The 60,948-nt window shown below is 35.0% G+C and overlaps 4 protein-coding genes, 3 long non-coding RNA genes and 1 pseudogene across 7 annotated transcripts; all 8 read right to left on the minus strand.

Annotated features, from left to right (window-relative positions):
* Positions 1-3,167: 3,167 nt before the first annotated feature.
* On the minus strand, positions 3,168-4,384 carry LOC129899303 (glycine-rich cell wall structural protein 1.8-like). The gene has a single exon (XM_055974217.1). The coding sequence runs from the start codon at positions 4,371-4,373 to the stop codon at positions 3,435-3,437; it is 939 nt and encodes a 312-aa protein (XP_055830192.1). The 5' UTR covers positions 4,374-4,384; the 3' UTR covers positions 3,168-3,434.
* An 8,352-nt stretch (positions 4,385-12,736) lies between these two features.
* On the minus strand, positions 12,737-14,267 carry LOC129900073 (galactoside 2-alpha-L-fucosyltransferase-like; annotated as a pseudogene).
* Positions 14,268-15,179: 912 nt separating this feature from the next.
* LOC129900612 (proteinase inhibitor PSI-1.2-like) lies at positions 15,180-16,022 on the minus strand. Its single transcript, XM_055975626.1, has 2 exons — positions 15,964-16,022; positions 15,180-15,508 (listed from the first exon to the last, which is right to left on the minus strand). The coding sequence occupies exons 1-2, from the start codon at positions 16,004-16,006 to the stop codon at positions 15,300-15,302; spliced, it is 252 nt and encodes an 83-aa protein (XP_055831601.1). The 5' UTR covers positions 16,007-16,022; the 3' UTR covers positions 15,180-15,299.
* Positions 16,023-28,396: 12,374 nt separating this feature from the next.
* Positions 28,397-29,350, minus strand: LOC129900613 (proteinase inhibitor PSI-1.2-like). The gene is made up of 2 exons (XM_055975627.1): positions 29,128-29,350; positions 28,397-28,787 (listed from the first exon to the last, which is right to left on the minus strand). Exons 1-2 carry the CDS (start codon positions 29,171-29,173, stop codon positions 28,579-28,581), a joined length of 255 nt encoding a protein of 84 aa, XP_055831602.1. The 5' UTR covers positions 29,174-29,350; the 3' UTR covers positions 28,397-28,578.
* Positions 29,351-33,237: 3,887 nt separating this feature from the next.
* Positions 33,238-35,334, minus strand: LOC129900531 (uncharacterized). Its single transcript, XR_008769641.1, has 3 exons — positions 35,078-35,334; positions 34,216-34,339; positions 33,238-33,506 (listed from the first exon to the last, which is right to left on the minus strand). It is a non-coding gene; the product is annotated as an uncharacterized LOC129900531 (long non-coding RNA).
* Positions 35,335-40,653: 5,319 nt separating this feature from the next.
* LOC129900528 (uncharacterized) lies at positions 40,654-42,750 on the minus strand. Its single transcript, XR_008769639.1, has 3 exons — positions 42,494-42,750; positions 41,632-41,755; positions 40,654-40,922 (listed from the first exon to the last, which is right to left on the minus strand). It is a non-coding gene; the product is annotated as an uncharacterized LOC129900528 (long non-coding RNA).
* Positions 42,751-48,069: 5,319 nt separating this feature from the next.
* LOC129900583 (uncharacterized) lies at positions 48,070-50,097 on the minus strand. Its single transcript, XR_008769648.1, has 3 exons — positions 49,910-50,097; positions 49,048-49,171; positions 48,070-48,338 (listed from the first exon to the last, which is right to left on the minus strand). It is a non-coding gene; the product is annotated as an uncharacterized LOC129900583 (long non-coding RNA).
* A 9,391-nt stretch (positions 50,098-59,488) lies between these two features.
* LOC129901128 (proteinase inhibitor PSI-1.2-like) lies at positions 59,489-60,305 on the minus strand. The gene is made up of 2 exons (XM_055976246.1): positions 60,220-60,305; positions 59,489-59,879 (listed from the first exon to the last, which is right to left on the minus strand). The coding sequence occupies exons 1-2, from the start codon at positions 60,263-60,265 to the stop codon at positions 59,671-59,673; spliced, it is 255 nt and encodes an 84-aa protein (XP_055832221.1). The 5' UTR covers positions 60,266-60,305; the 3' UTR covers positions 59,489-59,670.
* Positions 60,306-60,948: the final 643 nt, after the last annotated feature.

Here is a 60,948-nt window from a genome sequence, read left to right on the forward strand (position 1 = left end):
TCCGCTTGTCTCATAAAACAAAGAAAGATTTTCAATGTAAAAGTGGCCTGAACGTCTCATGAACCAAATCATTAATGTAGAGAGCTATATATATGGAGAAAGTTACGCTTAATGACAATGAAAATGAGTGGTCTTGAACTTTTGACCTCCGCTTGTTTTATAGACAAACTTTCAAGTTCAAAAGTCAGAGTTCGTTAAACTTGAAGTTTTGTTCATGACTCAAGTGAGATTAAAAGTTCAAGACCACCCATTTCCAAGACTATTATATTCTTATAAATCATCATCATATATGTGGGAGCCTTAAATTTTACCAATTTTAGAGGAAAATCACGTGAAACGCTAAAATAAGGTGAAACGGTCAATTTTGAAATCACTTACGAATATTTACTACTATTTGGAATATATAAGTATCTAACTAAGAAATAGCAAATTTTGAAAATGGACATAAAATTTAAACAAAAATATCCTAGCTAAAACACACACACAAAAAAAAACTCCAGCATGCAGTGTTGTATCTTAATCTTATATTAGAAAAACTTGTCTTTCATCCAAATAATAGTCATATAGCTCCTCTTGGCACCTGATTTAGGTTGTGATCAGCAGAGGGTTAAAATAATTGGCCCTTCTATCAACCATTGTTATAGTATTCCTGAAGAAAAAACTATTGACCATGTTTTCATAAATGAGTCATGTAGTTTAAACTTTTGTATATAATTCAAGTGTGAAGTTGTACGTTTTTCCGGAGTTTCAAAATTCCATAAATGATTCATAAAGTTCATATTTTTAATCAATTTAAATTCCAGAAATAATTCATGGAGACTATTCAATTTATGTTTTTAATTACTTGATAACTCAAGTGAAAAATTATTTTGGCAATGATAAAACTGATATTGGGGAAAATCAAATAGTACATATTATGAATATCTTATCAGTTTGAATGATTAATCAATGATGTTATATTTATGTCACTCCGTATTCAATATGCCTAAACTCGTGACTCATAAGGATAGCTCAATTGTCTGTTATTAGTAAGGTCCAACCTAAATTGAAAAAATCTTGGCAAACTATCGCCTCAAATACTTCTCTTCCTCACACTTCTTTTTAAGCCCATTCTTTGATGAAATTGAGAATTAAGCAGAGTTAAGTTGATAATCATTTTAAAATAGGCAATGCTGAATAATCTCAAATTTATCCGGTATTAAATTATTTTGAATTCAACCCATAAAAAAATTGTCCATTCTCTTCAAAGTAGACCGGTTAGTGTGCTTGTGCTGTACCCCATTTTTGTTATGTATATACAACAAATCTGTCCTATACCCAACTATTCTCTTAGAAAGATGATGAAGTAGACTAAGAGATTTTAAATCGCTCACTAATCATATGGTGGACAATATATAATATAAAGTGTTTATTTGCTGTCATCAACCACTTGTTAATGAAAAGCCAAATGCATCCATATATCTGTGTATTAACCTTTTATGATGAACTCTTCCATTCTAACCATTTTCACACCTATGGCTAGTGTAGATGATTTGATCCTTAACCTAAGTTCTAGTACATTTTTTATTTGTGTAGAGACTATATTCCTGGGGAAGAAATGTAGATTTTTTAAGGCCTAGCTAGTTGGAAGAAGAAGTAATAATTTATTCAGTTTAAGTGATATATATATATATATATATATATATATATATATATATATATATATATATATATATATATATAGTTAATTAGTGCAAGTATTTTTTATATTATCAGGTCAATCTTACATATTGTAGCAAATATTCTATTTTGTTTTCAAAATTACAAAATCTCACATTTTAAGAAGGCTTATCTATAGACATATAAAATGTGTAACTTATTAAACTCTTGTTTGATTCTGTTATAAAATTGTACCTTTGGTTTATGTTTAGAAAGGAACTTCGACCATGGAATTACCACAAGTTGCTTTGCAAATTTTTAAAGCCATTTTTTTGGGGATAAAATATGGAGTTTGGTAAGGATTGAACTCTTCCCACATACTAGACCAATCCAGAGACTTCAGTGTATAAGCACTATCATTTAATCTTTAATTAAGGTACTTAACATTGGATCCAAAGCACTATCATTTAATCTTTAATTAAGGTACTTAACATTGAATCCAATATATAGTTATTGAAGTTTAAATCTATTATTTATGGTAATCATACTGAATATTTGCTCGTGTTACACCATATGGTCAACAAGATTACACTCGATCAGTTATTAATTATTATACTAGATAACCTTATAGTTACAACATTTCTCTTTATAGGATATATGGTTTGTTATTTGTATTTTATACATGTGAATTGTGTTACATCTTGTAATTCGTCTCATCTAGCTATTTATCAACTGAAACATAAACATATATAGTTCATTTGTCCTACAAATACAGTAATTTTGATACAAGCTAAGAATTTTTATTTTTAACTTCCACTGGGGCATTGCTTATTCGTTTCTCTTACTACATTATTGTCCGTCTCATCTCCAAGTGCGACCAACCATAAATGGGAGTTTTCTTTCCCTCTTTTTTTTTTTTTTAGTACTCCCTCTATCTCAATTTATATGATACTTGTTATTTTTCAAGAGTCAAACAATTTAAATTTGACCGGCAATTTGTACATGGAATCTTCAATTTTTTTGAAATGAGTTCTGTATATTTGTAAGCTATGTAAAAAGTAACAATAACTGACAATTCAAAATGTTTAATTGTGATAAAAGATAGATTTGTTTGAATCTCAAAATCAAAAAAGTGTCACATAAATTGAGACGGAGGGAGTATATCATTTCTGCTGACCATTGTCTGGGTACAAGGAAATTCCACTGTTTCCGTAATCAACATTAGTAGTTACTACTAAACAATAAGGGCGGACCTAGCTGAGAAGTTATCGACTCATGTGAATTCAATAATTATACATTGTCAAGACCATATATATGTATACAAAATTCACTAAATACCAGTAAAAATTTGATTGAAAACCCATTTATTGTTGTAGGCAAAGTTATATCTTCTTCTATTAAATATTTTTTCTCGTGGATCTAGTTCTTTTCTTTCATTGTAAAAGTATGTTTTATGATCAATAGTTCCCTTGTGCTTGCACAGGTTACTTTGCGCAAGATATTATTGCTAGTTAATTATTCAATAACTGTTATTGCATGCATGCAACTTATATATATAGATTGAAAATATTTGTCAACCATTTCAATACGTAAAATGCAAGCAACCATATCTTAATGTTGCTTTTAGAGGAAACGATATTACACTTGAGAGAGTGCATGTCTTTACTGCAATTCTTTTGTCTTCGAATATATATATATACCATCTTCCTACAACAATTTCATTACCTTATTTTTTAATAGTGTAGGTAAGAAGATGGAAAGTTTAGATTGCAAATGGTGATTATTAGAATGATCACTCAAGGGGCGTAGCCACCGCCTTCACCACCTCCTGCACCTCCTCCATATCCACCAGCATGCTCACCTCCACCGGCATAGGCGCCGCCACCACCTGCTCCACTACCACCGCCGCCACCATATGCTCCTCCATGTGCACCTCCTGCACCGCCACCAGCTCCTCCTCCGCTACCATATCCACCACCTGAGGCTCCTCCTCCTCCTCCGGCATAGGCACTGCCACCACCTCCTCCATGCCCTCCTCCACCACCATATCCACCCCCTGGTGCCCCACCAGAACCATATCCACCGCCAGTACCTCCTCCTGAACCTCCAGCATATGCACCACCATGTGCTCCACCTCCTGCAACTCCACCGCCGCCACCACTGCCTCCACCACCTCCGGAACCATATCCACCATCTGATGCCCCTCCAGCACCATATCCGCTACCACCACCTTCACCACTTCCAGCAGCATATCCAGCATCGTGTCCTCCGCCAGCATGGCCACCTCCACCTCCACTTCCACCACCACCTCCTCCAGCATATCCACCATCATGTCCTCCACCAGCATGGCCACCTCCAGCTCCACTTCCACTACCACCACCTCCAGCATATCCAGCATCGTGTCCTCCACCAGCATAGCCACCTCCAGCTCCACTTCCACCTCCACCTCCTCCAGCATATCCGCCACCATGCTCTCCTCCAGCTGCATATCCACCACCAGCTCCGCTTCCACTACCACCTCCACCGGCATAACCATGGTCACCTGCAGCTGCATATCCACTACCTCCGCCGGAACCTCCTCCACCACCACCAGCAATGCCATGGCCTGCACCATAAGCACCTACCTCACCGCCAACACCTACATGATCGTAAGTGAGGAGGGTTCTAGCAGCTGAACATATTCCTATACCCAATAACACAAAGAAAACAATGTTAACAATTTTAAGCTTCGCCATGGGAATTTGTAGTTGAATCACGATTTGAAAATGCATGAAATTGGAGGCTATTTATAGATGTAGAAACGCGTCTATGTGCACAAAGCACATGCAAAAGAACAAAAGGAGGCTCCTTTTGTCCCTACAAAGTGGTCCATTTTCACAGTATTCACATCATTTCAATCTCTACTCCAAGTAGAAAAGTTAGTGTGTTTGTGCTGTCTGCCATTTTCTTTATGTATATACAACAAATATTTTGTATACCACTACAATAAAATAAATATTTTTTAGTTTTCTTTTAACGGCAATATTTATTGCTACAAAAACATTTAACTGCAATTAAGTTAATGTCATTGTATCCACGATTGCTAAAGCCTTTTACTAACATTATGTAAAGTGCTAGTTATAAATACTCATATTTATTATTACCGTTAAATATAATATAACGACAATTATATTATTCCGGCTAGATTTTTTTTTGTGTGCCCTTACTATTTTCTTAGTAATTCTTTTTTATTTTATATACATCTTGTTGGATGTCCGACTCACTTTCATGACATTCTCCATAATTCTGATTATTTATATAGTTCTAGCTCCACTTATATATGGAGTAACTAATTTTTGTGTCACGTTTTCTAATTTGTAATTGGATAATATTGGTGATTGGTGATGCATCGATAAATTGAGCTGACTATGAGTATAGATCTTAATTCGACCTGGCCTTGCTAATTGTTGAGCTTTTATATGGATTTAAAGAAATTTTATAGCATGACTATAATGTGTTTTTAACATAATGTACAGGTTAATTAGATTCATTGCTTTTCAAGTTACTTGTCTCACTTTGGTATGAATAAATCAGTTATGCATAAATTATCTTTAGGTGACTTGATCATAACTTAGATTATTTTTTAAAATTGTCAGCGTGTAAAAATTTAACTTCTATATCTAGTCATGTACTTTGAAAGAAATTACTTATAAAACAGGGGAAACTTATTAAATTCTTTAACCCCTCCCCTTATGTTTGGCGAGATGTTTCAGGTGTATTGATAACTTGTAGTTACACTACAATAAAAGAATTATTTAAGGAAAATACATTTTTCTTTTAGGAACAATATTTATTGTTATAATAATACTTAGCGAAAATTGGGTCAATGTCATAGTATCCAAAGTCACTAAAGCCTTTAATGACATTTTATAAAGAGTGTTGGTTATAAATATATTCATATTTATTATTCTCGCTAAATATAATATAAATCAGAGAAATTATATTATTACTGTTAAATCGAAATAAAATCTATGTATATGTAATGACCTGACCGTCGTTAATCATGATCAAAAAGAAATTAGCAAGAATTTGGCTTGATTGGTTCCCACCACCCCGTCAAAGCGGGAATAAGGCCGCCAGAGCGGGAAGTCATGGGACAGAACTTAAGTCGCAAATTTTCTTATTTTCCCCACTTCTCCCAAGTGGAGGTTAGAGGCGAGGGTTTCTACAAAACCCTCCAAAAAGGCTGCTCCCAACTTGGGGAGAAGAGGGAAGGGAATTTCCGCAATCGGAAGACTTCAATCGGTGGAATTCAATTCGGTCTTACCGTAAGACGTTAAGGATCAATGGTTTCAACAAAACTATCTCTCCACGGTTGCTTGACGCCCAAGTAGGTTAGACTTCTCTTTTCTGAGTTGTAAATCTATACCTATTATGTAGTAAAGGAAACTTAATGAGAAATCGTATAATTAAACTGTGGTTATGGGTCACGGGCAGAGATTCGATTGTGTTAGGGTCTAATTTAAATGTTACATGGTAAAATGAGCTGTAATAATTTGGGAAGTGTTTTGGGTGTGATATTGTTGCATAGAGATGGCTATTTTATAATGGGCATAATATTGTGTACAGAGATTAAAAAAAACTAAGTAAGGATTGATGATACACCCTAAGGGTTTGGTAGTGTGGGTGTTGGTTTGGTTTCCGGAGTTGTCTTAATGTGTGTAATTGTGTTACTTATGACATGCCTAAATGTGTACCGATAGGGAAAACAAGTTAGTTCTTATATAAATAATTATTTGCTGGCTTGTTTGTGATGAACTTGTTCTGTTGATATAATGTGATCTATTGTTGATATTTTACGATTGATTTATATAACTGGATTGGGTGTCATGTTTCGACACGATTCTTGGATCAGATGTTACGTTCCGACACAAATATGAATGGATTGGGTCTCTTGAGAAGGCCAAGTATGTGTATGTATGAATGGTCCGATGAGAGGACCTGATGATATCTGTAATTCCATTTAATATAAGGTTAGTGGCAAGTGCGCTATGAATTAAGGACCTATAAACGAACTCTTGAGTTAAGGTATTGGTTATAAAGAAGTGTGAGCTTGAACAACTTATTGGTGGGTAAGAGCATGGGTTGTACTGGGTCTTGAAGTGACATATATGTTATAAATGCATTCTATACTTATAGGCTTAGAGGTTGAGGTTCTTGTTGACCGGGAGTCTTATCATTAAGACTTCAACAAGTAGCTGAGGTAGTAGTAGTCGTTACCTAAAATCAGGTTGAGTAGGAAGTGTGGGTGTGGGAGGGCTAGGCCCTGTGTCTTAAGACAGTTGGTCTAAGACCAGTGATGGTTGAGTGGAACCATTGAGTGGCTATGGTTGCTAGGTGAAGACTGTTAGTTGATTGAGTAATTGTAAGATAGAGATCATAACCCACAGTTCTTCAATTGTAACTAGGGTGGTAGTGGATCTCTGAAGCTTGGAGTGGTGAACACCTTAGGTGGGAGTAAGGAGTGTACTTATTTGGTATGGGTGGATAAAGTGATAAAATTAATTATTATGATATCTCTTATTTTCTGTTTATATATTATGGGGTGGGTAGCAGATTGAACAATGATGCCTATCAGTACGTGTTGTTTGTACTGATACTACTCTTGTTATGCACTTGGCATAGTTTGATTGTAGGGTCAGTTATGTCTCTTAGGTGAAGACGGAGGCGATCCTCCAGGAGCTTCTATTTTTTCCCTTCTCTTGGTGGAAGTTGGGTCATTGGTCTTTATTTTATTTCTACTCTTAGCAGCTCTTGTATCTGTTTTGACCCGCATCCTTAGGATTTTTTGTATAATCTTGTATAAGTCAAATTAAATATAGTTTTCCTTAGAAATTTTGATTAAATTGTTCAAGTCTTTGATTTTAACATCCGCAATATTTTTCTAGAATGGTTAAGAGTTCTTCCACTTAAAGTTTATAGTGAATGCCCGCACGACTCGATGGATTGGATCGTGACAGTATACTTTTTTTTTTCATATCTCACTTATGAAATTTTATAGGATGTGTTGTTATTGTTGTTGAATGACCTATTAAGAAGAGTGTATATTAGCAAGCCGTGATCCAATTATGACTGACAATGTGGGAAGGCAATTATTAGATTAACTAGCTTAATCTTATTGTTTTAAACACTGATATATATGACTGAAATTCCATATGAGAATATAAATAAATAAAATAGTAGTACTGGAATGATAACTATGATATATATGACTGAAATTCCATATGAGAATATAAATAAATAAAATAGTAGTACTGGAATGATAACTATTACTCCACCAATAGAAGTTGAGCATTTTGAATATCATTGGATTTGGATGATTACCCACTATTTCCCGTCTTATGATCTGCAGCTACATAGCATAATATTTTAGTAATATGTATGTTAGGTCCAGCTTAATTAATGAACAAATTGTTTTTTTGTTGCCCCTTGTTTTGTTATCAGCTAGAAGATAATTAGAAGAGGAGAAAAGTAAAGGAAGCCATAGATCCTGCTAATTAAATTAGGGATAATGCATAAGTAATTCTTGAATTATGATCGAAATTTCACTAATACATTTTAATTTAATTAGGATGCTATTTTTCCCTGTACTATTTTAAAATAGAATAAATACACATTAAAAACTGACATGACATAGAGAGTGTGCACACTCTCTTGAAGACAAGTGATGAGTGAAAAAATTGGACACATGTCCCTTTTTAATTGGTAATACTATAATTAGTTAGTACACATAATCATTTTTTTCTTTCATTAATTTCTTATTTTTTCACTTTTAATTATTTTAAAAAAATTGTGTATTTTTTAAAAAATAATTAAAAAGTATCATTTAATTTTAATGTTTTAATTTTTTAAATGTTTTATTTGATTTTCTTCACTTATTTTAATATCCATTCGAAATTAACTTATTTTAAGTAGAAGATATTTGAAATTAAATTTGAAATCAAATCAAAAGGAAAGACAAAGAAAATAAAAAGAATAAATAAAATCAATAGAAAAATGAAAGACAAAAGAAAGGTAAAAGAGAAGAAGTTTAATTACAAGGATTTTTTAAAAGGGTGTATTAACTTAATTTAGACACACAAGATAAAGAAAATGAGAAGATTTAAAAAGAATTAAAAAAATTAAAAAATTAATTAAACAATTTAAAAAGATATTTACTGACGTGGAATACACGTTTGTACAAATACAACCAACTTACATGGTTGAATGTGGCACATCAACACAAAAGATGCACGGAAATGTGAAAAAATTGAGTTGAGGTTGGAGGGAGGGGGTAGGGGGGGGGTGAATAAGACCCTAATTAAATTAAAATGTGTCGCTAAAATTTTTGATCATAGTTCAAGAGTACTTATGCATTATCCCAATTAAATTATGAAGAGGAGGATCCAAGAAGCCACCACCAAATAATTAATTAAGTTAGCATACAATAACAAATAATTATTCGCACTAAGGGTGTGAACCTAGCAGCCTAGTACTATTATATTGGTGTGTTTGGTTTTTAATCTTCTTATGTTCATGTTCAGTTCATCAAAAATTTGAAAGTATTTTTTTAGAAAAATAATTTTTTTTAAAAATGATTTTTCTATTGAAAGCAGAGAAAACAAATTCTATAAATAACATTTTATATTGTGTCATTCGCACTCTTCAACACACTTTATATTCATCCCGCACACGCTATAGCCCCTAATTCCACCACCCACATCCCTAACACCCCACCCACCACCTTCCATAATATTTATTTAAATTAGTATATAAACATTTTTAGGATAATATTTCTTGCTTATACACCACCCTATGTTTGGAACTAGAATTTTTTTTCCGATATTCATATATTGGTACTATTATAGTGTTCCAAACTAAATTATATCAAGTGAAATATACAAGTAATAGTATTTGGAATCTAATTTTGATCAGGCTAATATCGATTTCTCATATATATGTCCGCCGGTGAATTTAGGATATGAATACTGTGAATTTGAGTTTAATATATATCAAGTGAAATATACTAGTAATAGAATTTGGATTCTAATTTTGATCAGGCTAATATCGATTTCTCATATATAAGTCCGCTGGCGAATTTAGGATATGAATACTCTGAATTTGAGTTTAATATATATATATATATATATATATATATATATAACCCATTTAATTTACTGGGATCAAAATATATTATTAACGCACATTTAATATTTTTTTTGTAACACATATATAAAATCTGAAAAAATGGAATTTTTACATGTTATAATTAATATATATAATATTGTATTTACTATTTATAGCTGTACTTTTAAAATATTATAATTCATAACTATACTTTATTTTCTCTCGCCTCTTTCACTTGCCTCTCTCTTTCTCTCTTGCTTGCCTCTCTACCCCTCTCTCTCCTCTCGCCTCTCTCGCTTGTCTCTTCCTCTCTTGCCTCTCTATGAATTATTTTGTTTTCAATTGTATTTCTGTATTTTTTGAAGGTGGAATTTTCTAGTCAATCTCTATATTCCTGTATTTTTGCCTTGATTTTGTATCTCAAAACTTTTTTTTTTCAAATCTTTGTTGTATATTCTATGTTTCTATATTATGAATGAGGAATTTTCCGACAATCAATGTATTTTGGTACTTTCGTCTAGATTGCATAATGTATTTTTGTTGTATGTATAATTGTATTTATGTATTTCGCCTTTAGTGTACTAGGAGAAATTAAGTGAACACATACAACCTATCATGACTGCATCCATCAAGATTGTATGCATTGATACAACCATTAAAGCGAATCAATACATGTGATACAAACTGGTAACGATTAATACAGTAAAGCAAATGAAACAAGTGAATTTAGAGCGATTGAATACAGTTCCATACAATATCCTATATTTTTTTTTATATATATACTTATATACAACAGGATTGTATTTGTTAATATAATCCAAATGCGCGTACTAGTACTTTCGCTTGTCATCTCACAAACACTTGCTACAAATAATAACTACCTAAATTATAACTATCGATTATTAACCAAGCCCAAATTATAGTCATTTATGAAAATTTCTTAAAAAGAAAATTTACTTCGTTCTGATGAACCCATAAGTTTGTTCACTAAATCCCGCTCCTAATATATAGTCTAGGAGGAATAGTATCAGTGAGAATCTTACTGTCCCCCCTTTTCTCCCTCTTTCCTTCGCAATGTAATATATTTTTACATTAAAAAAGAGAACTTTGGTTCAAACTTTTATAACGTGAGAAGTAAGCATAATGATATATGAATATGTGCTGTATATAACCATATAAGGCCCATAATAGTGATGGGATACTTTCTCCATTCACCTCTTCTAATAATTCCCCTCTCCAATCCTTATGTGGTGGAGCTAATTAATACTCTCTCCGTCTCCGTGTTTCTTTCTTACATGTCTTTTAAGAAAATATTAATTAGATTTTGATTTATTTTTTTTATTTATGTCTTAAGATATAATCTCTCTTCATTTAATATTTATTTTATTTATGTGTCATTTTTCTATAATTGACGTGTTTGCAATCTTCAAGAACATTAACTACTAAGAATAAAATAGGAAAACAATAATGAATTTTTTGAATATTTTTAAATGACAAATAAATTGAGATAACTGTTTTTAAAAAAGCGCAATCGATAATTTGAGACGTAGAGAGTACTATATCTCGGGCGTATATAATTACTTAATAGGTTAATGATAAGCTTACTTATAACTTTAAAAGAAAATAATTTGAAGGCATAAAAAAGGTCCTTCTAGAGCTTCACATGCTAGGATTACCTAAGTAGGACCCCTCCATCTTGGTTTGCTTGATTTTAGTGGATCCTTTTTTTTTCTTCCCAATCGCACGTCTTAATAGGTAATACGAGTTGAAACTGTAGGGGGCATTCTTCCTTTTTGAATTACATCATTTCTTACATCATGCTCAATTTAATTTCTTAAAGTCAAATATCTCATGCTTTTCAGAGCGCAATTCAGGATTTAAGGATCGCGATCCGCGAGTACACAGTGATATTGTATATTTGTTTTTGAAAAGAATTGCAACCTATTAACTAATATAATGATTTTTTTATTCATTAGGTTTTCCTCTCCACCCAGTTCGATTGATTGAATAAAATTGGAAGAAAATTTGAAAAAAGAAATATTAAAACTATTTAAAAGTGTGCTTATCAATCAATGTATGTCAATCTCACATTTTTTTTATGCTGAAATATTGTTACATGATATTTTAGTTGATTCTTAATATTGTATATTTTTGTGTATTTGAATATTGATTATAGAATTAACATAAAATTGGCAAATAGGAACACATAAAGGGGGAGAGTCACAGTCTCCCTTATTTTTTTCCAGCTCTTCTGACTATGTTTTCCGTGGTAGCTAGGTAAAGTCCAGGTTATATTAGTCTAAAAGATATAGACCATCAATCAGTTGATTCGTTCTAATTCATTGAATTATACGTCCGGAATCATTAGATAGGAATCCAAAGATGAAGAGAGAAACAAAAAATATCACTATTCCTCTTTGATAACTTTGAAAAATCAGGAGGTAAAGTTAGAGATATAACACAAAATTTCAATCTCTACACTTACAAAGATGAGAAAGTATATTGAAAACAAAACCAAACCTTTATGGCTTCTTTGGGAATAAGAACACTTCTTTTATCCAACTAAATTTATCAACTCTTCTTCTAAACTAAGGTTACTGAAGAGATATTTGACTATTTTTTGATTAATTAGAAGAGATATTTGACTATTTTTTTTTTATCCTTATATATTTTAAGATATAACTATTTTTAAAAATATCGATAAATAATTTGAGATGGAGGGAGTATATGATTAGGAAATAATTGATGTTATTACTAATTGGTTTTAGGGAAATATCAATTAGTAATAACATCAATCTTTCGTTTGACATGTTATTGTGTTTTAAGAATTGATCCCACTTATCAAGCGATTGGCATTTTTTGCACTATATTTCAGTAAGAATAATTTGCATAAAATTACTCCACTCCCTCTTTGGATCAGCTAAAAGGTTTCGTTTTCTCAATGCACAATGAAAAAAAAAAGAACGCATACTAAACCTGAAACCAAAATGTTTTATCATTCACCATTTTGGTTAAATAGGTTTAAGCCCCAGCTCACATCCTCACAGTGCCTCACATGAGGAACGATTTTGCTTGTGTCTGTTGCCATTTTCTTTTTGCAATCATAGTTAGGCGGGGAATGGAAACATGGCTCGAATGATGCAGCTCGAACACAAGGCGGATTATGAGCTGTCCTGTTCTGATCAGGCTTGTATAGTATCCAGGGCTTCAGTCACCCTGAGCCACATATCCGAAAGTTGACCATCCACTTGTAACCAATTTGTCACTTAAACTCAGTAGATAAATTTCTGTCAACGCCTTTCTTTCGTGCCATAGATTCTCATTGTGCTGGTATTCCTCCTGACTTGGCTGATAAACACTAACTATCTCTCCTGTCGCGGTGGGATTCTCCCAGTACATTTTCCGGAACTCTTCTGAGTATCCAGGGCTTAGAGAAGTTATCAGGACGGCTATGGTCTTCCTCTGCTTCGCGGACTGGTTGAGGACTATAGTCTCACTAGAACGGTTAATTTGTGGCAGTGGATTTTCCTTCATTTTACAAGTGATGATTTGATACAGTACATTCTTCAAAGGACCGGCACCTGTCTCCAAGACTCTAATTTGAATGCCTAATTTCTGGTCTGCTCGAGCTAAATAAGCTTGATAGTACCTCTTTACAAGCCCCCCTACAGAATTTGTGGGATGGAACAGATATCTACTGAGAAAATAGAAGATGGTTACTTTTTCCCGAAAAAGATTTCTCAATTCTTGCTCAAATGTTGGGATCAAGAATAGAAAAGGCACAAAATAGTTATCGGTCTTCATGAATAGCCAGGGGATTTTCTGGAGAAAACTTTGGTCCTGGTCACAGAAAAATAACTTGTCTTGATCATCATAGTCATGAGCTAAATGGAGGTCGATGAAGGGAGGTAGTATCGATGAATTGCCTATTTTATCGTTTTTCACCATATAACCGTAGGAATGAGGAGATTTCTGATCAAAGTTACCAAACTGATTGAATAGAGGGAAATCTGGAGGAATCAGAGCCCTCTGGAAAAGGTTCACAGAATAGACAAGGCATGTTAACTCCAGGATGAACAGAGTAGTGCTCGATTCGTAAGAAGAGCATATAGGAAAAGCAGAATCTTAAGTTAGCATATTATTTCCTAAGCCACTATAGGAAATCCAAACCAAGTAATTACAATCTGCTGAACCATTGTATTGGCCTGACTTGATATGCTCGACGCTCCTGTTGTATAATTCTGTATGAGGACCACATTGCTTTGAAGTGCCTCGTAGTCTCGTAATCTTGAGATGAGGTAAGAAGATCGCTTGTGACATAGTTCTTTATGATATAAGACAGATTCGTGTCTACTCAGACAAGATGTTTCATCAATTCCAGAAGGAAGAAGGCCACCAAGCAGTTTCTCTTTCTGCACTAGGACTGACTGATGACTACTATATTCTTTGGCTGAAATACCAAAACAGAAATTAAACAAAAGTGATTACATATTTTAAGGATGCCAAGCACTCTAAACAGCACAAACCATCTATTGTCCTATCTATAAAACGAACAATCACAAGCATTTATCTAATTGTTAGATCCACCATCAAACTAGGAGAACAAGCTTGTAAGCAAAACACACACACACACAAAGAACAAATAGTCTACTCCATTTTCACCCGCTAACACAACAATGAAGGGAAAAGCAGAGGATGTACTTCCACTTTTTCTTGCTATTGATGTGGAATCTGCTTCTTTGCAACTGTGACAAGTACTTAGGAAATAAAAACCAAAAGGCACATAAATAGGACACATATATACATGTACACTGACATTCAGGTCACCTACTCGGATTAGCAATCTGGAAAATATTTTCTTTTAAAAAAAGTGTGCTATGTATACATAAAGCTCAAGAACTTGGACATGAATGTGAATCGAGTAGAATCAACTATAAGATCAACAAAAAAAAGCTAAAGAAAGGGAAATGAAGTACCATTTGGAGGTTTAACATCAAAGATTTGGAACATTTTCTTAGAGTGATTGCATTATGTTGAAATAAAAAAAATTGTTTCATTAATCAAGATCCATAATCTATGATAGTTTAGCAATTAATTCTACTAACATTTAATGCTCATGTCTCCTTGAGTAATTAATGCAGATATGTTAGGATGTTAAAGAAGTCTTTAACAAATTGTTATTTACATTTTTGTAAATTTTCTCAAATGAATAATATAATCCTCTATATGTTGATACTTTATAGTACCCATTATTACTAATTCAATACTCGTCGTAATTCTCTATACGTTGGTTTCTAAATTCAATTTGTTCAGAAGATCATTCTGATGCCAATCAGGATACCACTTAAACTAATTGTGATTTCATTGAAGACAATTGAATTTGTGATTTCATTCTTATATGCATCAGTTATTAGAAACCACCAGAGTAAAATAACTCGGGCCTTATTAATACACACAAGTATATAGTAACCAATAATACATATTTTAATGGTTACATTTTGAGGAGGATGAATATATTATTCAGGGGTTCCGGTACAAATTAACGATCCATCGGCGCGGAACAATTTACAGCCTTCATCTGCTGTGCAACAGTTGACGCATACTTCACTAATTTTCTCATCTCCTGAAGAGGGGCAAGTCATGTAAGCAACTTCATTGTCACAAACCTGGAGACACATCTTTTGTGCATTTCCATATTCCACGTCAATTCCCAACAGAAATATGCCTATAATAAAACACCCAATTGATCAACACAATAAGCAAGGTATCATATTACATTTTTTTGGCTTTAAAGTCATGTGCAACAAAATACAGTCAAATCTTTTTATAACAGTCATCCACTAGAATGACCAAGTTTTCTTTAGTACACATGAAGATCATTGATTGAGGAAGATTTTTTTTTTCCATGTTGGATAGCCTTTTTATCAGCTATATTGTATTAAAATATGTGGCAGCTTGTGTGAAGGGTTGTTACTCGTAAGGGTAGATGTGGTCCCAAAATTAGATGGCACTGGTATAATTATTGCCACAATTTAACTGAGGGTAAAAGTGACCTATTTTGCTCTTTACCTATATTATAGGTTTTTTATAACAATATTTTGCTATTACAGTTAATAAATGTTCAGATTAACAACGTCATTAATTACGAAGAGATTTTAGTGTATATCTAAGAAGCCTTACCTGACAATAGGAGAGAAAGGATATAAACTTTGCAAAAGGCCATTGTATGTTTCTTTGAATTTGCTGCTTTATTAATTTGAGGATGTTATAATCTCTTAAGATATTTATAGAGCAAATAAAAGATATTAAAATACAACTAGGAATAACTTTTCTCATATATATCATAAATAATGGACCAAATTGTGTTTTGTCAAAGTTATCTCGAATGCAGCCTTCACATTGGATTGCATGACCTAGCCAGCTGTTTGAACATTTGGTATACCTTTGAAAAAAAAATCTTATGTTTATCCCAAAGATTAATCCTATTCCCATCTTCATCGATGAGCTTCAGATCCAAATTAATAGTATTATTCTAAGTAGACACTTGAGACAAATACGTAGTATACAAAACACGTGTTTTTCTATGGAGTAATTGGTATAAAAAATAATTTTACAATTTTACTAATACAAATATAAAGTTCATGAATTAATGATTGATTACTGTCAATTATCTTTCACTTTGGGTTTCTTCTTTCACCATTTCAGTCTCGTTATGGAAAAAATAGAATACTATTCAATCTGTAAAAGGACGTACTCAAAGACATTACTTAATTTGTCTTCAAACAAGTATAGTACATTTTCATTAGCTAACGCAACAATGAAAGAAAGGCATATTGCAAATTGTGAACTATCAATAAATATCCTCTCTAGAAAATATTCTCCCAATAAGCGTGAAGTATGATATGGTAGATACCGAATTATAATATCAAATCGAAAATTTTGATTTCATGGTTTCAGTGTAATGGATTTGATATGGTATATGACATACATTTTAAATTATTTTGGTATTTAGTATGGTATGTATTCGATATTTATACATAAATATTGAAATATCGAATACCGTATCAATATATAGTTACATAAATAAGATCATATATATTACATTATAATACTAACAAATATACAACCTAGCTAATATTAGTACAAAACAAAATGTTTAGACATTGAACCAATGACTAGTACTTTATCTTGATAAAATGTCTTTTTTTTTGTAATTGATTAACAAAAGAAGTTGCTTGTACTTTTTTTGAATATATATTTCTACATGTGTAAGGTGTTAATATGATATAATTGAGTTTTTTTTTGGTTTGAGAAATCGAAATCATAATTCTATATTATGAATATATATAAATCGAAGTTGAACAAACTATGATTACCAACTTATCATACCATATAATACCAAAATCGACCTTAAAATCAAACCATACCGAATCAATAATTTGGTATGATAATGATATAGTAATATCTTTAAAAATAAGAAATCAAAATTATCGAATCAAAATTTCAAACCATGGGACCTGATCGGGGGACCTAGTCGACCTGGTCTAACTGTAAAAGATGTCACCACCTGCTGTGTTTGGTGGGCAACAGCTGAAGGACAGAGACGTCCAGCCAATTAGAAGGTATTAGGTTATTTCGTCCATATGCTAAATACTATCTTTAGGGCATGAAACAAGTTAGTTCCATACATCACATTTACAAGGCAAAAAGAAAAAAAGTGTGTGTGCTCAAAAGAAAGAACACTTCCTCAAGGCAGTAAGGGACCTGATCGAGCTACTATTGAAAAATAGTTTTTTAGGTTGTTGTTTTGTTGTAATGTTGTGTCTTATGTGCTAAATATTGTAAGATCAGTTCCTACACTATAAAGGAACATTGATCAGTTTGTTTTTATAAGTGTGTTGGGTTCTAGGTTAAGTTTTGACCTTGAATCAGTGAGTCGAAGTCTACATTAACCTAGGTGTGGTTGTGTAGTGAGGAATAGTCTTATTGCTTAGATTTCGAGTCATTGCTAAAGTTAGCCTTGATCGGAGTGTTCAAAGCCTACGTCAACTAGAGTTAGTTGAGGTAGTGGGCAATAGTTATATTGCTTAGGCTCAAAGTCTTGTAATAGAGGTATTGCAAGCCGAGAAGTGGAGAGGGTTAGTGTCTAGTTACAATAGGTTGTAATATACTACTTTGCTCTTGCATCTTTAGTGAAGTTGGTTGCTAAATCCTGTGGGACAGGTCGTGGTTTTTCTCCCTTGAGCAAGAAGGTTTTCACGTAAAAATCTTGTGTGCCCTTTACGTGCATTAACTGTCTGTACATTGTTATTCTGTTCAAGAACCTGGTCCCTGAGTGATAGTGGACGCATCCATTCCAATAATTGATATCAGAGCTAGTATTCTCTATACGGTTAACAGTGAGAGAATATCCTGCAAGTTGAAGGATGGCTTCTCCACCAAATATTAAAGAAGGAAAATCTGCTTTCCTGACCAAAAAAATTCACAAAATCATAAGAAAACATGGCGGATTCATGAAGAAAGACAACACTAGCAGATTAGCAAATGGCACAGACTTGTGCCGCAAGTGTAGAAAACTTGGGTATTTCATCAGAGATTGCCCCATGCACAAGTCTAAGCATAAAGAATATACCAAATTTAGAGGATACAAAGACAAGCGAAGGGATGAGGTCCCTAAAAGTTAAGAAGAAGAGCAGTAGCTGATTATGTAGTGAAAAAGGCTCTCACTGTCTTGGAAAACTCCTCAAGTGATTCTGAAGAATCTGAATATTCGGAGGGTGCATCCATGCTGGCTTTCAAGGATGATGAAGATGTGTTTGATGACATGTTTGCCTTGGTGGCAAAATTTAAAAACGAAGCTGATGAAGAGGTAACTCTGCTTGACCTCAAAGAAAATTTTGACTTTTACTCTATCAAGAAACTTAAAAAATTGGCTAGTGTCCTGATTGACTCACTCCATGAGTTAACTATCGAAAAAGATTTTCTGAATAACACTATTTACATATTTGAATATGAAAAAACTACATTGGCTATTCAGATGACAAATCTGGAAGAATTGTTTTTTTGTTAGATGCTAAAAATAATGATCTCAATGAAATATTGAAGAAAAACCCTGTAACTGATATCAAGTTAAAGTGTAAGACTAACAAAGTTGAGTTGGAACTTAAAGAATGTTTGAAAAATTCTGAATTGAAGCTAGCCTTGTCACTGAAGAGAAACCTTCAGTTGGAAAGGGACCTGGTTCAAATCAAGCAAGAGGTCTCTAAAATGGGCTAACTATTCCAAAATGTTGGCAAACCTGACTAATCAAGGACAAAATGATGAAAAAGATCTTAGGTGTTTAAAATTGGAACCCCATTTTAATTCTCATAACAAGTACGTGTCTGTGCCTAATAACTTATTGTGCACTCAATGTGGTAGAATGGACATCTCGATAGAGATTGTGCGGCCTTAAAAAGAGTTGAAGAAAGTTGTGTAAAGTATTCTCAATAGAAGAAGCAGTTGAAAGTTGGACCTGATCCTAGGTCAAAATCAAAGAAAAATTCTAATCTGAAGAAAATGGCTCTACCCTACTGGACAAGAAACGCACTTGCTACTCCTTTATCTGCTTATTGAGAACTCATACTCAAATGGGTTCCTAAGCTTAGTAAGTGATCTATGTGTTTGTGAGTGAAGGAAGCAGCCCCCAGTGCTGGTTATGGATAGTAGTTGCTCAAAGCATATGACTAGAAATGTTGAAAGCTTCCTTTTCACTCAAGGTACTTCAAAGTGGAGGTGTCTCATTTTAAAAAAAGCTAAAAAAATATGTATGTGGCTGATTTAAGTACTGTCAAAGGAGATGACCTTACTTGTCAAAATGCTCAAAGTGAAAATGCAGAGCTATGGCACAAGATACTGGGTCATGTCAGTACTTCTTTGCTCAACAAACTTATAGTAGGGACCTAATCCATGGTATGCCTAAAATGAAATTTGTAGACAACAAAAGTTGTGAAGCTTGTGTAAAAGGGAAACAAATCAGATCCTCTTTCAAGAAAAAAAAAGCAAGTTAGCACAACAAGACTTCTGGAATTGATTCATATGGATCTGTGTGGACTAGTTAAGATCCAAAGCAGAGGTGGAAAAAAGAAATATATTTTGATGATCGTAAATTCACTTAGACCATGTTCCTAAGGTCTAAAAATGAAACTTTTTAAGCCATGGTGACATTTGCCAAGCACATTCAGGTGAAGTTGAATAGTAAAATTGTAAGGACCAAGTCCAACCATGAAAAAGAATTCAAAAGATGCAAAGGTAGAGATTTTGTGCAAATCATGGGATAAGTCATAATTTTTCAGCTCCTAAAACTCCTCAATGAAACAGCGTGGTTGAAAGAGAGAATTTTGGTTTTGACATTGCTAGAACCATGTTAATTTATGCTGATCTTACAAAGAATTTCTGGGCTAAAACTGTCAACACTGCATGTTATATCATCAACAGAGGCTTAATCAGGGCCTACAACAAGAGATCACTATATTTTGAAGAAAGTGGTCATGTCATCTTCATTGAGTCGAGAGATATGAAGAAGTAAAGGTACCCCATCCTCAGCAAGATCCCACTGGAATAATTGACTTCTAATTTCCTGAGTCATATATTTAGGGGATGGAGGGACCTTGTACCTGTCAACCACAGTCGTTCACAAGAAGATCAAACCAGAAGCATAAGTCATCTCATTCACTTAGCAATCTCACTTCTTTCTTGGACTTGAAAATGCAAATTAGGTTAGTGTAGAGAAACAAACTTGATGAGCATGGTGTAATCACAAAGAACAAATCCAAGATAGTGATCCAAGGGTATAATCATAAAGAAGGCATTGACTATGATGAATGTGAAAAGTTTCTTTAAGAGGAATCGTATGTCAATTAGCCCTCGGGTTTTGAAGATATTGATCAAGTGTATGTCAAACAGTTCCCGAATTTTAAAGATATTGATCAACAAAATTAATTGCCAAAATAGGACACCGAGGGATCTGGTCCATATTTGACTGATACTATGCATAAATGAATCAATGGATCTCTTTTATACTTGTCATCTAGAAGACCTGATGTTATTCACGGTGTTGGGATGTGTGCAAGAATTCAATACCTGTTCTAAAGAGTCTCACTTGAAAGGTGCTACAAAGATTCTGAGATACTTGCAGGGGACCTGGTCGTCTCACTTGAAAGGTACTAGAAGGAATCTGAAATCCTTACAAGGGACTTGATCCTATTCTATCAATCTGGTGATTTGTTTTCTATGCTGATGCAGATTATGTAGGGGACTTGGTAGATACAAAGCACCTCCTCATTTTTTTGATTTCCTCCATGATGTTCCGAGGCACAAAGAAGAAAAATTCAGTAGCTCATTGCACAGTTGAGGCAAAACATGTAGCAGCCGCATAATGTTGTGTTTAGCTCATATGGATCAAGACACAACTTGAAAATTTTGGGATAGTCATCAACATTGTCCCACTCGTATGTGAAAACACTAGTACATTGAGCATGACCAAGAATTTAATGCATCATAAGAGAACCAATCATATTGATGTGAGGCATCACTTTTGAGAGACAATGTAGAAAAAAAATATTTGGATGAAACTTTGCAAATCTGAAGATCAAGTAGTAGACCTCTTCACAAAGGCTCTAAAATAGGGATCAATTCGAGGAAAATGGGCTGAAGTTGAGGTTGATCAAATTGAATTGACTCACCCAGGTTGATGCTGTCAACCCTCTCATTGGTTATGATTAGGGAACATGTATCCTTGTTAGTGATGCATATTTTTTGGTCTAAATTCAGTCTTATACCTTTTGTAGGTATACACACATGGTGGACTAGCGTATCGACCTAGTCCAGATGTAAAAGCCGCCACCACCTGCTATGGTTGGTGGGCAGCAGCTGAAGAACAGAGACATCCAGCCAATCAGAAGGTACTAGGTTGTTTCATCCATATGCTAAATACTATCTTTAGGACATGAAACAAGTTAGTTCCACACATCACATTTACAAGGCAAAAAGGAAAAAGGTGTGTGTGCAAAAAGAACACTTCCTCAAGGCAGCAAGGGACCTGATTAAGCTACTATTGAAAAATAGTTTTTTAGGTTGTTGTTTTGTTGTAATGTTGTGTCTTATGTGCTAAATATTGTAAGATCGGTTCCTACACTATAAATGAACATTGATCAGTTTGTTTTTATAAGTGTGTTGGGTTCTAGGTTAAGTGTTGACCTTGAATCAGTGAGTCGAAGTCTACATTAACCTAGGTGTGGTTGTGTAGTGAGGAATAGTCTTATTGCTTAGATTTCGAGTCATTGCTAAAGTTAGCCTTGATCGGAGTGTTCAAAGCCTACGTCAACAAGAGTTAGTTGAGGTAGTGGGCAATAGTTATATTGCTTAGGCTCAAAGTCTTGTAATAGAGGTATTTCAAGACGAGAGGTGGAGAGGGTTAGTGTCTAGTTACAATAGGTTGTAATAGACTACTTTGTTCTTGCATCTTTAGTGAAGTTGGTTGCTAAACCCTGTGGGACAGGTCATAGTTTTTCTCCCTTGAGCAAGGAGGTTTCCACGTAAAAATCTTGTGTGCCCTTTAAGTGCATTAGCTGTCTTTACATTGTTATTCTGTTCAAGAACCTGGTCCTTGAGTGACAGTGGACGCATCCATTCCAACAATAATATCTTTAAAAATAAATAATCAAATTTGTCGAATCAAAATTTCAAATATCCTACCGTACGGCCATATCATGTCTCATCCTTTACATATTCACAAGTTTTCCATAATGAATTTACGTGTTTAATGAAGAAACTTCGGCTATAGAGACACATTTTTCTAAGTTATTTTGATGTTTTCATCAATCTTTCATTTAACAAAGAGAGAAACGTGTAAAAATAGCTATTGTATCCCATTTTCATCTGCTTCTGTTACCATGCAAGGAATTTAAATTTTAAACATGACTCCACTAATATAATAGTAGTTACCATTTGTTATTGAAATCTTCAAAACCTCATACAAATTATAAGCAAGGATGAACATATATATTACATTAGAAACTGCCAGAGTAATAACTCAGGCCTTATTACACACATGAATACAAAAAATAAACATTTGATCGTTACATTTTGACAAGCAAAGGATGAATATATTATTCAGGGGTTCCAGTACAAATTAACGATCCATCAGCGCGGAATAATTTGCAGCCTTCACCTGCTGTGCAACAGTTGACACAAACAGGACTAATTTGCTCGTCTCCTGAAGAGGGGCAAGTCATGTAAGCAACAGTTTTTATACTTGATCATATATATCCATTTGCAGCCTATAGGCACTTTACCCTTTGGAAGAGTGACCACCTCCCATATCTGATTAGTTTGTAGTGCATCAAAGCATATGACTAGAAATGTTGAAAGCTTCCTTTTCACTCAAGGTACTTCAAAGTGGAGGTGTCTTATTTTTAAAAAGGGTCAAAAATATGTAAGTGACTGATTTAAGTACTGTCAAATGAGATGACCTTACTTGTCAAAATACTCAAAGTAAAAATGCAGAGCTATGGCACAATATGCTGGATCATGTCACTACTTCTTTGCTCAACAAGCTTATACCAGGGACTTGATCCATGGTGTGCTTAAAATGAAGTTTGCAGACAACAAGAGTTGTGAAGCTTATGTAAAAGGGAAACAAATTAGATCCTCTTTCAAAAAAATAAAGCAAGTCAGCACAACCAGACTTTTGGAATTGATTCATATGGATCTGTGTGGATCAGTTAAGATCCAAAGCAGAGGTGGAAAAAAAATACATTTTGGTGATCGTAGATGATCATTCAAGATTTATTTAGACCATGTTCCTAAGGTCTAAAGATGAAACCTTTGAAGCCATGGTGACATTTTCCAAGCACATTCAAGTGAAGCTGAACAATAAAATTTTAAGGACCAGGTACGACTATGGAAAAGAATTCAAAAGATGCAAAGGTAGAGATTTTGTGCAGATCATGGGATAAGTCACAATTTTTCAGCTCCTAAAACTCCTCAATGAAATGGCGTGGTTGAAAGAGAGAACCTAGGTTTTGACATTACTAGAACCATGTTAATTTATGCTGATCTTTCAAAGAATTTCTGGGCTAAAGATATCAACATTGCATGCTATATCATCAACATAGGCTTAATCAGGGCCTATAATAAGAGATCACTATATTTTGAAGAAAGTGGTCATGTCATCTTCAATGAGTCAAGAGATATGAAGAAGTAGAGGTACCTGGTCCTCAACAAGATCCCACTGGAATAATTGACTTCTAATTCTCCGAGTCATTTATATAGGGGATGGAGGGACCTGGTACCACTCAACCACAGTCATTCACAAGAAGATCAAATCAGAAGCATAAATCATCTCATTCACTTGATAATCTCACTTCTTCCTTGGACTTGAAAATGCAAATCAGGGTAGTGTAAAGAAACAAACTTGATGATCATGGTGTAATCACAAAGAACAAATCCAAGATAGTGGTCCAAGGGTATAATCATAAAGAAGGCATTGACTATGATGAATGCGAAATTTTTTTTTCTCAATGGGTACTTGAAAGAGGAATCGTATGTCAATCAGCCCTGAAGTTTTGAAGATATTGATCAAGTGTATGTCAAGCATCTCTCGAGTATTGAAGATATTGATCAACTAAATCAATTGCCAAAATAGGACACCGAGGGACCTGATCCACATTTGACTAATACTATGCATAGAGAAATCAATGGATCTCTTTTATACTTGTCATCTAGAAGACCTAATGTTATTCACAATGTCGGGATGTGTGCAAGAATTCACGACCTATTCTAAGGAGTCTCACTTGAAAGGTGCTACAACGATTTTGAGATACTTGTAGGGGACCTAGTCGTCTCACTTGAAAGTTTCTAGAAGGATTCTGAGATGCTTACAGGGACCTGGTCCTATTCTATCAATTTGGTAATTTTTTTCTATGCTAATGCAGATTATGTAGGGGACTTGGTCGATACAAAGCACTTCTTCATTTTTTTGATTTCCTCCATGATGTTTCGGGGCACAAAGAAGTAAAATTCAGCAGCTCATTGCACAGTTGAGGCAAAATATGTAGCAGTTGCATAATATTGTTTTTAGCTCATATGGATCAAGCAACAACTTGAAAATTTTGGAATAGTCACCAACATTGTCCCACTCTTATGTGACAACACTAGTACATTGAGCATGACCAGGAATCTAGTGCATCATAAGAGAACCAAGCATATTGATGTGAGGCATCACTTTTGAGGGACAATGTAGAAAAGGAAAATATCTGGATGAAACTTTGCAAATCTGAAGATCAAGTAGTAGACCTCTTCACAAAAGGCTCTAAAATAGGGACCAATTCAAGGAAAATGGGCTGAAGTTGAGGTTGATCAAATTGAATTGACTCACCCAGGTTGATGCTGTCAACCCTCTCATTGGTTATGATTAGGGAACATGTATCCTTGTTAGTGATGCGTATCTTTTGGTCTAAATTCAGTCTTATACCTTTTGTTAGTATGCACGCATGGTGGACTAGCTAAGGAAGAAAAGTTGATGGGATAGACTCAAGGCAAATATCCTTAAAAAAAGTTCAAGAGAGGGACAAGGTCATTCCTCAAAGGTTAGTATCAAACTTATTGCTCTTTAAAATGCTTTTGAGAACTGTTTAAAAAATTGCCATGTGTTTTCTCATACCTTTCTAAAGTGTTGTCACATTCTTGCCACCCATTGATTTCTATTGTGTAAAATTCTCAAAATTTCTACAATGTCTAAACCATCCTCTCCTTCAAAGTCATTCTTTGGCAACAAGTCCCTATCTCTCCCTTACCTGAAATGTCCTTCACTCATTTTCTTTTTTCTCCCAAGACGACCTTCATTCCTTTCTAGGTTTCGTCAATTCCAGATTCGGCTGTCTCAAAACCTCTCTCAGAAACAACTCTCTAGTTCAACCTGGTCCCATCCCCAAAGGTGTAACTGAACGTATGTTTGAGGGTGACCTATCAGAAGAAAAGAGAGATAGATCAGACTCCCTGAAAAAATAGCATCTCATAAGTTTTCGGAAGAAAGACGCAAAAATAATTATCCAAGCAACTGAAAAAGAGTGGGTAGTTCAGAGTTTGACACAAATGATCAAGATTTCTAAAGAAAATCTCAATGAGTAAGAATATTTATATTCCTATGCACAAGGTTATGACTTTGAGGGATGGAAAATATAAATTTTCCTACAGTTAATTCCTGAACAAGGTGTTTTTCCAGTACAAGATGAATCTTGCAAAAGGTATGTAGGGACAGTGAAACAATCCTTTTTATTAACCACTCTTATTAAATGTGAGTGTGTTGAGGGAAAAATGGGCAACAAAACAAAGTTCCAAGTGTCAAGACATTTTGGGACAATAAAAGAAATAAAAAGCTGAATCTGGAGGAGATGATTGTTATAGTGGCAAGGCGTGAGGCTGAAATTGCTAATTTGAAAGTCACCTGGCAGCAAGGCTTAACTCAGGGACCAAGTTATTATGAGACTTTTCAGAAATAAAATGCTTATTTGAAGGCAAAAGTTCATGTCTTAATTGTTGAAAGAAAGAGTCTCATTGTAAAGTGGGGGATGTAACCAAACAATTGTTATATGCTTATGCTGCTAAAAATGAGCGTATGATGATGGTTCTTCATTCTCTTTATCCTCGTCCTCCATCTTCCTAGTCATACTTTCTTTACTTTCTATCCTAAGTGCATTTCTTTGCTATCTCCATGGCTATAACTGACCAGTTCCTTTATGCTTTTTTGTTACTGCAACATTTTTGATGCTATTCTAATGAACTATGAATGAAAACTTGCTTCCTTGTCTACTATTTTTTTTGCTCTTGACTAGTTCATTAATGTTAGTGTTGCCCAATGGCCATGAATTTACTGAGAGTGCGTATTATTTTACTTGGTTTATTGTTCTAACTTTTTTATGATGTCAAAAGGGGGAAGAAGTATTAATGACAGGTAGCCAGTTCGGATCAAGGGATCTGGTTCATATGAAAGGGGGAAGATAGTGTCGGTAGGGGGAATAGTTTATTATCATCAAAAAAGGGAAAAATGTTGTATCTTGGGTTTTGATGATTTAACAAACTATCGTACAACAAAATGATGTAAAGAGGGACATGAGAGACAAGAAATGCATACTGATAGGGGGAAGTTATGCATTCATGTTAATTACGAAGCTATGTGACAAAGAGAAACTGCCCGACAGGGGGAAAGTATAGGGACTTGGTTAGCAGAAACATGAACACATGTCTGCATGGTTTGTCATCATCAAAAAGGGTAAAATGTTATAATTCAAGTTTTGATGCATTAACAACCCATGGAACCTGATTGGCGGACCTGGTCCCATGATCGGTGTATGTCATATACCAAATGGGAGCCAGCTGTAAAAGCTGCCACTACCTGCTCTGGTTGGTGGAAAAATCAAAAGAGACTACAAACCATGGGACCTAATCGGGGGACCTGGTCGACTTGGTCCAACTGTAAAAGCTGACACCACCTGTTGTGGTTGGTGGGCGATACATAAAGGACAGAGACGTCCAACCAATCAAAAGATTCTAGGTTATTTCATCCATATGCTAAATACTATCTTTAGGACATGAAACAAGTAATTAGTTCCACACATCACATTTACAAGGCAAAAAAGAAAAAGGTGTGTGAGCTCAAAAGAAAGAACACTTTCTCAAGGCAGCACCTAATCGAGCTACTATTGAAGAATAGTTTTTTAGGTTGTTGTTTTGTTTTAATGTTGAGTCTTATGTTCTAAATATTGTAAGATCAGTTCCTACACTATAAAGGAACATTGATCAGTTTGTTTTTATAAGTGTGTTGGGTTCTAGGTTAAGTGTTGACCTTGAATCAGTGAGTCGAAGTCTACATTAACCTAGGTGTGGTTGTGTAGTGAGGAATAGTCTTATTGCTTAGATTTCGAGTCATTGCTAAAGTTAGCCTTGATCGGAGTGTTCAAAGCCTACGTCAACAAGAGTTAGTTGAGGTAGTGGGCAATAGTTATATTGCTTAGGCTCAAAGTCTTGTAATAGAGGTATTTCAAGACGAGAGGTGGAGAGGGTTAGTGTCTAGTTACAATAGGTTGTAATAGACTACTTTGTTCTTGCATCTTTAGTGAAGTTGGTTGCTAAACCCTGTGGGACAGGTCGTAGTTTTTCTCCCTTGAGCAAGGAGGTTTCCACGTAAAAATCTTGTGTGCCCTTTAAGTGCATTAGCTGTCTTTACATTGTTATTCTGTTCAAGAACCTGGTCCTTGAGTGACAGTGGACGCATCCATTCCAACAATAATATCTTTAAAAATAAATAATCAAATTTGTCGAATCAAAATTTCAAATATCCTACCGTACGGCCATATCATGTCTCATCCTTTACATATTCACAAGTTTTCCATAATGAATTTACGTGTTTAATGAAGAAACTTCGGCTATAGAGACACATTTTTCTAAGTTATTTTGATGTTTTCATCAATCTTTCATTTAACAAAGAGAGAAACGTGTAAAAATAGCTATTGTATCCCATTTTCATCTGCTTCTGTTACCATGCAAGGAATTTAAATTTTAAACATGACTCCAGTAATATAATAGTAGTTACCATTTGTTATTGAAATCTTCAAAACCTCATACAAATTATAAGCAAGGATGAACATATATATTACATTAGAAACTGCCAGAGTAATAACTCAGGCCTTATTACACACATGAATACAAAAAATAAACATTTGATCGTTACATTTTGACAAGCAAAGGATGAATATATTATTCAGGGGTTCCAGTACAAATTAACGATCCATCAGCGCGGAATAATTTGCAGCCTTCACCTGCTGTGCAACAGTTGACACAAACAGGACTAATTTGCTCGTCTCCTGAAGAGGGGCAAGTCATGTAAGCAACTTCATCGTCACAAACCTGGAGACACATTTTTTGTGCATTTCCATATTCCACCTCAATTCCCAGAAGAATTATACCTAATGAAACAACCCAAATCAAATACAAAATTAGCAAGCATGTAAGTGGACATTTTTTTCTTGAAAACTTTATGTGCAGCATAATCACTATTAATTAAAAAATGCCCAACCCCCCCTTTTTTTAAATTTCTATAAAGTCAAATATTTCTATAAAGTCATTTTCTATATATAATAACATTTCACTATAACAATTTTTTTTTAAAAAAAATCAATTTTTAATAGTACATTATTATTATATATTTTATAAAATAATATTCTTTTATGACAGTAAAGAAATATTCAGATAAAAACGTCGTCGATCATTATAAAGAGGCTTTACTATGCAGCGAAGAAGCCTTACCAGACAGTAGGAGAAGGGAAAGGATACCAACTTTGCAAAAGGCCATTATATTGTATGTTTCTTTGAATTTGCTTCTCTAATTTGAGAATGTTATAATCTCTTAAGCTATTTATAGAGCAAATAAAAGATAACTAAAATACAACTAGGAATGACTTTTCTCATATCAGCAATTCAGAATGGACGACATTATGTTTTGTCAAAGTTAACTAAATGCAGCCTTCACATTGGATTGTATGACCTAGACGATTTAAATATTTGGTATACGTACCTTTCACAAAATAAAAAAATTAAAAAAAATCTCCTCTTTGAATATTTTGGTATACCTTACAAAAAAATAATAAAAATCTCCTCTTTGAATATTTGGTAATACCTTTCAAAACAATATCTTATGTTTATCCCAAAAATTAAACCCATTCCCATCTTCATCGATGTGCTTCAGAGCCCAAATATTTGAGTAGAGACTTGAGCCAACTGCTTACTCAAATTTAAATATCCACAAAGTTATTAAAAATAATTTAACAAAATAAATATTTAATTAATAAATTTTGAAGAAAAATACAATTAAAATACATACTGGACAAATAAAAAAGAAACATAGTGAGTAAAGATTCGTTTGGTTGTTGGTTATGGGTGATTTATTCATGTAGTAAACCATTATAACTTGAACTATATTTGGTAGCATTTTAGCTTCTATATATAAAATTTAGCACATCAAATACGTGTTTGGTTACTAGCTTATATACGGTCCTACATAATTAATGTATGTACAAGTTATGACATAATCTATGTATATGTTATGAATTAATTTATGTATTATTTTATACATGATAGAAAATGAAATAATATAATAAATAAATAACTAAATCCAATATAACTAAACATATATATATATATATATATATATATATATATATACACTATAATACCCACAAAATTAATATCTTTAGTAGTAATACCCGCATAACTCTAACTAGCAATAAAATATTGGTTGACAAATGCACGTGATAATAAACTACTTCCTTCGTTTTAATTTTTTTCTGGTTTTGACTTAATACGGAGTTTAACAAAGTAAGGAAGATTTTTGAATCTTCTTATGTACGTAGAATGTATTAAAATATCTTTTAATTTTTTATAGTCTCAAAAATGTGTAGATTTCTGAGGATCAGAAGAAGATGAAGCAAGAAATCATAGAAGAGAAGAAGAGAAGAGTTTAGAGAAGTAGTAGTTGATTCTTGTTATTCACTTCATATCTTATTTACAATGTGTGGGTCCTATATACATAGTTGAGATAACTAACATACAGAACTTACTATTAGTTCTGACTACTAACTTAAAACTGGAAAGGCAATTACATAACTATTGCATAACTATAACTGTCATTAGGAACACATAGTTAAACCTATTTCATGACTCTAACTCTGTATTGCTCTTATCATTCTCAACACTTTCCCTCAAGCTCTCAACACCCCCCCTCAAACTAGGAAGTGAAAAGATATTGAGAACTCCTAGCTTGGAACTGAGATGCTGAAGTTGTATTTTTGTGAGTCCTTTAGTGAGTAGATCTGCAGGCTGATCTTGTGTAGGAAGGTACTTTGTAGTCACTAGGCTTTGTGTGATCTTTTATCTTATAAAATGGCAATCAATCTCACTATGCTTGGTTCTCTCATGATAAATTGGATTGGTTGCAAGCTGTATTGTAACTTTGCTGTCAGTATGTATGTTGATAGGTAGTGAAATTTCAACGCTAAGCTCCTTCATCAGACCTCGTAGCCATATAATTTATGTTAAAATGGTTGCAAAACTTCTGTACTTAGCTTCAGCTAAGCTTCTAGAAACAGTTGTCTGTTTCTGTGATTTCCATAAAACCAATGACCCTCCATATTGCACAAAGTAGCCACTTACTGATCTTCTTGTTAGGGGACAAGAGCCTCAATCTGCATCACAATATGCAGTGATGGTATTCTTTGAGCAGTTAGATAGTAGAACACCTTTTTCTGGTTGATTCTTCACATATCTCACTATTCTTAAGGCTTCTGTCATGTGAGATTTCTTAGGCTTTTGTGGGAACTGACTGAATGTTTGAACTCCATAGGAGATGTCAAGTCTTTTCATGGTTAAGTAGAGTAGCTTGCCTACTATTCTTTGATAGGCTCCCTGATCTGTTGATGGATCATCTTCTGTCATTTGCGCCCCTATTGACTTGTAGATCTCCTCATCATATTGCTTGGTAGTTAATTTGATATTAGTATCAATAGGAGTTTCAACTGGTTTGTCTGCACTTAAACCAGTTTCAGAAATTAACTCTAGTGCCATTAGAATACGTTGTTTTGATCTAGCAAATTCTCTTCCTAAGAAAATGTAACAACCCCTAAAATGTTGTATGTCGGTATTTCAATTCTCGACGAAAATAATATAGCCTCTGTATTTTGGGCATCACTTTTCATATGTTGGTCCAAATTAGGTGATTCAAATTTCTGAATAACCACAACATCATTACCTACAACTTTCATGAAGAACACATCTTAAGATTCAGAGTATAAGTAGATCAAATAAATTAATCTTTTCAAGATATAGTGCTGTGACGGAATTGAGTGTTTATAGAAGAAAATTCATATCTCACTGTAGGTTGCTCCAAATTTGTTGATTCTTGAACGATATGAAACTAGACTTCCATATCTACAATTTTTATGAAGACACCAAATCCTAATAAGGAATTTATCTTATTCAAACGCAACTTCAAAAAAGAGTATTCTGTTAAAAAGAACTCATCTTACCTACCATGGAAACATCTAGATACATTTGACATCATTAATGACATAAATTGTCCTCCATTTAACATCATCCATGACATCAATATATTCCATTAAATTTTCAGATTTTTCTTTATAATTATTTTATTTATTGTTAGGTCCCTCTTTCCCACCTATAAATACCCACCTTATTTCCTCATTTTATTCATCAAGCTTTCTTAAGCATTTCTTCTCTCTATATACTTCTTCTCAAATATAGTTTTAGTTTTAGTAGTATAAAAATACTACTCCGGTTATTTTTATACTCCGGGTAGTACACAAAACGCTCCGGCGAGAAGAAAAGGCTAGGGGTCCAAGAGTGTTCCAATTCGGAGTAAACCTCCGGATTTAAGGTATGTAAGGCTTTCATAGCATTGGATTGAGTTCGTCCATGCGCCCAATATTTAAATTCATTATAATTGAGTTATAGTTGAGTTTTATCCAAATCTTGAATTCTAGATGAATTAATTCTTCTTCTATTGAGTTTGATATATTTATGCATTAATATTATTATTATTGTTATCTCTCATATTATTGGAATTATTGTTCATGGCTACTTTCCCATAAATCCTAATTGATTTGATGTTCATGAATATTTTTACATATATTTTGAGTAAAAATGTTGGTTTTTTATTATTTTCATTGATAAAAAGAAAGTTATATGAATTAATACTATATATGTATTTTATTGAGTTTTAAAAGAGCAAAAGAGTTGAGTTTGAATGAATTTGAGCAAATGATATTTTGAGCAAGATATTTTGATGAGATGTAAATGATGTTTTTTGGAAGTATAATGATTGATGAACATGAAATGAGATGAGTTTGATGATTTTAATTAAAGTCCAATGAGACTAGATGATGAGTTTAATATGAGCACATATTTTGGGAGTAGTATTGAGCACCGAGTTGGGTAAGAGTTTAATTGACTCAAACCCCAGAACTACCTAGCCAGCGTAGGATGGAGGATATGCCTCTTAAGTCCCAAAAAGAGGACTTTGATGAGTGGATTCAAGATGGTGATGTCCTTTACCCTAGCAAGGTATTGGATGGATGTGGCAACGACATCGCTTCGTTGTATCATCGCTAGCTCATAAGTGATGGTTGTCGGTTAGAGAAACTCTCAACTGAGTATGTAGCATCCCCTTTTAGGAGAATACCACTTACGAAACAAAAACTAATTTTTTTCTATTATTTTACCCTAAATTTTTTTTTTATTGAAATAAGATATATGAGTTTTATTTAAAAAAATGATTTCCAATTCAACAATACTGTAGGTCCATAAAATACACAAAACTTCAAATAAGTAATTATCATAAAAATATTATCTTCCTTCGTGCATAATGACAAGTCAAAATATGACCTAGTATATTGCATTACTTGAGTTAAAAGCACACTCTAAAATAACAAAATTAGTCACTTGGTTTAAGTTACAAGCCTTTAAAATTTCATAAATAAGTGCCACACATGTATCATGTACAAGTCCCCAAAATAATATACAAAAACTAGATGTATATGCATATGTGATCTTCAAAAGAGCTCCCAAAAAATCTACTCCACATGGCCATCTTCATATCCCGCCTCGCATATCACCTACGATAGGAAACAACTATCGCTAAGCATAAAGCTTAGTGGTGTATAACCTTTGGACTTAGAGCCATTAAAAATTCTAAATTTTCCTTTTCATCATAAGCGGTTCAATAAGGTAGCATTAAGTCCAAGTGAACAAGTATATCAAGTATCAAATACAAATCTTAGAGAGTTTCAAAATACCAATACTAATATTCAAAGGCTTAAGTACCAAGAATGCTTATAATTCAATTCAAAAGAGTAGTCAAATAACCAATTTCACCCCATATGTACGTCATGCCTTCACACTAAGCACAATCAATATCAAGACGGACCGAAGCCCCAAAGTCAAGAAGTGTCCATATCAAGAAGGGTCGTCACCCAATATCAAGAAGATCAAAGACCATGTTGAAAGTGGCTTTTCACTCGTACTCAAAAATGGACGAAAATCCATCGTCAAGACGAAATGCAAATCCAAAGTCAAGATGGGCAAGATATGAATCGAGAGGCATGCCAATATCGATGACAAGTCACCGTAACAAGAAGGACAATTTCCCAACAAGAATGCAAAATGATCAAGCAATTCGTACAAGTGGGCGATTCAACGAAAGTTTTGCAATACTTGAGATAATAGTCATACCAAAATATAAAACAAGGAGTAAGGAAACAACCCAATAAAATACTTTAAATTTCTGAAAAATAAAATATTTCAAGTTCAAGTTTATACACGAACCTTGGCGTTTTAGCATACAACAAGTTCTACCACCACTCGCGGAGTTCAATTTCTCTATGTCATAGATCAACCAAAATCCACTTCGTCAAACAATTCCTCTTAGCTTGTATAAGAGAATATACACCTTAAATACACAATCAAACATCTACTTAAGTTTAAAAGCTCCAACATATCGAAACTAAACATAAAATCACTGAAAATCAACCCAAAATATCAAAACAGAAATTTTGGGCAGCACTACTGTCTTGTATTGCTGCTCAGTTTCGAAGGGGTAAATGGGATAATTAGGCTTTGTGTCCTCAAAGAAAGTTATAGCTATATGTCTTAGGGTCATATACAACTTTGAATCACCCCTACAGCAATTATGTACAACAAGATATGCTCAAAATACCCACAGCAGTCCATGTAGGACTTTTAGACCAAAATCTGGGCAGCACCTCCCCTGTACTTCATCACCCTTTTTCGAGTCAATAAAAGCAAAACTGGATTTTGGATCCTAAATAAAAGTTATAGCCCTATGAAATAGCTTTCCAAAACATCTTGAATTACTCAAAACTAAGTTTTACACAAGGAGTTATACTACAATTACTAACAGCAGTCCCAACCAAAAACGGGTTTGCAACCAAAGTTTATTCCCCCAATTTTGACAACAACAACTTATCAAGAACATCAACAACAATATAAACAAATCATTCTACTTCATAACTTAACTAATTCCACCCATTTAATCCAACCAAAACATCCCCTAATCCATAAATTCCAACAAAGCAACAAACAAGTTTATAACACTATTTTCTCCGTTCTAATCCGTTAAATCTCTAAACAAGTTTGATAATAAGGAAAAACAACAACTAAATCTTACCTTGAAGTATAAGTCAACCACCTTAATACACTCCTTCTTCTCTGATTTTTAGCTCAAAATGAAGACAACGCAACGTGCAACGTTTTTTTCTTCATGAGCTTTTGAAATCGGAACTCGAATTTGGGTCAAAAATGGATTTTAATTCACTCTCTCTCTATCTCTCTATATTTCTATGGTGTTCTGGAAATATTTTGGATGAAAGGAAAGAGATAAGGCTGAACTTATCTCTTACATGGAAATAAATATGGGCTGACCCGATTTGGAATCGGGTTGGGCCAAATTTTCTTCCTATCTTGACCCTTATGCCTTGCAATGTCCATAACTTTTTATTTCGATGTCGTATATAAGCCCATGACCTATGGTTGGAAAGGTATTTCAATTATCTACAACTTTCATTTTATGGGTTTTCCCAAATTTTCAAATTTTGATAGGGTTATGCCCTCCTAAAGTCAGATCATCCAAAATATAACTTAAAAAATAAATAAATCATTCTTAAAAATAAATTGGGGTGTTACAACTCTACCCCCCTTAAGAAATTTCGTCCCGAAATTTACCTGATAGTCTCCTCAAAACAACTGTGGATGTTGGAGTCGCATATCCTCTTCTCTCTCCCAGGTAGCTTCCTTGCCAGAATGATTTCTCCAAAGAACCTTTACTAAAGGGATTTTCTTATTTCTAAGCTTTTTTGTATCATGCGCCAAGATTTTGATAGGTTCCTCTTCGTATGTCAAGTCAGGATTGACCTCAATGGATTCAACAGGAAGAACATGAGATGGATCTGAGCGATATCTTCTAAGCATAGAAACATGGAAGACATTGTGGATCCTATCTAACTCCGGTGGAAGTGCTAGTTTATATGCAACTGGACCAACTCTCTCAAGTACTTCATATGGTCCAACAAATCGAGGACTAAGTTTCCCTTTTTGGCCAAATCTCATAATTCTCTTCCATGGAGAAACCTTTAAAAATACCTTGTCTCCTGCTTGATATTCAATTTCACGCCTCTTAAGATCAGCATAAGACTTTTGTCTATCTGAAGCAATTTTTAGACGATCCTTGATTATTTTTACCTTATCCTCAGTTTGTTGCACAATCTCAAGACCAACCAGTTTTCGTTCACCAACTTCACTCCAGCAAAGAGGAGTTCTACACTTTCTCCCATATAAGGCTTCATAGGGTGGCATGCCAATGCTTGATTGGTAGCTATTGTTATAAGCGAATTCTACCAAGGCTAGGTGTCTGTCCCAACTACCTTCAAATTCCATAATGCAAGCTCGAAGCATATCTTCCAAGATTTGAATCACCCTCTCGGATTGGCCATCTGTCTGAGGATGGAAAGATGTACTAAAGTTCAACCTAGTGCCCAAAGCTTCTTGCAAGCTAGTCCAGAATCTAGATGTAAACCTCGGGTCTCGGTCAGATACAATAGAAACAGGAACTCCATGTAGCCTCACAATTTCATTAACGTACAATTCTGCTAAACGTTCAAGTGGGTAGTCCATTCTGATGGCCAAGAAATGAGCACTTTTAGTGAGCCTATCAACTATAACCCAAATTGCATCATGATTTCTTTGGGTACGTGGAAGCCCAGAAACAAAGTCCATGGTTATTCTTTCCCATTTCCACTCAGGTATTGATAGGGGTTGTAATAATCCTGCTGGGACTTGATGCTCGGCCTTTATCTATTGACAAGCTAAGCATTTGGAAATATATTCCGCAATGTCCTTCTTCATACCATTCCACCAGTAGTGTTCTTTGATGGTTTGGTACATTTTGGTACCTCTAGGATGCATTGCATATGGTGACGTATGTGCTTCATTCAAAATCTCTTTCCTCAAGTTGTCATCCTTTGGAACACATAACCTATTATGATAAAATAGAGCACCATTCTCCCCTAAAGTAAAATCAAGCTTTCCTCCAGTTTGAACTTCTTTGATCAATTTTACAAGCTTCTCATCTAACTGTTGTGCTTCTTTCACCTGTTCAAGTAGAATTGGCTTGACTTGCAATCTAGCAACAATAGAGCCATCAGAATTAAATGCAAGACAAGCATTCATGGCTCGTAAGTCAAGAAATGAAGTCAGAGGATTAATAGATAAACTAGCAAAGGCTTTACGACTTAGAGCATCTGCAACTACATTGGCTTTACCAGGATGATAGTCAATGGTACAGTCGTAATCTTTAATGAGTTCAAGCCATCTACGTTGCCTCAAATTCAACTCTTTCTGTGTACCCAAGTACTTCAAACTCTTGTGATCAGTAAATATGTGACACTTTTCGCCATATAAGTAATGCCTCCAAATTTTCAAGGCAAACACTATGGCAGCGAGCTCAAGGTCATGAGTAGGATAGTTCAATTCATGTGGTTTCAATTTTCGGGAAGTATATGCAACCACTTTCCCTTCTTGCATCAGTACACAACCCAAACCATGATGAGAAGCATCACTATATATCACATATTCTTTACCTTCAGTTGGTAGAGTAAGTATAGGAGCTTGTGTCAATAAGGATTTGAGATTTTCAAAACTTTCCTGGCATTTGTCATCCCATACAAACTTGACATCCTTCCTTAAAAGTTTAGTCAAAGGGGAGGCGATAATGGAGAAGCCTTTGACAAACCTCCTATAGTATCCCGCTAAACCCAAGAAACTCCTTACTTCAGTTGGACTTTTAGGTGGTTTCCATTCAACAATAACTTGAATCTTACCAGGATCCACTTTCACACCTGCGGCCGACACAATATGTCCCAGAAAGGCCACTTCACCGAGCCAAAATTCACATTTAGAAAGCTTAGCATAAAGCTTCTTCTCTTGCAGAATTTGCAAAACAATTCGAAGATGTTTATCATGCTCTTCTTCATTCTTGGAATATATTAAAATATCATCTATAAATACCACCACAAATTGATCAAGATAAGGCCTAAATACTCGATTCATCAAATCCATGAATATTGCAGGCGCATTAGTTAATCCAAAGGGCATCACCAAAAATTCATAGTGACCATATCGAGTTCTAAAAGCAGTTTTAGGAACATCTTCCTTTCTAACACGCAGTTGGTGATACCCAGACCTTAAATCGATCTTGGAGAATAAATTAGCACCCTTCAGTTGGTCAAACAAATCATCAATTCTTGGTAATGGATATCTGTTCTTGATTGTTATTTTATTCAATTGTCTATAGTCAATACAAAGTCTAAGAGTACCATCTTTCTTTTTCACAAATAGCATAGGGGCTCCCCAAGGAGAAACACTTGGACGAATGAAACCTTTCTCAAGAAGTTCTTGCAGTTGAGTTTTCAATTCCTTTAATTCTGCTGGTGCCATCCTATAAGGAGTGATAGAAATAGGAGTAGATCCAGGAATGAGCTCAATCGGAAATTCAACTTCTCTTTCTGGTGGTAACCCAGGAAGATTTTCTGGAAACACTTCAGGAAAGTCACACACAGTAGGTATATCTTTAAGAATAGGACTCTCCACACGTGTATCAATTATGTGAGCAAGATACACACTACAACCCTGACGAATCATCCTTTTTGCTAAGGCCGCAGAAATAATATTAGAGGACAATGACCTTTCACCCTGCACAATAATGTGTGAAAATGCAGGGTCCTTAAAAGTCACATGCTTGGACCTACAATCCACTACTGCATGATATTTATAAAGCCAATCCATACCGATAATAATATCAAAATCATGGAAAGGCATTTCAATCAAATCAGCAGGAAGGACCAGGTTTTGAATCATGAAGGGACAACCTCGATAGATTTGATTGCAAACAACCTGTTGACCCAAAGGACTTTGGACAAGCACACCATAATCGAGTCTCACAGGCTTCACATTTTCAGGAAAATCCAATGATGAACAAACATACGAATGTGTAGAACCAGGATCAAATAATGTAACGACACATAAGTCAAATAAGTGAAATTTACCAACAACCACATCTGCTCCATCTTGTTCATCTCTCTGTCTCATCGCATAAGCTCGTGTTGTAGCTCTTGATCCACTCGCTTGATTGGATCCACCTGCACCTGTTGCTTGTGTGTTTCTAGATCTTGCACCTCTATTCCCTTGAGATTGAGTGGTAATAGGTTTCTGAACAGAGACTTCCGTATGCGGAGAAGAAATGGGATTAGGATTAGGACAATCCCTCACTTTATGATCGAAGCTCCCACAATTAAAACAAGCACCGGATGCTCTTCTACAAGTACCAAAGTGATTTTTCCCACATTGTGCACAAGTGGGTATACGAGTCTTGCCTTGACCATAGCTTGGAGTGCTGGCAGTAGAGTAACTTGATCTATTCTGCTTATGTTGGGCTATCTTGCGAAAAGTATTAGCTGTGGAACTGTCAAATTTCCCTCTTTTTGATGGACCTCCTGAATCTGCATAAGCTTTCCTGAACTTATGTTCATTTCTACCAGTTTGTTCCTTGTCGATCCTTTCCCAAGTAAGAGCAGCTGAAACTAATTTACAAAAATTTTCATGTTGTAGGACCGCTACAGATTTTCTGATAGAATCATTTAAACCGTCTTCGAACCGCCTGCACTTATCTTTTTCATCATTAATAATACCCCCAGCATAGCGGGACAGCCTGAGAAATTGCTGCTGATATTCAGCGATAGACATGCTCTCTTGCTCTAAATTTAAGAACTCTTTTTTTTTTTGCATCGTGATAAGCAGGTGGGACATACTTCTTATGAAATTCCTTCACAAAATCATCCCAAGTAAGAACAGGAGGTTTTGCCCTGACATTTGGTACACTTATCCACCAATCATAAGCATCTTTTTGTAACAGTGAGACAGCATACTTAAATTTGGAAGTGTCTGAACACTCTAACTGCTCGAATACTCTTTCAATTCGTTCTAACCACTGCTCGGCATCGGTAGGGTCAACAGTTTCTTCAAACTCAACTCCCCCCATTTTTCTCATTTTCTCATAGTTCACTTCATCAGGGTCAGGCATTCTTCTAGCCATGTGATGAAAGAAATCAGCCATTTGTTGAAAAGGAGGATCAGCAGCAGGAGCACTATGACTCATTTGAGGGTGTGGCCCAACTCTTGTGCCCCGATTATTTCCCGCTTCAGATCCACTTGTGCTAAGAGGATTAGGATCAGAAAAATGTTCTACAACCCCTTCTTGTAGGTGAGGTTGGGCATTAAGGATATTTCCCCCCTCACGAGCGGCTTCCATAAGTCTATTAAAAGTACAAGATGCCACGAATTAACTCCTACATAAGGGAAGATCACATTGCATTAGGGACATGCACATGATGCATATGCACTATATACAAGAAAAAAAAATATACGGGACAAAAGAAAATAGTCTGCCAACAAATCACAACAAAAGTCCTAGAATTATAAACCTAGGCTCTGATACCAACTCTTGTAGCATCCCCTTTTAGGAGAATACCACTTACGAAACAAAAACTAATTTTTTTCTATTATTTTACCCTAAATTTTTTTTTTATTGAAATAAGATATATGAGTTTTATTTAAAAAAATGATTTCCAATTCAACAATACTGTAGGTCCATAAAATACACAAAACTTCAAATAAGTAATTATCATAAAAATATTATCTTCCTTCGTGCATAATGACAAGTCAAAATATGACCTAGTATATTGCATTACTTGAGTTAAAAGCACACTCTAAAATAACAAAATTAGTCACTTGGTTTAAGTTACAAGCCTTTAAAATTTCATAAATAAGTGCCACACATGTATCATGTACAAGTCCCCAAAATAATATACAAAAACTAGATGTATATGCATATGTGATCTTCAAAAGAGCTCCCAAAAAATCTACTCCACATGGCCATCTTCATATCCCGCCTCGCATATCACCTACGATAGGAAACAACTATCGCTAAGCATAAAGCTTAGTGGTGTATAACCTTTGGACTTAGAGCCATTAAAAATTCTAAATTTTCCTTTTCATCATAAGCGGTTCAATAAGGTAGCATTAAGTCCAAGTGAACAAGTATATCAAGTATCAAATACAAATCTTAGAGAGTTTCAAAATACCAATACTAATATTCAAAGGCTTAAGTACCAAGAATGCTTATAATTCAATTCAAAAGAGTAGTCAAATAACCAATTTCACCCCATATGTACGTCATGCCTTCACACTAAGCACAATCAATATCAAGACGGACCGAAGCCCCAAAGTCAAGAAGTGTCCATATCAAGAAGGGTCGTCACCCAATATCAAGAAGATCAAAGACCATGTTGAAAGTGGCTTTTCACTCGTACTCAAAAATGGACGAAAATCCATCGTCAAGACGAAATGCAAATCCAAAGTCAAGATGGGCAAGATATGAATCGAGAGGCATGCCAATATCGATGACAAGTCACCGTAACAAGAAGGACAATTTCCCAACAAGAATGCAAAATGATCAAGCAATTCGTACAAGTGGGCGATTCAACGAAAGTTTTGCAATACTTGAGATAATAGTCATACCAAAATATAAAACAAGGAGTAAGGAAACAACCCAATAAAATACTTTAAATTTCTGAAAAATAAAATATTTCAAGTTCAAGTTTATACACGAACCTTGGCGTTTTAGCATACAACAAGTTCTACCACCACTCGCGGAGTTCAATTTCTCTATGTCATAGATCAACCAAAATCCACTTCGTCAAACAATTCCTCTTAGCTTGTATAAGAGAATATACACCTTAAATACACAATCAAACATCTACTTAAGTTTAAAAGCTCCAACATATCGAAACTAAACATAAAATCACTGAAAATCAACCCAAAATATCAAAACAGAAATTTTGGGCAGCACTACTGTCTTGTATTGCTGCTCAGTTTCGAAGGGGTAAATGGGATAATTAGGCTTTGTGTCCTCAAAGAAAGTTATAGCTATATGTCTTAGGGTCATATACAACTTTGAATCACCCCTACAGCAATTATGTACAACAAGATATGCTCAAAATACCCACAGCAGTCCATGTAGGACTTTTAGACCAAAATCTGGGCAGCACCTCCCCTGTACTTCATCACCCTTTTTCGAGTCAATAAAAGCAAAACTGGATTTTGGATCCTAAATAAAAGTTATAGCCCTATGAAATAGCTTTCCAAAACATCTTGAATTACTCAAAACTAAGTTTTACACAAGGAGTTATACTACAATTACTAACAGCAGTCCCAACCAAAAACGGGTTTGCAACCAAAGTTTATTCCCCCAATTTTGACAACAACAACTTATCAAGAACATCAACAACAATATAAACAAATCATTCTACTTCATAACTTAACTAATTCCACCCATTTAATCCAACCAAAACATCCCCTAATCCATAAATTCCAACAAAGCAACAAACAAGTTTATAACACTATTTTCTCCGTTCTAATCCGTTAAATCTCTAAACAAGTTTGATAATAAGGAAAAACAACAACTAAATCTTACCTTGAAGTATAAGTCAACCACCTTAATACACTCCTTCTTCTCTGATTTTTAGCTCAAAATGAAGACAACGCAACGTGCAACGTTTTTTTCTTCATGAGCTTTTGAAATCGGAACTCGAATTTGGGTCAAAAATGGATTTTAATTCACTCTCTCTCTATCTCTCTATATTTCTATGGTGTTCTGGAAATATTTTGGATGAAAGGAAAGAGATAAGGCTGAACTTATCTCTTACATGGAAATAAATATGGGCTGACCCGATTTGGAATCGGGTTGGGCCAAATTTTCTTCCTATCTTGACCCTTATGCCTTGCAATGTCCATAACTTTTTATTTCGATGTCGTATATAAGCCCATGACCTATGGTTGGAAAGGTATTTCAATTATCTACAACTTTCATTTTATGGGTTTTCCCAAATTTTCAAATTTTGATAGGGTTATGCCCTCCTAAAGTCAGATCATCCAAAATATAACTTAAAAAATAAATAAATCATTCTTAAAAATAAATTGGGGTGTTACAACTCTACCCCCCTTAAGAAATTTCGTCCCGAAATTTACCTGATAGTCTCCTCAAAACAACTGTGGATGTTGGAGTCGCATATCCTCTTCTCTCTCCCAGGTAGCTTCCTTGCCAGAATGATTTCTCCAAAGAACCTTTACTAAAGGGATTTTCTTATTTCTAAGCTTTTTTGTATCATGCGCCAAGATTTTGATAGGTTCCTCTTCGTATGTCAAGTCAGGATTGACCTCAATGGATTCAACAGGAAGAACATGAGATGGATCTGAGCGATATCTTCTAAGCATAGAAACATGGAAGACATTGTGGATCCTATCTAACTCCGGTGGAAGTGCTAGTTTATATGCAACTGGACCAACTCTCTCAAGTACTTCATATGGTCCAACAAATCGAGGACTAAGTTTCCCTTTTTGGCCAAATCTCATAATTCTCTTCCATGGAGAAACCTTTAAAAATACCTTGTCTCCTGCTTGATATTCAATTTCACGCCTCTTAAGATCAGCATAAGACTTTTGTCTATCTGAAGCAATTTTTAGACGATCCTTGATTATTTTTACCTTATCCTCAGTTTGTTGCACAATCTCAAGACCAACCAGTTTTCGTTCACCAACTTCACTCCAGCAAAGAGGAGTTCTACACTTTCTCCCATATAAGGCTTCATAGGGTGGCATGCCAATGCTTGATTGGTAGCTATTGTTATAAGCGAATTCTACCAAGGCTAGGTGTCTGTCCCAACTACCTTCAAATTCCATAATGCAAGCTCGAAGCATATCTTCCAAGATTTGAATCACCCTCTCGGATTGGCCATCTGTCTGAGGATGGAAAGATGTACTAAAGTTCAACCTAGTGCCCAAAGCTTCTTGCAAGCTAGTCCAGAATCTAGATGTAAACCTCGGGTCTCGGTCAGATACAATAGAAACAGGAACTCCATGTAGCCTCACAATTTCATTAACGTACAATTCTGCTAAACGTTCAAGTGGGTAGTCCATTCTGATGGCCAAGAAATGAGCACTTTTAGTGAGCCTATCAACTATAACCCAAATTGCATCATGATTTCTTTGGGTACGTGGAAGCCCAGAAACAAAGTCCATGGTTATTCTTTCCCATTTCCACTCAGGTATTGATAGGGGTTGTAATAATCCTGCTGGGACTTGATGCTCGGCCTTTATCTATTGACAAGCTAAGCATTTGGAAATATATTCCGCAATGTCCTTCTTCATACCATTCCACCAGTAGTGTTCTTTGATGGTTTGGTACATTTTGGTACCTCTAGGATGCATTGCATATGGTGACGTATGTGCTTCATTCAAAATCTCTTTCCTCAAGTTGTCATCCTTTGGAACACATAACCTATTATGATAAAATAGAGCACCATTCTCCCCTAAAGTAAAATCAAGCTTTCCTCCAGTTTGAACTTCTTTGATCAATTTTACAAGCTTCTCATCTAACTGTTGTGCTTCTTTCACCTGTTCAAGTAGAATTGGCTTGACTTGCAATCTAGCAACAATAGAGCCATCAGAATTAAATGCAAGACAAGCATTCATGGCTCGTAAGTCAAGAAATGAAGTCAGAGGATTAATAGATAAACTAGCAAAGGCTTTACGACTTAGAGCATCTGCAACTACATTGGCTTTACCAGGATGATAGTCAATGGTACAGTCGTAATCTTTAATGAGTTCAAGCCATCTACGTTGCCTCAAATTCAACTCTTTCTGTGTACCCAAGTACTTCAAACTCTTGTGATCAGTAAATATGTGACACTTTTCGCCATATAAGTAATGCCTCCAAATTTTCAAGGCAAACACTATGGCAGCGAGCTCAAGGTCATGAGTAGGATAGTTCAATTCATGTGGTTTCAATTTTCGGGAAGTATATGCAACCACTTTCCCTTCTTGCATCAGTACACAACCCAAACCATGATGAGAAGCATCACTATATATCACATATTCTTTACCTTCAGTTGGTAGAGTAAGTATAGGAGCTTGTGTCAATAAGGATTTGAGATTTTCAAAACTTTCCTGGCATTTGTCATCCCATACAAACTTGACATCCTTCCTTAAAAGTTTAGTCAAAGGGGAGGCGATAATGGAGAAGCCTTTGACAAACCTCCTATAGTATCCCGCTAAACCCAAGAAACTCCTTACTTCAGTTGGACTTTTAGGTGGTTTCCATTCAACAATAACTTGAATCTTACCAGGATCCACTTTCACACCTGCGGCCGACACAATATGTCCCAGAAAGGCCACTTCACCGAGCCAAAATTCACATTTAGAAAGCTTAGCATAAAGCTTCTTCTCTTGCAGAATTTGCAAAACAATTCGAAGATGTTTATCATGCTCTTCTTCATTCTTGGAATATATTAAAATATCATCTATAAATACCACCACAAATTGATCAAGATAAGGCCTAAATACTCGATTCATCAAATCCATGAATATTGCAGGCGCATTAGTTAATCCAAAGGGCATCACCAAAAATTCATAGTGACCATATCGAGTTCTAAAAGCAGTTTTAGGAACATCTTCCTTTCTAACACGCAGTTGGTGATACCCAGACCTTAAATCGATCTTGGAGAATAAATTAGCACCCTTCAGTTGGTCAAACAAATCATCAATTCTTGGTAATGGATATCTGTTCTTGATTGTTATTTTATTCAATTGTCTATAGTCAATACAAAGTCTAAGAGTACCATCTTTCTTTTTCACAAATAGCATAGGGGCTCCCCAAGGAGAAACACTTGGACGAATGAAACCTTTCTCAAGAAGTTCTTGCAGTTGAGTTTTCAATTCCTTTAATTCTGCTGGTGCCATCCTATAAGGAGTGATAGAAATAGGAGTAGATCCAGGAATGAGCTCAATCGGAAATTCAACTTCTCTTTCTGGTGGTAACCCAGGAAGATTTTCTGGAAACACTTCAGGAAAGTCACACACAGTAGGTATATCTTTAAGAATAGGACTCTCCACACGTGTATCAATTATGTGAGCAAGATACACACTACAACCCTGACGAATCATCCTTTTTGCTAAGGCCGCAGAAATAATATTAGAGGACAATGACCTTTCACCCTGCACAATAATGTGTGAAAATGCAGGGTCCTTAAAAGTCACATGCTTGGACCTACAATCCACTACTGCATGATATTTATAAAGCCAATCCATACCGATAATAATATCAAAATCATGGAAAGGCATTTCAATCAAATCAGCAGGAAGGACCAGGTTTTGAATCATGAAGGGACAACCTCGATAGATTTGATTGCAAACAACCTGTTGACCCAAAGGACTTTGGACAAGCACACCATAATCGAGTCTCACAGGCTTCACATTTTCAGGAAAATCCAATGATGAACAAACATACGAATGTGTAGAACCAGGATCAAATAATGTAACGACACATAAGTCAAATAAGTGAAATTTACCAACAACCACATCTGCTCCATCTTGTTCATCTCTCTGTCTCATCGCATAAGCTCGTGTTGTAGCTCTTGATCCACTCGCTTGATTGGATCCACCTGCACCTGTTGCTTGTGTGTTTCTAGATCTTGCACCTCTATTCCCTTGAGATTGAGTGGTAATAGGTTTCTGAACAGAGACTTCCGTATGCGGAGAAGAAATGGGATTAGGATTAGGACAATCCCTCACTTTATGATCGAAGCTCCCACAATTAAAACAAGCACCGGATGCTCTTCTACAAGTACCAAAGTGATTTTTCCCACATTGTGCACAAGTGGGTATACGAGTCTTGCCTTGACCATAGCTTGGAGTGCTGGCAGTAGAGTAACTTGATCTATTCTGCTTATGTTGGGCTATCTTGCGAAAAGTATTAGCTGTGGAACTGTCAAATTTCCCTCTTTTTGATGGACCTCCTGAATCTGCATAAGCTTTCCTGAACTTATGTTCATTTCTACCAGTTTGTTCCTTGTCGATCCTTTCCCAAGTAAGAGCAGCTGAAACTAATTTACAAAAATTTTCATGTTGTAGGACCGCTACAGATTTTCTGATAGAATCATTTAAACCGTCTTCGAACCGCCTGCACTTATCTTTTTCATCATTAATAATACCCCCAGCATAGCGGGACAGCCTGAGAAATTGCTGCTGATATTCAGCGATAGACATGCTCTCTTGCTCTAAATTTAAGAACTCTTTTTTTTTTTGCATCGTGATAAGCAGGTGGGACATACTTCTTATGAAATTCCTTCACAAAATCATCCCAAGTAAGAACAGGAGGTTTTGCCCTGACATTTGGTACACTTATCCACCAATCATAAGCATCTTTTTGTAACAGTGAGACAGCATACTTAAATTTGGAAGTGTCTGAACACTCTAACTGCTCGAATACTCTTTCAATTCGTTCTAACCACTGCTCGGCATCGGTAGGGTCAACAGTTTCTTCAAACTCAACTCCCCCCATTTTTCTCATTTTCTCATAGTTCACTTCATCAGGGTCAGGCATTCTTCTAGCCATGTGATGAAAGAAATCAGCCATTTGTTGAAAAGGAGGATCAGCAGCAGGAGCACTATGACTCATTTGAGGGTGTGGCCCAACTCTTGTGCCCCGATTATTTCCCGCTTCAGATCCACTTGTGCTAAGAGGATTAGGATCAGAAAAATGTTCTACAACCCCTTCTTGTAGGTGAGGTTGGGCATTAAGGATATTTCCCCCCTCACGAGCGGCTTCCATAAGTCTATTAAAAGTACAAGATGCCACGAATTAACTCCTACATAAGGGAAGATCACATTGCATTAGGGACATGCACATGATGCATATGCACTATATACAAGAAAAAAAAATATACGGGACAAAAGAAAATAGTCTGCCAACAAATCACAACAAAAGTCCTAGAATTATAAACCTAGGCTCTGATACCAACTCTTGTAGCATCCCCTTTTAGGAGAATACCACTTACGAAACAAAAACTAATTTTTTTCTATTATTTTACCCTAAATTTTTTTTTTATTGAAATAAGATATATGAGTTTTATTTAAAAAAATGATTTCCAATTCAACAATACTGTAGGTCCATAAAATACACAAAACTTCAAATAAGTAATTATCATAAAAATATTATCTTCCTTCGTGCATAATGACAAGTCAAAATATGACCTAGTATATTGCATTACTTGAGTTAAAAGCACACTCTAAAATAACAAAATTAGTCACTTGGTTTAAGTTACAAGCCTTTAAAATTTCATAAATAAGTGCCACACATGTATCATGTACAAGTCCCCAAAATAATATACAAAAACTAGATGTATATGCATATGTGATCTTCAAAAGAGCTCCCAAAAAATCTACTCCACATGGCCATCTTCATATCCCGCCTCGCATATCACCTACGATAGGAAACAACTATCGCTAAGCATAAAGCTTAGTGGTGTATAACCTTTGGACTTAGAGCCATTAAAAATTCTAAATTTTCCTTTTCATCATAAGCGGTTCAATAAGGTAGCATTAAGTCCAAGTGAACAAGTATATCAAGTATCAAATACAAATCTTAGAGAGTTTCAAAATACCAATACTAATATTCAAAGGCTTAAGTACCAAGAATGCTTATAATTCAATTCAAAAGAGTAGTCAAATAACCAATTTCACCCCATATGTACGTCATGCCTTCACACTAAGCACAATCAATATCAAGACGGACCGAAGCCCCAAAGTCAAGAAGTGTCCATATCAAGAAGGGTCGTCACCCAATATCAAGAAGATCAAAGACCATGTTGAAAGTGGCTTTTCACTCGTACTCAAAAATGGACGAAAATCCATCGTCAAGACGAAATGCAAATCCAAAGTCAAGATGGGCAAGATATGAATCGAGAGGCATGCCAATATCGATGACAAGTCACCGTAACAAGAAGGACAATTTCCCAACAAGAATGCAAAATGATCAAGCAATTCGTACAAGTGGGCGATTCAACGAAAGTTTTGCAATACTTGAGATAATAGTCATACCAAAATATAAAACAAGGAGTAAGGAAACAACCCAATAAAATACTTTAAATTTCTGAAAAATAAAATATTTCAAGTTCAAGTTTATACACGAACCTTGGCGTTTTAGCATACAACAAGTTCTACCACCACTCGCGGAGTTCAATTTCTCTATGTCATAGATCAACCAAAATCCACTTCGTCAAACAATTCCTCTTAGCTTGTATAAGAGAATATACACCTTAAATACACAATCAAACATCTACTTAAGTTTAAAAGCTCCAACATATCGAAACTAAACATAAAATCACTGAAAATCAACCCAAAATATCAAAACAGAAATTTTGGGCAGCACTACTGTCTTGTATTGCTGCTCAGTTTCGAAGGGGTAAATGGGATAATTAGGCTTTGTGTCCTCAAAGAAAGTTATAGCTATATGTCTTAGGGTCATATACAACTTTGAATCACCCCTACAGCAATTATGTACAACAAGATATGCTCAAAATACCCACAGCAGTCCATGTAGGACTTTTAGACCAAAATCTGGGCAGCACCTCCCCTGTACTTCATCACCCTTTTTCGAGTCAATAAAAGCAAAACTGGATTTTGGATCCTAAATAAAAGTTATAGCCCTATGAAATAGCTTTCCAAAACATCTTGAATTACTCAAAACTAAGTTTTACACAAGGAGTTATACTACAATTACTAACAGCAGTCCCAACCAAAAACGGGTTTGCAACCAAAGTTTATTCCCCCAATTTTGACAACAACAACTTATCAAGAACATCAACAACAATATAAACAAATCATTCTACTTCATAACTTAACTAATTCCACCCATTTAATCCAACCAAAACATCCCCTAATCCATAAATTCCAACAAAGCAACAAACAAGTTTATAACACTATTTTCTCCGTTCTAATCCGTTAAATCTCTAAACAAGTTTGATAATAAGGAAAAACAACAACTAAATCTTACCTTGAAGTATAAGTCAACCACCTTAATACACTCTTTCTTCTCTGATTTTTAGCTCAAAATGAAGACAACGCAACGTGCAACGTTTTTTTCTTCATGAGCTTTTGAAATCGGAACTCGAATTTGGGTCAAAAATGGATTTTAATTCACTCTCTCTCTATCTCTCTATATTTCTATGGTGTTCTGGAAATATTTTGGATGAAAGGAAAGAGATAAGGCTAAACTTATCTCTTACATGGAAATAAATATGGGCTGACCCGATTTGGAATCGGGTTGGGCCAAATTTTCTTCCTATCTTGACCCTTATGCCTTGCAATGTCCATAACTTTTTATTTCGATGTCGTATATAAGCCCATGACCTATGGTTGGAAAGGTATTTCAATTATCTACAACTTTCATTTTATGGGTTTTCCCAAATTTTCAAATTTTGATAGGGTTATGCCCTCCTAAAGTCAGATCATCCAAAATATAACTTAAAAAATAAATAAATCATTCTTAAAAATAAATTGGGGTGTTACAGAGTAAGCATTGCTTATTACTATTATTTTTATTATTATATTTTAAACTTGCATTACATATTGATGTTGAGATGATGTTGAATTCTGAGCTGAGTTTTATTGAGAGGAGTTTCTTGATATCTGTCCTTACCTTCCTGCCATTTTACATACTCGTACAATCCACGTACTAACGTCATTCGACCTGCATTATTTTATGATGCAGATACAGGTGTTAGAGATCCTCAACAGGCGCATCGTTGAAGATCATTTCTTTTCGGCTATTTGGTGAGTCCTTCTTGTATTTGAAGGAACTCCTTATCCTTTTATTATTGTTGAGTGTGATGTTTCTTTTGAGGTAGCCATGGACATGTCATTGGCACCATCTAAGAGTATTAGAGGCTTCATAGACAGAGTCTGATGATGTAATCAGAGTAGTTCTCCTTAGAAACTACTTCTTCTAAGAATTATCTATTTTTCTTTTGATTATGACAAGCCCACATTAGTATTCTTAAGTCTTCCGCTGATGAATAAATAAGAAATGAGACCAAGTGGTTCTCTCAAAAGCCAGAAATGGTCTCTGAGTGCCGGCCACGCCTAGGGTACCCTCTCGGGGCGTGACAGAAATCCTTAGCTCTCCCAAGTCTTTCATCTTGAAGGTTTGTTTCAACTGAACTTTTGTTTCTTCAATCAACTGCAGGCTGCTTCCCGTAATCAACATATCATCCACATAAATGAGAACAATTACAGTACTTGTTGTTGTCTTTTTGATGAACAAAGAGTGATCATATTCACTTTGTTTAAACTCAAACTTCAGTAATTCCTGAGACAACTTTGCATTCCATTGTCTTGTTGCTTGTTTTAGACCATAAAGGGATATAATGAGTCTACACACTTCATTCTCCCTGACTTTTAAATTCCTGAGAAAGATCCATGCATATCTCATCAGTTAAGTCCCCTAGTAGAAAAGCAATAAACACATCCATTTGATGGATATGTCATTTCCTTTGTGCAACAATTGTCAAGACTGTTACATCTCACACTTTTGCACATTCGGAAAGAAAAAGAATTGACTTGCAAGAAAAAAGGTTATGATTTATTTTATTTAATACCGATGTAATGTTCAAGGAAAAATTGAGGTGGAAATACGGAGGAAGGCCGAGGGAAAAATTTATGTGGAATTTTTGGAAATTAGTTTTGCAAATTACAAAGTAAAGACTTATAGTTTTGGGCTTAAGGAAAAAAAAGATAATGACAATAAGAGAAGTTGAGGCCCAACACAAGAAATGGCCCAAATTTTGGAAATTGAGTTCATTAATTAAGAGTCTCATTACCCATATACTATCTATATAGATATATCCTCTAGTTGCTAGAAACTTCAAGAAAGCAAAGTCTAAAAGATGACTTAGTAGTCATCTTATTTTCTATTCATAGAATTTTCAAGAAACTTGGAGAAAAGAGGGGGAAAAATAAGAGAGGAAAATTGGCATAGCTAGGAATTTTATCCCTTGAAATCTTATTCCAAGAATTTTTTTTTTTAGTATTCCAAGAAAGTTGAAGGCCCTAATCAACATAGAGGGATTGTTGGAACAAGAAGACTATTCATTCTTGCAAGGAACAATTCTAGCCAAATTGAAGAACTAAGTGGAAAAGGTACGGTTTCAATCTTCTTTATATGTTATGGATGGTTGGTATATGTTGTAGAGTGAAGAAATGGATGAAGTATATGAAAATATGTATGTGGGTGTTGGCCGTGTATGTGTGATGTTGTGTGGAAAGAATAAATTAATTTTATATAGTATGTGGTTGTTGTTGCAAGGTATATGAATGGATGGAAAATTCATGAAAATATGCATATAGTTGTTGTGGCCTAATATGGGGGTGGTTTGGCAAGTTATGATGAATTGATTCTATTTAGTGTTTTAGTTGTTGTTATGGATTCTATGTTGCTAATAAAAGCTTAAGGATCCTTATAAAGTTGTAGTAGTTGGAGACTTGTTTTAGAAGTTTGTAAATTTAATATAATGTTCTTGCATATATGGAAGCTAATATTGTTAGTATGATGTGGTTAGTGTGTAAATTATTGGGTTGTGGTAATTGAATTTGAAAGAAGGGATTAGATTGTTATTGTTCTTATTGGAATTGGAAGGTCTTGGAGAAAGTAGTATATTGATTTGGTATGGTTGTTGGTAAATTGATCGAGTTAAAATCTCGGATTGTTGTTGATAAAATTGGCCGAGTTAGATTCTCAGGGATGGTGTATTTACAGGGGAAGTGCTGTCGAAATTTCGGTAAACAAACTGTTAGTTTAGAATGAGGTTCTTGGATACCTATAGATAATGTTGGCATTCATTAATCTTGTTATAGATTTTGGGAAGGCCAAGAGTTAAGTGGGATTGACTAAGGAAGCGGACAAGGTATGTAAGGCTTACCCTTTCCTTTCAAGGCATGATCCCGATGTCATGATTTCATAAGTGCTTCCATATTTTCTTTGTTTTCAAAAGTTAGGTGTCAATGGTCCCAAGGGAATGACTACTTTTTCTATGACCCGTCAATGTTTTCCAAAATGTCTATAGCTTTTCAAGACAAAGGTTTACAGTATTACAAGCTTTTATGATAGTAACAATAGATATGTTTTACAACGACATTGATAATGTCGAGAATGAGAATATGTTATAATGGCTATGATAAGAACGGATTCATGTCTAAAAGGTTCTTGATATTACTCTCGTCTTGATTTTTAAATAATAGTCTCATCTTATAACAATTATTCCTTCAAGGTGAGACAAAGCGACCATGATTAATTCATAATATAATCGGAGGTTACCGACCTTCCATCACTCCGATAAATATGTGACTTTCATTGGGCTCTCGTGCATGCTGTCTATATGTATATGTATATGCATATGGGGGATATGGGGAGGTGTATATGTGGCGCTATAGACGCATTCTTACCTGATCAGTTGGAGTAATTTTCATCCCGGATGCGGGATGCCCGGACGCGGGATATATGTGGGCGATATGACATGTTCTATTTTCTATGTATATGAAAAAGAAATATTTTTTAAAGGAAAAGACAAGCATGCATGACATCCGGCCTAAAAGGCACTCATATGTACAGGTTACTCTCTTATCTCACTTTATGTTCTATGATTCTATGATACGGTTGTTCATACCTTATGTTCGTTATTATGCTGATTTTTATGCCTTACATACTCGGTACATTACTCGTACTGACGTCCCTTCTTGTGGACGCTGCGTTTCATGCCACGCAGGTAGGCAGGCAGACGAGTTCGGTCCTTAGGAGCTCCACTAGCAGTACACCAAGAGCGCTCCAGTTGTTTCGGAGCTTCATTTTATCGATACTACTTTTGTGTATATATTTGGGCACAGTAGAAATTGGCCCTCCTTGTGGTCATATGTATCTTGTGTAGAGGCTCGTAGACAAATATGTACAGCTAGATATTTTGTAACTTTGTTCTCGCTGTGTAATATGTTAGCAAAGTCTGTTGACGTATAGTTATAATTATGCTATTAATAATGGTATCTCTCATTCGGCCTACTCAGTAGTAAGAATAGGATACATATAGTAGGTGCTCGGAATAAACCTTTTGAGTACCCGTCGCAGCCCTAGTTGGGCCATGACAAAGACAATTCTTACAATTTTCATCATTACTACTGGACTGAATGTCTCCTGATAATTAATGCCCTCATTTTGGCTATAACCTTTAGCTACTAACCTTGCCTTATACCTTACCGTTCCACCTGCGTTGTTTTTATACTTGATCATATATATCCATTTGCAGCCTATAGGCACTTTACCCTTTGGAAGAGTGACCACCTCCCATATCTGATTAGTTTGTAGTGCATCAAAGCATATGACTAGAAATGTTGAAAGCTTCCTTTTCACTCAAGGTACTTCAAAGTGGATGTGTCTTATTTTAAAAAAAGGTCAAAAATATGTAAGTGACTGATTTAAGTACTGTCAAATGAGATGACCTTACTTGTCAAAATACTCAAAGTAAAAATGCAGAGCTATGGCACAATATGCTGGATCATGTCACTACTTCTTTGCTCAACAAGCTTATACCAGGGACTTGATCCATGGTGTGCTTAAAATGAAGTTTGCAGACAACAAGAGTTGTGAAGCTTATGTAAAAGGGAAACAAATTAGATCCTCTTTCAAAAAAATAAAGCAAGTCAGCACAACCAGACTTTTGGAATTGATTCATATGGATCTGTGTGGATCAGTTAAGATCCAAAGCAGAGGTGGAAAAAAATACATTTTGGTGATCGTAGATGATCATTCAAGATTTATTTAGACCATGTTCCTAAGGTCTAAAGATGAAACCTTTGAAGCCATGGTGACATTTTCCAAGCACATTCAAGTGAAGCTGAACAATAAAATTTTAAGGACCAGGTACGACTATGGAAAAGAATTCAAAAGATGTAAAGGTAGAGATTTTGTGCAGATCATGGGATAAGTCACAATTTTTCAGCTCCTAAAACTCCTCAATGAAATGGCGTGGTTGAAAGAGAGAACCTAGGTTTTGACATTACTAGAACCATGTTAATTTATGCTGATCTTTCAAAGAATTTCTGGGCTAAAGATATCAACATTGCATGCTATATCATCAACATAGGCTTAATCAGGGCCTATAATAAGAGATCACTATATTTTGAAGAAAGTGGTCATGTCATCTTCAATGAGTCAAGAGATATGAAGAAGTAGAGGTACCTGGTCCTCAACAAGATCCCACTGGAATAATTGACTTCTAATTCTCCGAGTCATTTATATAGGGGATGGAGGGACCTGGTACCACTCAACCACAGTCATTCACAAGAAGATCAAATCAGAAGCATAAATCATCTCATTCACTTGATAATCTCACTTCTTCCTTGGACTTGAAAATGCAAATCATGGTAGTGTAAAGAAACAAACTTGATGATCATGGTGTAATCACAAAGAACAAATCCAAGATAGTGGTCCAAGGGTATAATCATAAAGAAGGCATTGACTATGATGAATGCGAAATTTTTTTTTCTCAATGGGTACTTGAAAGAGGAATCGTATGTCAATCAGCCCCGAAGTTTTGAAGATATTGATCAAGTGTATGTCAAGCATCTCTCGAGTTTTGAAGATATTGATCAACTAAATCAATTGCCAAAATAGGACACCGAGGGACCTGATCCACATTTGACTAATACTATGCATAGAGAAATCAATGGATCTCTTTTATACTTGTCATCTAGAAGACCTAATGTTATTCACAATGTCGGGATGTGTGCAAGAATTCAAGACCTATTCTAAGGAGTCTCACTTGAAAGGTGCTACAACGATTCTGAGATACTTGTAGGGGACCTAGTCGTCTCACTTGAAAGTTTCTAGAAGGATTCTGAGATGCTTACAGGGGACCTGGTCCTATTCTATCAATTTGGTAATTTTTTTCTATGCTGATGCAGATTATGTAGGGGACTTGGTCGATACAAAGCACTTCTTCATTTTTTTGATTTCCTCCATGATGTTTCGGGGCACAAAGAAGTAAAATTCAGCAGCTCATTGCACAGTTGAGGCAAAATATGTAGCAGTTGCATAATATTGTTTTTAGCTCATATGGATCAAGCAACAACTTGAAAATTTTGGAATAGTCACCAACATTGTCCCACTCTTATGTGACAACACTAGTACATTGAGCATGACCAGGAATCTAGTGCATCATAAGAGAACCAAGCATATTGATGTGAGGCATCACTTTTGAGGGACAATGTAGAAAAGGAAAATATCTGGATGAAACTTTGCAAATCTGAAGATCAAGTAGTAGACCTCTTCACAAAAGGCTCTAAAATAGGGACCAATTCAAGGAAAATGGGCTGAAGTTGAGGTTGATCAAATTGAATTGACTCACCCAGGTTGATGCTGTCAACCCTCTCATTGGTTATGATTAGGGAACATGTATCCTTGTTAGTGATGCGTATCTTTTGGTCTAAATTCAGTCTTATACCTTTTGTTAGTATGCACGCATGGTGGACTAGCTAAGGAAGAAAAGTTGATGGGATAGACTCAAGGCAAATATCCTTAAAAAAAGTTCAAGAGAGGGACAAGGTCATTCCTCAAAGGTTAGTATCAAACTTATTGCTCTTTAAAATGCTTTTGAGAATTGTTTAAAAAATTGCCATGTGTTTTCTCATACCTTTCTAAAGTGTTGTCACATTCTTGCCACCCATTGATTTCTATTGTGTAAAATTCTCAAAATTTCTACAATGTCTAAACCATCCTCTCCTTCAAAGTCATTCTTTGGCAACAAGTCCCTATCTCTCCCTTACCTGAAATGTCCTTCACTCATTTTCTTTTTTCTCCCAAGACGACCTTCATTCCTTTCTAGGTTTCGTCAATTCCAGATTCGGCTGTCTCAAAACCTCTCTCAGAAACAACTCTCTAGTTCAACCTGGTCCCATCCCCAAAGGTGTAACTGAACGTATGTTTGAGGGTGACCTATCAGAAGAAAAGAGAGATAGATCAGACTCCCTGAAAAAATAGCATCTCATAAGTTTCCGGAAGAAAGACGCAAAAATAATTATCCAAGCAACTGAAAAAGAGTGGGTAGTTCAGAGTTTGACCCAAATGATCAAGATTTCTAAAGAAAATCTCAATGAGTAAGAATATTTATATTCCTATGCACAAGGTTATGACTTTGAGGGATGGAAAATATAAATTTTCCTACAGTTAATTCTTGAACAAGGTGTTTTCCCAGTACAAGATGAATCTTGCAAAAGGTATGTAGGGACAGTGAAACAATCCTTTTTATTAACCACTCTTATTAAATGTGAGTGTGTTGAGGGAAAAATGGGCAACAAAACAAAGTTCCAAGTGTCAAGACATTTTGGGACAATAAAAGAAATAAAAGGCTGAATCTGGAGGAGATGATTGTTATAGTGGCAAGGCGTGAGGCTGAAATTGCTAATTTGAAAGTCACCTGGCAGCAAGGCTTAACTCAGGGACCAAGTTATTATGAGACTTTTCAGAAATAAAATGCTTATTTGAAGGCAAAAGTTCATGTCTTAATTGTTGAAAGAAAGAGTCTCATTGTAAAGTGGGGGATGTAACCAAACAATTGTTATATGCTTATGCTGCTGAAAATGAGCGTATGATGATGGTTCTTCATTCTCTTTATCCTCGTCCTCCATCTTCCTAGTCATACTTTCTTTACTTTCTATCCTAAGTGCATTTCTTTGCTATCTCCATGGCTATAACTGACCAGTTCCTTTATGCTTTTTTGTTACTGCAACATTTTTGATGCTATTCTAATGAACTATGAATGAAAACTTGCTTCCTTGTCTACTATTTTTTTTGCTCTTGACTAGTTCATTAATGTTAGTGTTGCCCAATGGCCATGAATTTACTGAGAGTGCGTATTATTTTACTTGGTTTATTGTTCTAACTTTTTTATGATGTCAAAAGGGGGAAGAAGTATTAATGACAGGTAGCCAGTTCGGATCAAGGGATCTGGTTCATATGAAAGGGGGAAGATAGTGTCGGTAGGGGGAATAGTTTATTATCATCAAAAAAGGGAAAAATGTTGTATCTTGGGTTTTGATGATTTAACAAACTATCGTACAACAAAATGATGTAAAGAGGGACATGAGAGACAAGAAATGCATACTGATAGGGGGAAGTTATGCATTCATGTTAATTACGAAGCTATGTGACAAAGAGAAACTGCCCGACAGGGGGAAAGTATAGGGACTTGGTTAGCAGAAACATGAACACATGTCTGCATGGTTTGTCATCATCAAAAAGGGTAAAATGTTATAATTCAAGTTTTGATGCATTAACAACCCATGGAACCTGATTGGCGGACCTGGTCCCATGATCGGTGTATGTCATATACCAAATGGGAGCCAGCTGTAAAAGCTGCCACTACCTGCTCTGGTTGGTGGAAAAATCAAAAGAGACTACAAACCATGGGACCTGGTCGACTTGGTCCAACTGTAAAAGCTGTCACCACCTGTTGTGGTTGGTGGGCGATACATAAAGGACAGAGACGTCCAACCAATCAAAAGATTCTAGGTTATTTCATCCATATGCTAAATACTATCTTTAGGACGTGAAATAAGTAATTAGTTCCACACATCACATTTACAAGGCAAAAAGGAAAAAGGTGTGTGAGCTCAAAAGAAAGAACACTTTCTCAAGGCAGCACCTAATCGAGCTACTATTGAAGAATAGTTTTTTAGGTTGTTGTTTTGTTTTAATGTTGAGTCTTATGTTCTAAATATTGTAAGATAAGTTCCTACACTATAAAGGAACATTGACCATTTTGTTTTTATAAGTGTGTTGGGTTCTTGGTTAAGTGTCGATCTTGAATCAGTGAGTTGAAGTCTACATTAACCTAGGGGTGGTTGTATAGTGGGCAATAGTCTTATTGCTTAGATTCTAAGTCATTGCTAAAGTTAGCCTTGATCAGAGTGTTCAAAGCCTATGTCAACTAGAGTTAGTTGGGTTAGTGGGCAATAGTTATATTGCTTAGGCTCAAAGTCTTGTAATAGAGGTATTTCAAGACGAGAGGTGGAGAGGGTTAGTGTCTAGTTACAATAGGTTGTAATAGACTACTTTGTTCTTGCATCTTTAGTGAAGTTGGTTGCTAAACCCTGTGGGACAGGTCGTAGTTTTTCTCCCTTGAGCAAGGAGGTTTCCACGTAAAAATCTTGTGTGCCCTTTAAGTGCATTAGCTGTCTTTACATTGTTATTCTGTTCAAGAACCTGGTCCTTGAGTGACAGTGGACGCATCCATTCCAACAATAATATCTTTAAAAATAAATAATCAAATTTGTCGAATCAAAATTTCAAATATCCTACCGTACGGCCATATCATGTCTCATCCTTTACATATTCACAAGTTTTCCATAATGAATTTACGTGTTTAATGAAGAAACTTCGGCTATAGAGACACATTTTTCTAAGTTATTTTGATGTTTTCATCAATCTTTCATTTAACAAAGAGAGAAACGTGTAAAAATAGCTATTGTATCCCATTTTCATCTGCTTCTGTTACCATGCAAGGAATTTAAATTTTAAACATGACTCCAGTAATATAATAGTAGTTACCATTTGTTATTGAAATCTTCAAAACCTCATACAAATTATAAGCAAGGATGAACATATATATTACATTAGAAACTGCCAGAGTAATAACTCAGGCCTTATTACACACATGAATACAAAAAATAAACATTTGATCGTTACATTTTGACAAGCAAAGGATGAATATATTATTCAGGGGTTCCAGTACAAATTAACGATCCATCAGCGCGGAATAATTTGCAGCCTTCACCTGCTGTGCAACAGTTGACACAAACAGGACTAATTTGCTCGTCTCCTGAAGAGGGGCAAGTCATGTAAGCAACTTCATCGTCACAAACCTGGAGACACATTTTTTGTGCATTTCCATATTCCACCTCAATTCCCAGAAGAATTATACCTAATGAAACAACCCAAATCAAATACAAAATTAGCAAGCATGTAAGTGGACATTTTTTTCTTGAAAACTTTATGTGCAGCATAATCACTATTAATTAAAAAATGCCCAACCCCCCCTTTTTTTAAATTTCTATAAAGTCAAATATTTCTATAAAGTCATTTTCTATATATAATAACATTTCACTATAACAATTTTTTTTTAAAAAAAATCAATTTTTAATAGTACATTATTATTATATATTTTATAAAATAATATTCTTTTATGACAGTAAAGAAATATTCAGATAAAAACGTCGTCGATCATTATAAAGAGGCTTTACTATGCAGCGAAGAAGCCTTACCAGACAGTAGGAGAAGGGAAAGGATACCAACTTTGCAAAAGGCCATTATATTGTATGTTTCTTTGAATTTGCTTCTCTAATTTGAGAATGTTATAATCTCTTAAGCTATTTATAGAGCAAATAAAAGATAACTAAAATACAACTAGGAATGACTTTTCTCATATCAGCAATTCAGAATGGACGACATTATGTTTTGTCAAAGTTAACTAAATGCAGCCTTCACATTGGATTGTATGACCTAGACGATTTAAATATTTGGTATACGTACCTTTCACAAAATAAAAAATTTTAAAAAAAATCTCCTCTTTGAATATTTTGGTATACCTTACAAAAAATAATAAAAATCTCCTCTTTGAATATTTGGTAATACCTTTCAAAACAATCTCTTATGTTTATCCCAAAAATTAAACCCATTCCCATCTTCATCGATGTGCTTCAGATCCCAAATATTTGAGTAGAGACTTGAGCCAAATGCTTTCTCAAATTTAAATATCCATAAAGTTATTAAAAATAATTTAACAAAATAAATATTTAATTAATAAATTTTGAAGAAAAATAAAATTAAAATACATACTGGACAAATAAAAAAGAAACACAGTGAGTAAAGATTCGTTTGGTTGTTGGTTACGGGTGATTTATTCATGTAGTAAACCATTATAACTAGAACTATATTTGGTAGCATTTTAGTTGCTATATATAAAATTTAGTACATCAAATACGTGTTTGGTT

This window comes from Solanum dulcamara, chromosome 8, assembly GCF_947179165.1.
Source record: "Solanum dulcamara chromosome 8, daSolDulc1.2, whole genome shotgun sequence".
NCBI classification, from domain to species: domain Eukaryota; kingdom Viridiplantae; phylum Streptophyta; class Magnoliopsida; order Solanales; family Solanaceae; genus Solanum; species Solanum dulcamara.

What these genes read in the sequence shown, in the direction of transcription:
- LOC129899303 (XM_055974217.1), bottom strand. Translation starts at nt 4,373, where the DNA reads ATGGCGAAGCTTAAAATTGTTAACATTGTTTTCTTTGTGTTATTGGGT.
- LOC129900612 (XM_055975626.1), bottom strand. Translation starts at nt 16,006, where the DNA reads ATGGCCTTTTGCAAAGTTTATATCCTTTCTCTCCTATTGTCAG. An exon ending in CCTTTCTCTCCTATTGTCAG is followed by an intron (nt 15,509 to 15,963) that starts GTAAGGCTTCTT and finishes GTTTTATTATAG; the next exon opens with GCATATTTCTGTTGGGAATT.
- LOC129900613 (XM_055975627.1), bottom strand. Translation starts at nt 29,173, where the DNA reads ATGGCCTTTTGCAAAGTTGGTATCCTTTCCCTTCTCCTACTGTCTG. An exon ending in TTCCCTTCTCCTACTGTCTG is followed by an intron (nt 28,788 to 29,127) that starts GTAAGGCTTCTT and finishes TTGTTTCATTAG; the next exon opens with GTATAATTCTTCTGGGAATT.
- LOC129901128 (XM_055976246.1), bottom strand. Translation starts at nt 60,265, where the DNA reads ATGGCCTTTTGCAAAGTTGGTATCCTTTCCCTTCTCCTACTGTCTG. An exon ending in TTCCCTTCTCCTACTGTCTG is followed by an intron (nt 59,880 to 60,219) that starts GTAAGGCTTCTT and finishes TTGTTTCATTAG; the next exon opens with GTATAATTCTTCTGGGAATT.